The sequence below is a fragment of the Elephas maximus genome, chromosome 5 (genome assembly GCF_024166365.1).
Source record: "Elephas maximus indicus isolate mEleMax1 chromosome 5, mEleMax1 primary haplotype, whole genome shotgun sequence".
NCBI classification, from domain to species: Eukaryota; Metazoa; Chordata; class Mammalia; order Proboscidea; family Elephantidae; genus Elephas; species Elephas maximus.
This window is the reverse complement of record NC_064823.1, coordinates 138,073,794-138,137,810: the sequence shown is the minus strand read 5'-3', so window position 1 is coordinate 138,137,810 and position 64,017 is coordinate 138,073,794. Positions and strand designations below refer to the sequence as shown.

Here is a 64,017-nt window from a genome sequence, read left to right as displayed (position 1 = left end):
GGGAAAACAAAACCTAAAACAGGGGACCAGAGTAGAAGTGAAAGTATAGCTAGGAGACTATTGTAGTAATCTAGCCAAAGGTGATGATGGCTTAGATAGGACAGTAGTGGTGGGAAGAAAGAGAGTGGATGAATTCAAAAGCTATTCCAGAAGTAGAACCAATGGGGTGAGTGGTGGGTCAATGGAAGCGTTACTACAAATCACCGGTTCGAGCTACCTGCTGCAAAGCCAATACTGAGACAGGAGGAGGTAAGCAGCAAGAGGGCTTTATTGAACACTGGTATTCAAGAGACAGAGGGGGTTAAATTTCTCCCAAATTCTGTCTAATTCTAAAAAGCTAGTGGGAGGGTTTTACAGGGGTAAGGTCAGGGTTACCTAATGTTTTTAAGCACAGTAGCTCACAGATGGTCTTATACATCACAAAACAACTACAAGAAACTTTTTATTAAACTAAATATACGCATGTCAGACATCTGGACTCTAATCTGTATGTTTGTAACAGGCTGCAATAAAAAACTTACTTATGAATTTCTCGGCTAGTGGAACTCTTCTGCCAAGTCCACTCTGACTGAGATAAGGAGCAAAAAAGAAAGTCGCAGATCAAAAGTGTCAGGCAGCTTTTCTAGCTGCCATCTTGCAGGCTGAAGGCCATTTCTCAAGAGAACAAAGAAGAGAAGAGAGACCAAGGCCACAGGAGCTGAGAGAGCTCCACACCCCTTTGGAAGAGACTGGTTCAGCTGGTGCAACAAAAAAAATGTTTTTAGAGATTATTTAAAGCATCATTATGGCGTTAGCTGTGTCAATTTCTCAATCACCCACTGTGAGTAGGAAAAAACCTGTTGTAAGGTATTAGGGTGTTTTAAGGTATTACGGTGTTTGTTATGTTAAGAGTGGAACAGGCTGCTCAGCCATATCTTGAACAGAGCCTGCGCCATTTTCCAAAGACTAGAGATTAATCACAGCTTGTACAGCTATACTAAAACAAACGAAAAAATATATTCTCTCTACTTTAATATTAAAACACTGGCGAAATGTATTTTCTCTACTTCAGGAGTGTGGATAGGTTAAATTATTGTGAAAGTTCTGTACTTGTTGATACACCATTGCAAATTTCTTATCAGGTAGGAATGATTGTACTTTTGATATTCTTTCGTATCTGATTCATCAACCAACAATACTAACTTTGAGATGAAAGTTAAAAATAGTATCAGCATGTGAGTTTGCTTTTTTTTTCCCCCCAACCTGTATCAGAGTCCAAAAGTCTAATTCAGGGAAGAGAAACAACTATGCAACCACTCTCCAGTGTTTCCTCAGAGCTGAGTAGCAATTTTCCCCTTTCAAAATGCCACAACTTCCATGAACAAATTATTATTCCTTTCATCTTGAGGCCAGTTTGATGAGAAAGCTGATTAGGTGAGAAGGCTTCAGAAGCGAATTCTCAAAGATCTTTTTAGTGTAGTTGGGGAGTCTTCCTGGGTGGTCTGGACAGGTTTGAATACATTTATAAGCTTGTGAAGAGTCCCTAAAGAGAAAAAAATTGAAGTTGTCAAGGATTTCATTTTACTTTGATCCACAATCAACACCTATGGAAGCAGCCGTCAAGAAATCAAAAGACATGTTGCATTGGGCAAATCTACTGCAAAAGACCTCTTTAGGGTTGAAAAGCAAAGGTGTCACCTTCAAGACTAAGGGGCACCTGACCCAAGCTATGGTGTTTTCAATCTCCTCATATGCACGTGAAAGCTGGATGATGATAAGGAAGACTGAAGAAGAATTGACCCCTTTGAATTATGGTGTTGGCAAAGAATATTGAATATACCATGAACTGCCAGAAGAACAAACAAGTCTGCCTTGGAAGAAGTACAGCCAGAATGCTCCTTAGAAGCGAGGATCTCTCCAGGAGAGATCAGTCCCTGGAGAAGGACATCATGCTTGGTAAAGTAGAAGGTCAGAAAAAGAAGACCCTCAACAAGATGGATTGACACAGTGGCTGCAACGGGCTCAAGCATAACCAGGATTGTGAGGATGGCACAGGACCAGGCAGTGTTTCGTTCTATTGTACACAGGGTCACTATGAGTGGGAACCGACTCGACAGCACCTAACAACAACTTTTCAGAAGTAGTTTACCAGGATTTCTTCTGAGGTGCCTCTGGGTGGCCTCAAATTCCCAACCTTTTGGATAGCAGCCAAGCACATTAGTTGTTCATACCACTCAGGGACTCCTTTTTTGTGCTTACTCCATCTTTATTGTAACCACTTGTTAGGTTTGCTCAGCAGTTCTCTTTACGTAATAGTCGCAGATTCTGGGAAAGCTATGCAAATAGACAAACTAGGCTTTGATGGGAGATCTTCCACCTGATAAAAGGTGCAAGTTACTTCAATAGTATTTTGTACTGGGTTGAATTATGTCCCATAAAATTCATGCCCACTAAGAACCTCAAAATGTGACCTTATTTGGACAGTTTTTGTAGATACAATTAGTTAAGGATCTTGAGATGAAATTACCTGGATTTAGAGTAGGTACTAGTGTCCTTATAAGAAGGGGAGAGGATACACAAATACAGCCAGGGGAGAGGGTGATGGAGGTGGAGGCAGAAATTGGAGTGATGAAGTTATAAGCTAAGGAACACCAAGTATTGCTGGGAGCTACCAGAAGCTAGAAACAGTGGTGTCACTAGAGTTGGTGCCACCTAGTGCAGTAACTCATGGTGTCACCCACCCCCACCCCCCCAGGACTTCCTCCCATACCAGGTCATATACAATCCTTAGTAATGTTTTTTATACTAACGTTTACTTAATTCATAATTCCCGCATCTCACTCAGTGTAATGGCAGTAGCAGTGACATAAGCAACTAGCAAAATTAAAATTAGACCTTTAAATTACAATGCCATATGCACAGCCTAAATGTATTTACATCTACATAGTTTCATGTGGTTAAAGTGAAAGTCAATAACAATAGAATTCAAAGTTAAAACATTTAACTACATCCAAATTATGTTCATTTTAATGTTAAACTTAACCATTACCTGAAATATATTAATGGGTTAGGTTTGCATAATCAATAATGGCCCACATAACATAGAAGTTGTAGGCAAATGTATATGGAATATATTCATAAATGAAATGTTGTTGCTATTAGGTGCCATCGAGTCAGTTCCAACTTACAGTGACCTATGTACAGTAGAACAAAACACTGCCCAGTCTGGTGCCACCCTCATAATCCTTGTTATGCTTGAGCACATTGTTGCAGCCACTATGTCAATCCATCTAGTTGTGGGTATTCCTTCTTTTTTCTGACCCTCAAAGTGATTTAGAAAATAATACTGGAACTATTATTCCCTGTCCTTGAGTATAGAGAGTGTGACCCAGCTGGAGCTGGGCTCACAAGGAGTCACAGGGACTCACAGGACCCATCAACTGGACCCTGAAATATAAAGACAATAGCTAGGATAATCTTGCAAAAAATCTTTTAGGGAACCTTTCACATAAGCCAACCAAACAGAACACAAAAGAGTTTCCACTCTTATCTTTTTCTGTTAGCATTTACCCAGTGCCGTCTAGTGAATAGAAAATTTGTTGGGCCAATAAAGACCCACCTGGCTGTTGTTACTGAAACCTGTAATAGTGATTGTTAAGACAATTCAAAATTTAGGATTATAATTTCTAGCCAATCAGTGAAAAGTGGAAGATTTCAATGGTTTTACCTACTTGTAACGTTAATATGTACTGAGAATTCTGTAATGTTCCTTGGACTTGGGCAGACATGGCTCTGACACCATGCTTGTCCGCTTCCCGCTTTTGCCTTTTTTTTGTGACTATATGCTGAACAAAACTTCCTTTTTGTTTTACTAAACTTTGTGATTTTTTTCCCTACAACATGTCCAAATTATGTAAGACGCAGTCTCACCGTCCTTGCTTATAGGAAGCATTCTGGTTGTACTTCTTCTAAGACAGATATGTTTATTCTTTTGGCAGTCTATGGTATATTTAATATTCTTCGCCAACACAATTCAAAGGCATCAATTCTTCTTCAGTCTTTGTTATTCATTGTCCATCTTTCCCATGCATATGAGGTGATTGAAAATACCATGGCTTGGGTCAGGCATACCTTAGTCTTCAAGGTGACATCTTCGCTTTTCAACACTTTAAAGAGGTCTTTTGGAGCAGATTTGCCCAAGGCAATGCGTCTTTTGGTTTCTTGACTGAAACCATGGCTGTTGATTGTGTATCGAAGTAAAATGAAATCCTTGACTACTTCAATCTGTTCTCTGTTTATCATGATGTTGCTTATTGGTCCAGTTGTGAGGGTTTTTGTTTCCTTCATGTTGAAGTGTAATCCATTCTGAAGGCTGAGTCTTTGATCTTCATCCGTAAGTGCTTCAAGCCCTATTCATTTTTAGCAGACAAGGTTGTGTTTTCTGCATATTGCAGGTTGTTAACGAGTCTTCCTCCTATGCTGGTGCTCTGTTCTTCATATAGTCCAGCTTCTCAGATTATTTACTCAGCATACCTATTGAATAGGTTTGGTCGAAGGATACAACCTTGATGCACACATTTCCTCACTTTAAACCATACAGTGTCCCCTTGTTCTGTTCCAACGACTGCCTCTTCATCCATGTACAGGTTCCTTACGAGCACAATTAAGCATTCCGGAATTCCCATTCTTCCCACTATTGTCCATAATTTGTTATGATCCACACAGTCGAATGCCTTTCATAGTCAATAAAACACAGGTAAACTTCCTTGTGGTATTCTTTGCTTTCAGCCAGGATCTGTCAAACATCAGCAATGATTTCTCTGGTTCCACATTCTTCCTCTTCAGAATTCAGCTTGAACTTCTTCTGGCAGTTCCCTGTCGATATACTGCTGCAGCCACTTTTGAATGATCTTCAGCAAAATTTTACTTGTGTGTGATATTAATGATATTGTTCAATAATTTCCATATTCAGTTGGATCACCTTTCTTGGGAATAAGCATAAATATGGATCTCTTCCAGTCAGTTGGCCAGGTATCTGTCTTCCAAATTTCTTGGCATAGACAAATGAGCACTTCCAGCACTTCATCCCTTTGTTGAAACATCTCAGTTGGTACTCTGTCAATTCCTGAAGCCTTGTTTTTCACCAATGTGATCAGGGCAGCTGGGACTGCTTCCTTCAGTACCATCGTTTCCTGATCACATGCTACCTCCTGAAATGGTTGAATGTCGACCAATTCTTTTTGGTATTGACTCTGTGTGTTCCTTCCATCTTCTTTTGATACTTCCTGTGTCATTTAATATTTTCCCCGTAGAACCCTTCAGTTTTGCAATTCGAGTCTTGAATTATATAAATGAATTACATATCTGAATTATATAATTACATAAATGAAATAATGCTATAAAAATAAACAGGAAAAAATCCACAACCATTTCAGCACTTAGTGAACATCTCAACTAAATCAGAACTTTCCTTTCCTGGCCTTCAAAGCTGACAACTTGCAAGTGACTTCATCGAAATCAGTGCCTTTTGTCAACTCACTTTTTAATGTATCACTATTTTTTTAAGGCCATAACTCAAACTTAAACCCTGAAAATTTCATTAAAGTCAAATATATACTTGCAAGACAGTGATGTTATTAAAGAAAATTACAAAAAGGCTAAACTTTAAAAAAAAAAAACTGAATTTAAGATTTAAGTCATATTTCTAAACATGTATCCAGAACATAACATTTTCTCCACTTCATGTTTTAAACTGTTAATTTGTCTATTTAGGTATCAAAAAGTTAGATAATCAATAATTGTTATACATGTAAGTTTATTATTAATTTCAGTCATAGAATAACATGTGATAAATGTATTTGAAATTGCGTAAATGTAATATTTCTTAGATTATATGAATACTAACAACAAAATTGTTCTGTAACATCTTTCTACATGGAATTACAGCATTCTTAGTTACAACATTATTAGTAGCTGAGCTGAAGCCTTCTTTGATTTTTCTCCTTTTTCTTTAATTACTACTTCATTCTCCAAAAAATAATTGATACAGGTTCACAAATACTAATTACCACAATATTGTAGATAAAACACCAGAAAATTTCACAAAATCAGCGACTATAAAAACACCGGAAGCAGCAAAAACGATAGCGTGTGTTTGTAGCAGGTGCAGATGAAACCACGTGATTCAAAGCGTTGTTGTAACTGGGTAATGATGACAGCTCTGACCGGAGTGCAGTAGAAGGTTCAAAAAGTAAATTAGCATAGAGTTTTAGCCTTGTAGGTATATTGATACATGTAACCTGGGTTTACAGAAACTGCTTTTGTTGTTATAACTAACTACAGGAATATTTTTACAAAAAATCATAAATTTCTGCTGAAACACTGCACAATAATTTTATAGACAATCTTTTTGGTGTCACTGCCTCTGATGGTGTCATCTGACGGAGTCCCCACCCCCCACACCCCTCTAGTGATCCCACTGGCTAGAAAGGGGCAAGGAGAACCCTCCCCTGGAGCTTTCAGAGGAAGCATGGACCTTGATTTCACACTTCTAGCCCTCAGACTGTGACGGAATAAATTTCTATGGTTTATTAACCTGCCTGGTTTGTGGTAATTTGTTACAGCAACTGTGGGAAACTAATAGGAGTCCTTAGGTGGTGTGATAGTTAATGAACTAACAGAAGGGTTGGAGGTTCAAGCCCACCCAGAGGCACCTCAAAAGAAAGGCCTGGCACCTGCTGACCACTACCAAATGTTCTGATCCAGGTCACATAGTTGGATCCTGATAGAAAGGGAGAAAAATGTGGAAAAGAATTTTAAATTCTCAAAGAATATAGACTTACTGGACCCATGGAGACCAGAGGAATACCCAAGACTATTGCCCTGAGATAGTCTTTAAACCTTGAACTAAAACTGTCTCCTGAAGTCACCTTTTAAACAAATAGCAGAGTAGCTCAAAAAGTAGTGTCACCTTGGAGTACTACACTCTTTTAAAAAGCTATCCGTATGAGTCCAAAAGGACAATAGTTACTCTAAAGCATCGATGAGGAGGCTGGGGGCCAATGAGACTAAGTTAATGGGAATGGAACAGTTAGAATGGAAATAATGAGAATGTTGACAAAAATGTGAAGAATGTAACTAATGTCATTGAACATTATATTTAGAACTGGTTAAATGGGAACCTGTTTTGCTGTGTGAATTTTCACCAAAAATACAATAAAACATTTTTTTGAATGTCTGCCTCAAACATAATGCTCTTTTGAAGAACTATCTATGTGGGATCAAACTGACAACAGCAACTTGAAAGGTCAGACAGGAAGCCTAGGGGGCAATGAGTTCATGTTAATGTGGGAAGAACAGTTTGGAAAAGGAGGGAGAGCATGGTTGCACAATTTGAAAATGTAATCAATGGCACAGAAAGAACAAATCTGTCTCAGAAGAAGTACACCCAGAAGGCTTCTTAGAATCAAGGATGGCTGGACATCATCTCATATTTTGGACATATTATCGGAGGGACCAGTCCCTGGAGAAGGCCATCATGCTTGGTAGAGGGTCAGTGAAAAAGAGGAAGACCCTCAACAAGATGGATTGAGACACACTGGCTACAATGATGGGTTCAAGCATAACTATGATTATGAGGATGGTGCAGGGCTGGCCAGTGTTTTATTCTGTCGTACACAGGGTTGCTATGAGTTGGAACTGACTTGACAGCACCTAACAACAATAACAGTCAATAACACTGAATCTTACATGTAGAAATTGTTGAATTGGTGTATGTTTTGCTGTGTATACTTTCAACAACAATAAAAAAGAAAGAAAGGCCTGGCGATCTCCTTTGAAAAATGAGCCATTGAAAACCCATGGAGTATAGTTTCATTCTGACACACTTGGGGTCGCCATGAGTTGGAATCCACTTGACGACTACCAACAACAACAGGAAACAAATACAAATTTCAAGGGCTGAGCCTCAGCACTCTGTAGGCCCAGATCTGTTGTCTACCTTGTTTCTTTCTCTCTGCCCAGGGCTTAGGGGATTTTCCTCTTTTTTCAGCAACTGACATCACTCCCAGCTAAACCAAACCATTCATACTAGCATGGTAGACAGTTTTCTGAACTTCTCACTTTTCTGCTGACAAGCTCATAGTTTTTTCTTTGTTTTAATTGCTTTTTTACTAATTACTACAGGCAAACAGGCAACCACAGCAATAAGAATCCTGGGGAAATTATAAAGTTTATAAAGGTTGTTAATCCACAGATCCTGTGCTCTAGTTCTTGACTAGAATTATCTAGTGTGTGTAATTAAGTTGAAATTTGGGTATTTTTGCTTATTACCTATTGGAAATGATGAATAGAAATGAAAATTGAACTACCATACTTTTACGCAAATAACTCACACGTTCTACTTTTTTTTGCCGACCGCTACTCGCCCCAAGTATTTTCGTAACTGTGCTTTTTTTTTTTTTTTTTTTACAGGAACATGTAAAAAAAAAAATAGCTTAGCACACTCACAAAAAATACCTAGATGGGGGAGCGCATGATTGGCAAAAAAAAAAAAAAAACATAGAACATGCACTTTAGTTGCATAAAATACGGTATATACTTCTATAAACCAAAAAACCAGACTCGTTGGCATTGAGTCAATTCCAACTCATGGTGACCCCTTGTATTACAGAGTAGATTGCTCCATAGGGTTTTCTTGGCTATAATTTTAATGCAAGCAGATTGCTAGGTCTTTCTTCCACAGTAACACTAGGTGGGTTTGAACCGCCAACCTTTGGGTTAGTAGCCAAGCACAACCGTTTCAGCGACTCAGGGAGGCTTATATACTTCTATGTGATTACGAAATTTAGAAATCGATTCTTAAATGTAAAAGCAGTAGGAAAATGCACAAACTGTAAGTCCAAATTATCCACTGAAATGTGCCAATACATTTTAATTAACTGCAAATATTTTTAGCCACCGTTACAGCCTTGCGTCCCAAGAACCCATTCCCATCTCAGACCAAGATTTTGAAAGAGGACATCTGACAACTCTTTTCCTAACTCCCTTCTGAGATGGCCCCTGAGGAGCAAGGCTTCTGTCTTTTAAGTTCATTCTGGAGCTCACTCTTCAACCCTTGGAACCATTTCATTCCTGGTGGTTTAGATTCTACGTCACCTGTGCTTCCCATTGCTCTTAGGGAAAAAATCTAAGATCTTTAATATGGCTTTTGCAGAATTGGCCCCTGTCTACTTCCACAGGACTCCGTGGGTGGTGCAAAAAGTTAACGTGCTTATATTTGTAAGACTGCTGCTTCCAAGGTCATTGAGTCAGAGCCAACAGGACAGCAACAAACAACAGCAAAAATCTTTAGGGGATAATTATGAATACTTTTTATTTTGTTGTTTTTTAAAAATTCTTTACAATGAACATATCTTTCTTTTACACTACGAAAAATTTTTTTAAAGCTCACTATTTTCAGAGGTCCCGTGGCTCTGATATCCCTTCAGGTATTACTCATACAGCTTTATGGAACACTGTGCTGGAGACTTGCATTGATGTGGGCTTCAAAACCGGGCTGAAAATGACCTTATAAACTTCATGTCACTCCTCGGGCCCCATTTGTTGTTGTTGTTACGTGCCATCGTGTTGGTTCCCACTCATAATGACCCTAGGTACAACTGAACAAAACACTGCCTGGGCCTGCACCATCCTCACAGTCGTTGTTATGCTTAAGCCCATTGTTGTAGCCGCTGTGTCAATCCATCTCATTGAGGGTCTTCCTCTTTTTTGCTGACCCTCTACTTTATCAAGCATGATGTCCTTCTCCAGGAACTGATCCCTCCTGACAACATGTCCGAAGTATGTGAGATGAAAGCTTGCCATCCTTGATTCTAAAGAGCTTTCTGGTTGTACTTCTTCCAAGACAGATTTGTTTGTTCTTTTGACATTTCATGATATATTCAATATTCTTTCCAACACCACAATTCAAAGGCATCAATTCTTCTGTCTTCCTTATTCATCATCCAGCTTTTGCATGCATATGAGGCAATTGAAAACATCATGGCTTGGGTTAGGTGCACCTTCATCTTCAGGGTGACATCTTTGTTTTTCAACACTTTGAAGAGGTCTTTTGCAGTCAATTTGCCCAAAGCAACGCGTCTTTGATGTCTTGACTGCTGCTTCCATGGGTTTTGGTTGTGGATCCAAGTAAAATGAAATCCTTGACAACTTCAATCTTTTCCCTGTTTATCCTAATGTTGCTTATTGGTCCAGTTGTTAGGATTTTTGTTTTCTTTATGTTGAGGTGTAATCTATACCGAATGCTGTGGTCTTTGAGCTTTATCATTAAGTGCTTCAAGTCCTCTTTCAGCAAGGAAGGTTGTGTTATCTGCATAACACAAGTTGTTAATGAATCTTCCTACAATCCTGATGCCTTGTTCTTCTTCATATAGTCCAGCTTCTCGGATTATTTGCTCAGCATACAGGTTGAATAGGCATGGTGAAAGGATACAACCTTGACACACACCTTTCCTGACTTTAAACCATGCAGTAGTCCCTTGTTCTGTTCAAATGACTGCCTACAACAGGCCCCACTACTATTCATTTCTTTTAGAAACTTCTGGTATAAATTAACTTCTATTTTCACTAGCAAAATAGGTACTTTCAGATGAAAATAGCCAGTATTTTTTAAAAATGCATGATTACTGGTAACAGAAACTATGTACCCTCCCACATCTACATTAACATGGCTTTACTATTCCATCATCCTTATTAGCATAACTTTTCTATTCTAGGAGATTCTTGCTTTGACAAATAACTTGGTATTTTTATAGGAACTTCCCTGCAAACTTCATAAACACTTCAACAGAAAACACCCACAGTGTGCACCCTGAGATCTTTTGAATGTCTTACCTCAAAAATTCTCGCCTTACTGTTTCTACCGATCCTTAACTGTTATATAATGATCCTAACACAATCCTAATCAATGTCCCGCATTGAAAGACCCCCCTTAAACTAAAATCCCAATCTCAGTAAATTCTGACCTTGCCTTTCTCCCTTGAGACACTGCCAAACTCTGCCAAGATGGCGGTCTTCCTTTACCAAGATAAGCAATAAACTCATCTTTGTCATCAACAGGAGGTATGCAGAAAAGAGATAACAAACCAGGCCTGAGACTCCTATCCTTACAAAAGCTCTGCTTTAAGGGTTGGCGCTAGCCTGAATTTGGGAACTTGTATTTGGGAAGGAGTCCTATTTTTCCTGCTATTAACCTGATATACTAGGTCTAAGACAGAGTCACTTATGCTAAGCCCATGTCAGCAGATTGAAACCTAGTTAGTTTCTATTTCCTGTAAATGCCCGACCTTCTCAGGAGCCAGAATCTGAGTCAACCAACATGCGATTTGCTGCCTCACCTATTGCATATGACTTGGCTACAAAAGTTCCCAATATGCTGTGTAAAGAAAGTAACTTACCAAATCACTTTTTGCCTGGTGTTGCTTTCTTGTTCTTACACCACTTTGCCCATATAACTTTGATCTCTTCAGCTTGTCATTCAGAGTTCTTGTCTGACTTCTAGACCAGATGCCCCCAATTCATGAATTGCAAATAAAGCTTATGAATTCGTACACAATTTAATTTTGTGGAAATTTTATTTTTAACACTGCTAAGAGTGGTTTCTTGTGCCTAAACTGTTGGTACAAGCCATATCATTTAAGCTGAGCATCTGCTTTCCTTCTGGAGAAATGGTACATGGTGAGCAGAGGCTGCCTTCGTGATTAGACCCAATAAAAACCCTGGGTGCTGAGTCTCTAATGAGCTTAACTGGTAGACGACACTTCACAGCATTGTCCCTACTCAACGCCAGGGGGATTAAGAGTATGCTGTGTGACTTCACCGGGAGGGGCTCTTCGGAGATTTCTCCTGGCTTCCTCCAGACTTGTCCCATGCACGTTTTATCTTTTCTGACTTTTCTTTGTGTCCTTTTGCTGTAATAAATCATAGTCAGGAGTGCAACTGAGCCCCACGAATCCTTCTAGTGAATCGGAGACCCTGGGGTGATCTTGGGGACTTCCGACACAAGTTGTCTTGGTTATCTTTGGAGAGTCAGCAATTGCCATTACAAAAGAAAAGTTGGAGATTGATGGTTTTCCCTACAAAATTTATTTACGGAATTGCTTTCAAATTATCAATTTCACTCGTGTTCACTCATTCATTCATTTGTAAAACATTTGTCAAGCACCAACTATGTTCTAGCCACTCTTTTAGAAACTGGGGGGAGTGGAGATAAGAGGGGAGAATATCAGGTCCCCCCTCCCGAGGAGCTCACAATTTTGTGACAGTGGTGAATAGAGAGATAATTAAATTGGGCAAATGCCCCATGAGAGGTCAGAGCAAGGGCTTGAGGAACTGAGAGGGCAGAGACATGATTTTTGCTTAGGGAACTAATGACAGCATCCCAAAGAAACTAGAAATTAAAGGCTAGATAGACATTGGTCAAGTGGGAAGGAGGGGAAGAACATCCTGATAGCAAGAACAAAGACACAGAGGATAATAAAACTTATTCTAGAAATAGAAAGATGCCCAGGAGGGCTACAGCTGGGACTAGGTGAAACAAAGGCTTACGAGGCAGGTTAGAGTCCAGTCTGCAGGAGGAATTACATGCCATGATAAATTTTCAGTTTTTTTTGGTCAGCAGTGAGAAACCATTAGAAATTTGTGGCAATGATGAGAGTTGTGATTTAGAGAGAGCGCTCCACTGGCCTCCTAAGTGTAGGGAGGTTGCATAGCAGAGTGGTTAAGAGGTTAGAGTCAAACCATCTGTGTTCCAGTATTGACCCTGTACATACATCTGTGTACTCTGGGACAAATTACTTAACCTTTCTTATGCCTGAGTTTCTCTTTGTGTGAAAAGGGGTGTCTTAGGTACGTAGTGCTGCTATAACAGAAAAACCATAGTGGATAGTTTTAAAGAACAGAAATTTTATATTCTCACAGTTCTGGAGGCTAGAAGTCCAAATCTGGGTCTCAGCCATGTCCATTCCTTCCTTGCAGTAGTCCCAGGCATTCCTTGGTTCCTTGGCTTATAGATGATGCTCACGTGGCATCTGTCTTCTTCTCTGTATCTCTGTGTCTCATCTGCTCGTCATATAACTCAGAAGTGATTAGACTTAGAGCCTACTTGACTTGCTTATGATCTAATTAACATAACAAGGAAAATCCAGTTCTCCAAACAGGCTTACAACCACAGGTTTAGGGGTTAGGATTCCAACACATGTTTTGGTGGGGACACAATTTAATCCATAACAAGGGGATAATGAGAACCTCTTGGTTGATATGGGAGTCCTGGTGGCATACAGTTGCTAACCAAAAGGTCAGCAGTTCAAATTCACCAGCAGTTCCTTGGAAACTCTATGGAGCGGTTTTATTCTGTCCTGTATGGTCACTATGAGTTAGGAATGACTCGACAGCAATGTTTTTTGTTTGTTTGTTTGTTTATGAGGTTGATATAAGGATATATTAGTTAACAAAGACAATATCTGGGGATGACAAAAAAACTGAGAACTAAGTTTTTCTTAAATGTATCTGCATTCAAATCATGACTTATACTTGTAAACATTGCAGTGGGCAAGATACAAAGACAGGAGGGCTCATCTGGAGGAAGCCTGTGTTTTCTCTGGTGGATATAAAGTGTTAGTAGAAGCAACAGTCAGCTGCAGCTAGCTAACCAAAGCCAGTAAAGATATCAGCCCAGTGGCTGTTATCACATCTACTCAAAGGCTAGCGTTCTCTTTGCTTTTCACGCATTACTGGTTGCTTACCAGTAGAATCACAACCTTAAAAGTCAACCACATCTAATTCAGACTTTCAGCTTATTTTGTTGTTGTTGGGTGTCATCCCGTCAATTCCAACTCATAGCAACCCCGTGTGACAGAGCAGAACTGCCCCATAGGGTTTTCTTGTCTCTACTCTTTATAGAAGCAGATCACCAGGGCTTTTTTCCACAGAGCCACTAAACGGGTTCAAACCACCAACCCTTTTGTTAGCAGCAGAGGGCTTGACCATTGTGCCACTGGGACTTTGTAAATCGGTAGTTCTTGTTGCTTTGTTTCTGTTGCGCTAAAAACTTGGTAGTGCATTAAAATAATTTCTAATATAATTTTTGTGTTAAAAAAAAATTCAGACAGTTTAAAAATGCATACAAAGTACAGGCTCCAGAATTTCCATATAGAAGGAATTTACGGGCAGCCATGTGTATGAAACTTTCTTCCCCCAGGTAACGTCATAGCTTACCCCCTCATTTCCGTCAAGACTCTGTTCAAATGTTTGACAATGTATTAGTTTCCTATGATGCCAGCATTCCTTTGCTTTCTTGGCTTGTGGCCATATCATTCTAATCATTGCCTCAGCATCACATTGCCTTCTCCTCTATTTTTTCCTCTTCTGTCTATATCAAATCTCGTTCTACCTTTCTTTTAGAAGGACATTTGTCATTGGATTCAGGGTCCACCTGGATAATTCAAATGTTCCTGGGTGGAACAAATGGTTTGTGCTTGGCTACTAACTGAAAGGTTGTTGGTTCAAATCCACCCAGAGGTGCCACAGAAGAAAGGCCCGGTGATCTGCTTCTGTAAAGATTACAGACAAGAAGACCCAATACAGCTCAATTCTACTTTGTTAACACATGGGATCTCCATGAGTTAGAATTGACTCAATGGCATTGGGTTCGGTTTTTTTGGTTTTTGGATAATCTGTTGTTGTTAGGTCATGTCGAGTCAGTTTCAACTCACAGTCCCTAGGTACAATAGAAGGAAACACTGTTCAGTCCTGCCCCACCCTCAGCAATCCTTGGTATGCTTGAGCCCATCATGCAGGCACTATGTCAGTCCGTCTTATAGACGGTCTTCCTCTCCTTTGCTGACCTTCTACTTTACCAAAGATGATGTCCTCCTCCACAGACTAGGCCCTCCTGATAACATGTCCAAAGCATGTGCTTTGAAATCTTGCCATCCTCCCTTCTAAGGAGCATTCTAGTTATACTTCATCCAGGACAGATTTGTTCATCCTTTTGGCAGTCCATGGTATATTCAATATTCTTTGCCAGCACCGTGATTCAAAGGCATGGATTCTTCTTTGGTCTTCTTTATTCGTTGTACAGCTTTTCCATGGATATGAAAATACCACGGCTTGGGTCAGGCGCAGCTTAGTCCTCCAAATGACATCTTTGCTTTTTAACACTTTAAAATTAAAGAGGTCTTTTGCAGCAGATTTGCCCGATGCAATATGTCCTTTGATTTCTTGACTGCTGCTTCCATAAGCGTTGATTGTGGATCCAAGTAAAATGGAATCCTTGACAACTGCAATTTTTTCTCTGTTTATCATGATATTGCTTATTGGTCCAGTTGTGAGGATTTTTGTTTTCTTTATGCTGAGGTGTAATCCATAATGAAGGCTGTGGTCTTTGATCTTCATCAGTAAGTGCTTTGAGTCCTCTTCACTTTCAGAAGGCAAGGTTGTGTCATCTGCATATGGCAGATTGTTAATGAGTCTTCCTCCAATCCTGATGCCCCATTTTTCTTCATATAGATCAGCTTCTCCGATTATTTGCTCACCATACAGATTGAGTAAGTATGGTGAAAGGGTACAATCCCGACACACATCTTTCCTGACTTTAAACCACGCAGCATTCCTTGTTCTGTTCAAACAACTGCCTCTTGATCTACGTACAGGTTCCACATGAGCACAATTAAGTGTTCTGAATTCCCATTCTTCACAAGGTTATCCATAATTTGTTAGGATCCACACAGTTGAACATTTTGCATAGTCAATAAAATACAGGTAAACATCTTTCTGGTATTCTTTGCTTTCATCCAAGATCCATCTGAGATCAGCAACGATACTCCTTATTCCACATCTTCTTCTGAATCCTGTTCGAATAACCTAGGATAACCTCGGTAAATCTAAACCCTTTGCTGTCGAGTCAATTTTTACTTATAGCAACCCTATAGGACAGAGTAAAATTGCCCCATAGGGTTTCCAAGGCTGTAACCTTTATGGAAGCAGATTGCCACATCTTTCTCTCACAGAGCAACTGGCAGGTTTGAACCACGGACCTTTAGGTTAGCAGCTGAGCACTTAACCACTATGCCACCAGGGCTCCTTGGATAGTCTGTTGTTGTTGTTATTGTTAGGTGTCAGTTCCAACTCATAGCGACCCTATGTACCACAGAAGGAAACACAGTTTAGTCCTTTGCCATACTCACAATCGTCGTTATGCTTAAGCTCATTGTTGCATTCACTGTGTCGATCCATCTCACTGAGGATTTCCTTTTTTTCATTGACCCTGTACTCTGCCAAGCATGATGTCCTCCATGGACTGATCCCTCCTGATAACATGTCCCAAGTATGTAAGACACATAATAATCTAGAATCTCCAAATCTGGTTCTTTAACTTAATCATATTTGCAAAGATCCATTTTTCAAATAAGGTAACATTCATAGGTTCCAGGCATTTGGTGGGGTCATTTATCTTTTTGGAAGCCACCATTCAAGCTACTACAACCACCTTATATGAAATCACATTTACTTATTTGCACCACCATCACTATGCACTTCTCATATTGCATTCTTCTTCTTCATAGCGTTTGTCATCATTTTGCATACTAATTCTCTACTGGTTATTTGTTCATTGTCCATATCCCCCATTTGACTGGAAGCTCCATGAGAGCAGAGACTTGGTTCGCTCACTCCTTTTCTCCCAGAACAAGAACAGTACCAGGCACATGGTAAGCTTTCAATAAATTTATTCGTCGAATGAACGAATGAAGAGGGGTACTAGGAAACGTCCTTAAATCTGTGTTTTCTTAGTAAGCACACTTTTTTTTTTTTACTTAGATTGTATGTTCATTTGGGGTGTCTTGGAGTGGGGCATGTTGCTGAAAGAGTCCACCAGTACCACCAAGTCTCTCCATGAGTCTACCACTTGTATATAGATATAAACAGGTCTCATCACCACCCCAACCTCCCCATTCACCTCCCCCCAGGCAACCACTGTTATCAGTTTCCTGTCTATATTTCTGAAAACATTCAGGGCATGTATGTGCATCTAAGATTAACCTAAGATTAATCTTCAGCAGTGATCATATAGTCATGCTTTGAGTTCTTTCATTAGAGGAATGAGATGTGTGTTAAAAACGCTCCTGTAAGTAGAGGTTTTTAGCCTTTTGGAAGGGCAATGGACTCATTTCAAGGAGTCTTAGTCCAGGTTCTCCTTTCCCATTTGCCCTTTCACAATTCCCCTTCTCCTATTTTACAATAAGAAAAAAATAAAGGCCAATCTCTCCCTCTTCCACATCCTAAATCTTCTAGTGATTCTTTTTTTTCTGTTTATTCAACAAAACATTTATTTTATTATTAACTTTTACAATCATGATTTTATTGCAGCAAAAAGGATTCAAATGAAGACACACATAGAAAGAGGTTTGGGTGGATTCTCAACATGGAGCTTCCATGTTCCGAAAAGGGCCAACAATTTTTTTCTCCAGATGTAAACAAACCTGAGACTCCCAAGAAATGTTTGGTTTGAAATACAAGTGTTGACAAGGCCTTCTTTAATGAAAGTCCCGTAAAGCAGCAGCAGTTCTTCCTCCCTTTTCCTGTTACAGGAGTTTTCAGGGTGAGGGTGAGGATGACTTTGGATGTGGTGCGTTTGGGCCTTGTTGAGGTGTCCTGAGCACATAGATGTCCTGAGTATACAAGTACTGCAGAGTGAGGTTGCAGGAGTAATGGGAAGTTTCATTTAAAGGTCTTGCATTTTCTAAACCCTAACTACCGTCAAAGAATGCACTTCTGAGAGAGTTCCACGGGAACAAAGTAAAGAAAGTATCAATGAGAAATACTTAAGTTGGCTGTAAAAATGGCGCGGCAGTATCAGCATCAGATGTCCTCTAACTTCACAAGGCAAAGGGGAGAAAATCAAGATCATCAGCCCGAGGCTGATCCCCATGAAGGGGAGGTGAAATAAACTGCTTTCCAACCTTTTTTAAAACAGTTTGGACACCAGCCATCCCTCCTACACCACTCTCTACTTCTCTGCTGAGTTCAATAATTCATTGCAACGGCCACACAGAACTCACAGACCATACTCACAGTTATGGGGTCTACTAGGGAAGTACCAGGTTACAACTTGGCATCAGGATCAACAGGCTACCACTGAGGGTCAGGGTCAGGAAGCAAGCAGGTAAAGTCTTCCTTTTTCAGTGCAGGACAGCTCTGTCAGCTCATCTGGGCCATGCAGAGCTCCTCTCAGCCCCCTAAGGTCAGGCTTCTCTTGGTTCCCCGAGGGCAGGCCCGATCTCTTGGCCCTTGGCCCCTGCTTGGCCCTGGCTTCTGCCCTGCTCAGTCAAGTGTTACAAAGTTCTTTAGCTCTGCCAGTTAGTGCCCAGAGGCACCTCATTCTGCCAGTAACCTCCTACCCGAAGGTGCTCAGCTCTCTCGCTCCATGAGTCGGCACATCCACTGTAGCCACCTCACTCAGTGGGCCAGGAAGCCCACCACACCATCTCGGGCTAGTCTTCTGGTTCTGCTGCTGCCATTTCTCTGCCACCATTTCTCTGCCACACTTCTCATCATCTCATACCATCTCTGGTGTTGCAGCTCTCTCTCTCTCTCTGTCTTCTGGGTCTAGGAGGTTCTCAGTGCAGGGACCCTGGGTCTAAAGAATGTGCTCCACTCCTGGCTCTTCTTTCTTGGTGGTAGTGAGGTCCCCTCTTTCTGCCTCTGAGATGGCTCATTTTAACACTAACAGGATGGCAAAACTGACCAATCCACTCCTTAGGGTTCCATACACCTTATTTGCATGATCCTACCTCCACAAAGGTGTCATGCAACTTATTTGCATTATTAGCAAGCTGTAATGCAATCCCCTTGGTGGGCCACCAGCACCTTATTTGCATAGTACCACCCAATCATTGTGTGGGAGTTACAAGACCATGCATGGCGGTTGTTGTTGTGTGCTGTGGAGCTTATTCTGACTCATAGCGACCCTATAGGACAGAGTAGAACTGTCCCATAGGGTTTCCAAGGAGCAGCTGATGGATTCAAACTGCTGATCTTTTGATTGGCAGCCTGAGCTCTTAACCACTTCACCACTAGGGCTTCATGCATGACTAAAAAATAGAAGGGTCATATTTACTAATCCACTGCACCACAGTGGCAGAGCCTCAGAATTCAAAAGTGACATGTTGACCTGGGATATATTTTAACATGTTTATGTGAATTGAGAAAAAGTCTGCTTTGCTAATTGATTTGATAATGAATTCTGGCCTTGCGAATCAGCTTTTAAGTTAGATGTTTTACATACATCGAATGAGTCAAATCTGTAGTTCCAAAGTTTTAACAAAAATATATTTAAAGCTCACGGTAAGGTAAAGATATTATAACAAAAAATATTAAATTGGCAAAAGGTTGAGGGAAATGTTAACGAAAATAGTTTGACTCCAGCCAAATTAATTACATGCTAGAACGAATCAACATTTATCAGGGGAAGATAAGCCTGAGGCTCTTTCTGAGCTATAAAATAAGGTGTCTCAAAGTAAAAGAGTTACATGTAATTTTAAATAATTTCATTCACCTTTTAAAAGGCTTTTTGGTTCACTTCCCAGAAATTAAAGTGAATAACTCAAAAAAAGGAGGAGCTAAATGAATTGCCTGATGATAGATCATAAAAATAATTTTTGATGATAAAGTACTATCTGATTTTCAGCACACACATTGGAAGCAGATTAAGGATTTAAGTGGCACTGCTGTAACAAAACAGTTCCCATACGCACATATCCATCTATTTATTTAAGTGAACAGGTTTTTTCAGCATTTATATCTATAAAAACTGAAAGTAGGAATAGAACTGACACTGAATTCTATTTCATTTAGCCGTAAGTAATATTCCTTACAATGGCACCTAACAATAACAACAATGTTCCTCTACTACAGGGTCACTCTTCCGTATTCGTTTTTCATTGTCCAGCTTCCACATGCATATGAGGTGATTGGAAATACTATGACTTGGGTCAGGCACACTTTGGTCATCAAAGTGACATCTTTGCTTTGTAACACTTTAAAGAGGTCTTTTGCAGCTAATTTGCTCAATGCAATATGTTGTTTGATTTCTTGATGCCGTTTCCATGGGCATAGACTGTGGATCCAAGTAAAATAAATCCTTGGCAACTTCAATACTTTCTCCATTTGTCATGGTGTTGCTTATTGGTCCAGTTGTGAGGATTTTTGTTTTATGTTGAGGCATAATCCCTACCGAAGCCTGTCATCTTTGATCTTCATTGGAAAGTACTTCAAGTCCTCTTCACTTTCAGCAGACAAGGTTGTGTCATATGAAGTTAGAGAAAATGACACAGTACAAAGTGGGTGGGAGACATGGAAGAATATGAATAAGAAACAATAAAGTCCAGAAGACAATGGAATGATATTTTTGAAGAATTGAACCCAGTTCAGGGGGTACCAACAATCAACCCAGAATTCTATATGCAAAGAAAATACCTTTTTAAAATAATGGCTAAATAAAGATAATTTCAGATAAATAAAAGCTTAGAATGTATCACCAGCAGATCTGCATTACAAGAAATGATAAAGTCTTCAGAGTGAAAGGAAATGATAATTGATGGAAAATCAGATCCACTGGAAGGAATGAAGAGAACTGGAAATGGTAAATACATGTTGTTGTTAGGTGCCATCAAATCGGTTCCAACTCATAGTGACACTATGTACAACTGAACAAAACACTGCCCGGTCCTGTGCCGCCCTCACAATCATGTTATGCTTAAGCCCATTGTTGCAGGCACTGTGTCGATCCATCTCACTGAGGGCTTCCTCTTTTTGGATGACCGTCTACTTTACTAAGCATGATGTCCTTCTCCAGGGACTGATTCCTCCTGACAACATGCCCAAAGTATGTGAGACGTAGTCTCACCATCCCCACTTCTAAAGAGCATCCTGGCTGTACTTCTTCCAAGACAGATTTGTTCGTTCTTTTGGCAGTCCATGGTATATCCAATATTCTTCTCCAACACCACAATTCAAAGGCGTCAATTCTTCCTTATTTATCGTCCACTGTTCACATGCATTTTGCCCATAGAACCCTTCAATATTGCAACTCCAGGCTTGAATTTTTTCTTCAGTTCTTTCAGCTTGAGCAATTCCAAACATGTTCTTTCCTTTTGGTTTTCTAACTCTTAAGTCTTTGCATATGTCATTATAATATCTTATTTGTCTTCTTCAGCCACCCTTTGAAATCTTTTGTTCGATTCTTTTACTTCATCACTTCCTCCATTCACTTTAGCTACTCATTGTTAAAGAGCAAGTTTCAGAGTCTCTTCTGACGTCCGTTTTGGTCTTTCCTTTCTTCCCTGTCTTTTTAATGACCTTTTGGTTTCTTCATGTATGATGTCCTTGATGTCTTCCCACAACTGGTCTTGTCCTCATCATTACTGTTCAATATGTCAAATCTATTCCTGAGACAGTCTCTAAATTCAGGTGGGATATACTCAAGGTCATACTTTGGTTCTCATGGACTTTTTCTAACTTTCTTCAGCTTCAACTTGAACTTGCATATGAGTAATTGATGGTGTGTTCTACAGTCAGCCCCTGACCTTGTTCTGACTGATGATATGGAGCTTTTCCATCGTCTCTTTCCACAGATGTTGTTGATTTGTGTATTCAATCTGGTGAGGTCCACGTGTATAGTCGCCATTTAAGTTGGTGAAAAATGATATTTGCAATGAAATTGTTGGTCTTGCAAAATTCTATTAAGGGATCTCCAGCATCGTTTCTATCACCAAGACCATATTTTCCAACTGCTAATTTTTCTTTGTTTCTAGCTTTCACATTCCAATTACCAGTAATTATCAATGCATCTTGATTTCATATTTCATCAATTTCAGACTCCAGAAGTTGATAAAAAAAAACTTCAATTTCTTCATCTTTGGCCTTAGTAGTTGGTATATAAATTTGAACAACAGTTGTATTAGCTGGTTGTCCTTATAGGCATATGGATATTATCCTATCACTGACAGCTTTATACTTCAGGATAGATCTTGAAATGTTCTTTTTGATGATGAATGCGATGTCATTCCCCTTCAAATTGCCATTCCCAGCACAGTAGAGCATATGATTGTCCAATTCAAAATGGCCAATACCAGTCCATTTCAGCACACTAATGCCTAGGATATCCATGTTTATGCATTCTATTTTATCTTTGACATTCTAATTTTCCTAGATTCACACTTTGCACATTCCATGTTCCTATTATTAATGGATGTTTGCAGCTGTTTCTTCTTATTTCAAGTCATGTCACATCAGCAAATGAAGGTTGTGAAAGCTTGACTCCATCCATGTCATTAAGGTCAACTCTACTTCGAGGAAGCAGCTCTTCCTCAGTCATATTTTGAATGCCTTCCAACATGAGGGCCTCCTCTTCTGGCACTATATCAAACAATGTTCTGCTGCTATTAATAAGGTTTTCACCAGCTAATTTTTTTCAGAAGTCAACCACCATGTCACTTTTCTTAGTCTGTCTTAGTATCTGTACACAGTATAAAAAAGCATTTAAACATATGTAGGTCTAATCTATACAACAACAACATAACAATGCTAAATGTAATTATACTTTTGCAAAGTTTTTAAATTTTACCTCAAGTGGTATAATATTAACTCTAAGTACATTGAGATAATTTAGGAATGCATAGTGTAACTAGATTAACCACTAAATTGTAATGTAAAGAGGTATAAGAGAAAGCCACTAGAGGAACTTAGATAAAACAGTATAAAATATTGGATTAGCCCAAATGAAGGCAGAAAAGGAGGAAAAGAGAACAACAACAACAAAAAAGGATGGAACATATGGAATACAAATTGCAAATTATAGATCTAAATCCAACCACATTAACAATTACATTAAATGTAAATGGGCTAAAAATTCCAATTAAAAGGCAGAGATGATCTGACTGGATTTAAAAAAAAAGAGAAAAAAGACATAGCTCTAAGCTATATACAAGAGATACATAACACTTTAAAAATTCACAAATAGGTTGAATGGAAAAGGATTTATTAGGCAAACAGTAAGCCTAAGAAAGCTGGAGTGGCTATATTAGTATCAGACAAAATACACATCAAACCAGGGTGAAAAACAGTCATTCATCAGGAAAACAAAATCCTAACCAAGGCATAAAATCCTAACTGTATGCACTTAATAACTCAACTTCAAAATACATGATGCAAAAATTCATCAAATAAAAGGAGAAATAGAAAAATACACAATCACAGAGAGTTTATACATATGCTATTTCAATAAGTGATCAACAACTAGACCAAAAAAGCCAATAAGGATATAAACAATTTGAACAACATTATCATTACTGCACCAAATTGATGTTTATAGAACACTACACCAAACTTCAGGTCCCTGGTTAATGCAAATAGTTTGCACTCAGCTGCTAACCTAAATGTTGGTGCTTTGAACCCACCTAGCTCTAAGGGAAAGGCCTGGCAATCTGCTTCTGTAAAGATTACAGCCAAGAAAACGCTAAGGAACAGCTCTATACTATAACACCTGGGGTCACCATGAGTCAGAATCAACTGGAAGGCAATGGGTTTGGTTTTTTTTAGACCCACCTTCAGACTACACAGTCTCTTTAAGTGCACATGTAATGTTCATTAACATCTATCACATGTTAGACCATAAACCAAGTCTCAAAATTTTTCAAAATATTGAAATCTTAGCTTATGTTCTCTAACCGCAACAGAATTAAATTAGAAATTAAAAACAATATCTAGAAAAGCCTCTAAATGTTTGGAAATTAAACAACACATTTCTAAATAAGCTAAGGGTCACAGAAAAAATCATTATGGAGATTAAAAATTATTTTGAACTGAATGAAAATGAAAGCACAACATATCAAAAATGTTGGACTATAGCTAAAGCAGTGCACAGAGGGAAACTCACAGCTCTAAATGCTTCTATTTAAAAAGAAGAAAGGTCCAAAATCAACAATGTGTTCTTCTACTCTAAGTAGCTAGAAAAAGAAGACGACACCACATGTCAAGTAAGTAGGAATAAAGTGAGAAACAGTTTTAATTCTTCCAGAATTCAGATTACTGGCTTTCGTAGAAGTTGGGGTAACCCACACAACCCTTGCCCTTAGGTGTCCTTTTGAACCCTGAGCCTTGAAAAAAGTGGTTCCTAAAGGCTACTTTTGAGGCAAGCAATAGTCTAAATAAACAAGTTAAGATCATTTTTCTTTGGGCATTGTACCCTTTTGAAGAATTCAGTCAGCTTTGGGAAACAGACTCCAAAGGTCAGGCTGGGAGCTATGTTTAGGGTAAATCAGTAATTATTTTAATTGTACGTCAAGCAATGCTGTATGAAAATCCTTCCTGACCACGAATTTATTTATGAGCTCTGTTCTGGCCGTTTTTTCCATGGCAATGTCGACTACAGGGTCACTGGGAGTCGGACTGACTCCACAGCAACGGGTTAGGCATTCGGCCCCTAACCAAAAGGTCTGCAGTTGGAAACCACCAGCCACTCCTTGGAAACCCTGTGGGGCAGTTCCACTCTGTCCGATAGGATTGCTGTCAGTCGGAATCCACTCCACCGCAAGGGGTTTGGTTCTTTTTTTGCCCATAAAATTTAGTATAAGAATTCTGGAAGTTCTTCTCATCTTCGGAACATTTTTGACACTCTACTCAAGTGGTAATCCGATTTGTAACTCCTGTATTCAATAAACTTCAATTTCTAATATTGGCTTAATATGATTTTAGTTTTAACGAAGGAAATAATAAAGGGCAAAAGTCAGTGAACTAGAAAACAGAAAACCAATGGAACCAAAAGCTGGCTTTTTTGAATGACCTATAAAAATTGATAAGTCTCTAGCCCCATTACCAGTTGCGGTTGGGTGAATTCAAACTCAGGATGTGTCGGAGTAGAAATATGCTCTACGGTGTTTTCAGTGGCTGTGACCTTTTGGAAAGTAGATTGCCAGGCATCTCTGCGTGAATTCCAACCACAAATCTTTTGGTAAGTAGCGGAGCGCTTAACCGTTTGAGCCACTCAAGGACTTCTCTAGTTACCTTAAACCATTAAAAAAATAAAAATTTTAAGCCATTAGTCAAGAAAAAAAGAAAACACTACCAGTATCCGCAATATCTGAACAAAGTCCCTGCTGCTCTCACGGACTTCTAGTACGGACAATAAATGTTAGCCAGACAAATAAATATATAGGTATAAGTAGTGGTAAACTTTACTAAAAGGATGCGGGGACGGAGAGATTTAAGCTGCAGAAAAGCGCTCCGGGGAGGTAAATTTACCCCCAAACCCGCCTCTCGCAGGAACGACACCAACCCCGCCCATTCCTTTCAAGACTCTAGGAAGCAGGTGCCGGCCCCGCTGGGAGCGCCGCGCCCCGCCCACCGCCGCCCCGGCCGCTTCGCGCAGGCGCGGGGTCCCTGTTGGACCCCGGCGCGCGGCAGGGCGCTGCCGGCGGCGGGGCGGGGCAACCGCCGAGCGGGCGCGCCGTGAGGTGGCGTTGACCGGACCGCGCCGTCTTGTCCCCGGTCTGTCTTCGCTGGTCTCCCGCGATGCCGAGGCCAGACCCGGGTACTTCCTTTGTCTGAGACGGGAGGCACAGAGCAGAGACCATGGCGGAGCCCTCGGAGCCCGGGCAGCAGGCGGCGGAGGGCGGCGGGAGCCCAGAGGAGGAGGAGGACGAGGAGCGGGAGCCGCTGCTGCCGCGGATCGCCTGGGCCCAGCCGCGGAAAGTCGCCCCGGGGAGCGCCGTGAGGCTGATGCTGTCCCCCGAGGAGGCGGGCGCGGCCTCCGCTCGCAAAGCCCGCGACGGAAAACTGCTGCTCCCGCTCAGGAGCGCGCCCCACAGCCCCTCCCGGGACCGCGGGAGCTCGCCCCCGCTGCGCTCCGGCTTCGCGTGCCCAGGTGAACCCGGCTCTCCCCTCCTTTCCGCGCCCTGCCCCGCGCGCCGCTCGCCCGGCGCGGTCCTCCGACTGCACTTCGCCGCCGCGGGCCACGCCTTGGGCCTCGCCTCTCTCCTGCTCCCCCATTTACCCGCCCCCTTTTCTCTTGCGATCCAGGGGTTCTGGGGCTGCAGACTGCTTCCCCTCAGGCCTGACACTTACGATTAAACTCTCATCCTTTAGGCCTTTCCCAAAAGTGAGTCTGAACTTCAGGAATCCGACGTTGAGGAACACTTAACGCTCAAAAGTTATTGGCTCAGATTGGCGTTAAGTTTTGAAGTAAGAACCCTCAACTTTCAAGAAAATTTTAAATTTGCAAGGGGGGGAGTGACAGGAGAGAGATGTGTAGCCAGAAAATCCGGTTGCCACTGGGACAGGTTTCAAAAACTTTCCTTATTAAATGCTGTTATTATGACGTTAGCCAGAGGGGAAGAGGCAGTTGGACTCGTGTACCTGTAATCTCTCTTGCAAAGGTTTTCTTCCCCCACCCCACCCCCCGTTTTTTTAGAGTCACTTCTATTGTCACGGAGCCCTGGTGGTGTAGTGGTTAAGGAACTTGGCCCTATAATCAACAGATTGGCAGTTCGAATCCACCAGCCGCCCTTTGGAAACCCTCTGGGGCAGTTGTACTCTGACCTATAGGGTCGCTGTGAGTCAGAATTGACTTGAGGACAGCTGGTTTGGTTTTTGTTTTCCACTGTACTTAAATTTTTTTTTTATTATCACTATTAAGCAGACTGATAGTGTCAGGTGAAAGAGAATGTAATTGAAATGATGTTGAAAGTAAAATTTAGGCATGCTGTTGTAGACCTGGGTATTTGTTTAGTGGAATGAGTTTCGTGGGCATGTAGAGTTGGGTCAGCTTAATTTCATGGTAAAACAGAGTAGACTGGAAAGAGTCCCTGCTAGAGATGGACAAGCATGTTTATAAAATGATGATGGTAACACCTACTTTGCTAGTTGTTAGGAAGAATAAATGAGATAATGTGTGCACTGTGCCACTCATTAGGTGACAGTTTGCAAAGAAACCATAGAAAATGTGCTCTGTATTAATACTAAATTTTTCTGGAGTTGTTCGATTTTACATGTCTTTCTACGACTATGCTACTTTTATACATTAAAGAATTTTGGGTAGAATAGGTCGCTCAAGTTCTAGCTGAATCTATATTCATGTATATTGTGTTGTTGCTAAGTGCTGTGGAGTCAATTCCCACTCATAGTGACCCTGTACGACCCAGTAGAACTGTCACATAGGGTTTTCTAAGCTGTAATCTTTACAGGAGCAAGCGGCCAGGTCTTTCTCCAGCGGAACCACTGGGTGAGTTTGAACTGCCAACCTTTCAGTTAGCAGCCAAGTGCTTAACCACTGAACCACCAGGGCTCCTTGAGTTAAATAAGTTAGAGATGCCCAGGGTAAGCAGTTTCCAATCCAAGTGTTTCATGAATAAACTTTAGCAAACTTGTCCAACATTAGGTTGTCCTTACAAAGTTTGCTAATGAATGCAACAGAACAAACAAGCATGAAGTTAGAACCGGATCATGAATGAAACCAGATTCACTTAGCATTTGGGCATGTATTATCTAGAATCCAGCCTGTGAGGTAAAATACATGTGGCTAACTTGCCCTTTTCTGCCAAAGGTACCTTATATAGCCAGATTTTAAAAGGGCCTAAAACCTTGAAAGTGAGTTTGTTCTGTAAAAGTGAGGCCTTATAAACAAATAATATTAAGGCTTCAAAAAGTAAAAATGGGGATAGAGTATATGTGTTGGAATACAAATGGATTATTAAAGAGAATTTCTACCTTTTGTAGTAATATTTATATCACTAAGGTCTTTTTTTTTTTTTAATTTTTTAATTCTCACAACAGCACAGCAAGATAGTTATTTCTCCTCATTCTTATTTTAAGGATTGAAAACTTTAAAAACTGATGTTCATAGCGCATTGGAGATTGTTTGCCCAAAATCAAATATCCAATAAGTGGTAAAGCCAAGACTTGGCCTAGTTTTTCCTTTTTCATGCCCTGCACTTTTTCCATTGCTGCAGATCTCCAAATGTTATGAAATAGTTGTTACTTTTGCCTATTATGGAGGTTCTATTTTAAACAAGATTTTAAAATAGTTTTGAGTTATAAAAACTGTTTAAAATAAAAAAAATTCAACCTGGTCTCCTAAAAAATTGATGATTAACTAGATTTAAGTTTAGCTGTCTTTGAATGAGTCCATTAGCTTCCTTTGTCCCTTACCATCTAGTTTCCATGGATCCACCTCTCTAATTCGAAGAAATTCTTTTCTTTAGAGAAATATTGACATCATTTATGATGCTTAGTTATTTTATGTAAACAGAAGGTTTTCGTACTTTGGCCCATGGAAGAATGTCATATGTTTGTAATCTTTTATTTTTCAAGGCATTTGACAAAGTCTAGACTAAACATAAATCAGTGTTAATTGTTGGATCAATGTACAAGTAGAAGAAATAATGTCATTCCTTGTTCTACTTACCATTTTAATCAGTGAATTGGATAGTAACAAAAATGATAATAGTTCATATCTCCACAACACTTGGTATATACCAGACATAGTTCTGCGCACTTCGATTATATTAATTCATAACCAGCCCTGTGAAGTGAGTGCTGTTTTTAGTCCCATTTTAAAGAAACGCGAAGAAGTGAAGTGACTTCTAGGGTACCAGTGGATACAAACCAGGAACTCTTAATTCTGTTGCTGTCGAGTTGATTCCATCTCATAGCAACTGTATAGTACAGAGTAGGACTGTCCCCATAGAGTTTCCAGGGAGCGCTTGGTGGATTGGAACTGCCAACCTTTTGGTTAGCAGGCATAGCTCTTAACCACTACAGCACCAGGGTTTCCTAATTCTGTTGGAGAGCCTAAAAGTTAGAGTACTGTTAGAATTCGCAGAGAGCTACCAAGTAAAAGAAAATGTTTATAAGTCATTTAATGATTCCTGGTGACTTATAAATGTACAAACTAAGAAAATTATTTCAAAGGAAGAAAGATGAGACAAAAAGAAAAATTGTTGTAAAAAAAAAAAAAGACCCGTGGCTGTCAAGTTGATTCTGACTCATTGCAACACTATAGGACAGAGTAGAACTGCCCCATAGGGTTCCACAGAGCGGTTGGTGGATTTGAACTGCTGACCTTGGGGTTAGCCCTTAACCACCATGCTACTAGGACTCCTTGTTGTTGTTAGGTGCCATCGAGTTGGTTCCAACTCATAGCAACCCTATGTATAACAGAATGAAACATTGCCAGGTCCTGTGCCCTCTTCACCATAATTGCTATGTTTGAGCCCATTGTTGCAGCCACTATGTCAGTCCATCTCTTTGAGGATGGAGTGTGAAAGAAAAATAAGGGTAGTGAAATAAATAAGATGGAGGCTGGAATAAAAATACGTAAAATGCATGCCGGACGCTTGAGGCAGGCAGGCCACAAATTCAGTTTTTAAGATTGTTGAGCAGCCAACTTGAGGGAGACACAATCGTTGTGTCCATAAAGTTAAACTGGTTATTTGAACCCAGACAGAACTGACGAAGAGACTATGTGGTGAACGATATCTTTGTAATAAAAGTGATGATTCGTTGGGGTATTTCTTATAACTTCCTCAGAGCCCATTTCAGTAGAAGTAATTCTAGCAGTGTAGTGCTATTAGTATTGTTTGATCCATATTTAAGACACTGATAACCTGGCTTAATTTAGAGGAAGATATTGGAAGAGCAAATGTTCTGTGTGTCTTTACAATCCTCTATAACTGAACTTTTGAATGGTAGTGAGTAGCCATGTGTTGGAGATTATTCCTCAGCCATTGCCTGGAATACGCTGCTCTTTGTTTTCCACTTATTTGAGACATCCATGGCTCATCAGATATTCAAGTGCTTACTGGGTGCCAGTGGAAATTGAGGCATTGGGTAAACAGTGGTGAGCTAGATATTAAATGGATGCCCAGTCACCAGACTTGTTCCCAAATAGCCTAATAGAGGAAACAGTAAATTAAAACAAACTGTTCTAACAGACTGTGTAAGCGTTTGAATGGGGAAAGCTGAGGGTTCCATGGAGGCACGGAGCTGTGACCTAGAGGTAAGGGCCTTTCTAGATTGTGATGGTAGATCCAGGCCTCTGCAAAAGGAGCAGAGTAGTTGGCATCTAGTTTGAGACCTGAAGCATGAATAACCACTCACCTTTGAAGCAGGGTTTAGTTCAACAGGCTTGTGAGCACCTACTTTTTTTTCTAGAAAATATTCTGATTATCGGGTTAATAGAGACGGGTAAGATGGACTTCCAGTCCTCAAGTGAGGGAGAGATCATTTTATTTATTTAGAATGAAAACTTCCTACATTATCATGTATACTTACATATAACTAAGTACAAAGATTATACAGTGGGTTCTTTTAATCCTTTTTCAGTTTTTTATTTTCTAAAGAACCAGTAATAACCCTTAATGAGCATAGTTAAGGGAATATTTTGTTAATTCTTAAAACAATGATACTGGGAGCCCTGGTGGCGTAGTGGTTAAGAGTTCGGCTGCTAACCAAAAGGTTGGCAGTTCGAATCCATCAGCTGCTCCTTGGAAACCCTGTGGGGTAGTTCTACTCTGTCCTGTAGGGTCCCTGTGAGTGGGAATTCACTGCACAGCCATGGGATTGGTTTTTGTTTTGTTTTGTTTATCGGGTGCCAGGCACCGTTGTAGGCACTTGAGACACATCAGAGAACAAAACAAAAGTCTCTGCCTTCCTGGAAATTAGATCGTTTTGTTATAGCATTGTAAATTAATCAGATGGAAGTAAAGGATGAATAAGAATTAGCCATGAGAAGGAAGATTGACGTACATGTGGGGATACCAAGGGCAAAAGTTTAGAGGGTAGGTTGGACATCTTATGAAAAGTGAGGAGCTTGAATAGGACTGGACCTTGACTAGGAGGCCATTCAACTCAGTGGTGACTCAAAGGGAGTCAGGCAGAATCAAGATTCTCCTCGGGACATAATTTTGAATGTTCTCTTACACAAGACAAGTCATGGCCCCACAGTTTATTCCTTAAAAGGAGCTACAATGATTTTAACTGAAAAAAAAAAAAAAGAAGGAAATCTCAGCTATTAAAAACCAGACCACAACAATAAACCTTCAAACCAGATCATGCATAGCACATCTGGTGTGAGGCAGTGTAACTTCTGCGAGTTCCTCCAAGTTGAATTCATCGCCTTTGTACATTTAAGCAACTAAAAGGACGAAAATTGTAGAATGTAATTGTCACTTGGTAAAGAAAAATGATCTACTAAACAACAATTACTTTGATATTAGAATAGTTGATATATAACTTTTTTTTTTTTTTCCTGTCAGTAATTAGACAGTAGGACCAGTTGCTTTTTTAGTTGTCTTCCTAGATTGTGGTGGTAAATCTAGGCCTTCTTAAGTAAAAGAAGGCCCATTTTTCTGTAGGAGGATAGTATATCTCACTTTCCAAAAGAGATGCTCATTAAGGGACAAGTGAAAGAAAAAGGGGTTGAGAACATCCCTGACTTATTTTCCTGGAATGGTTCTGTTCTGATTTTAGTTGAAACTGAATTGCTAAGTAGTCAGAGTATGATTATGGGCTCCATGAGAGCAGCAAAGGCAGGTTTTGTGGTGAGTACAAAAAGGGTAACTCATAAACCATTTAATAGTAATAATGCCATGGTCTGCAGATAGTTTCCAGAAGAATTACTCAAGTACAGGACAGGAGAGATCAAGAGTAGTCTTAAGCGTTTAGCCATTTCAGTATGAATCAGTATAGTATGACAAACCAAACCAAACCTGTTGCCATTGAATTGATTCCGACTCATAGCGACGCTATAGAACAGAATAGAGCTGCCCCATAGGGTTTCCAAGGAGCAGCTGGTGGGTTTGAACTGCCGACCTTTAGGTTAGTAGCTGAGCTCTTAACCACTGTACCACCAGGGCTCCATAGCGTGACAGGACTTCTAAAAACAAAAAGCGAAAAACTCACGATATCAGAGCGCGTTGTATTTTGGTTTAGTGTCAAGACTTACTGGTGCCCCTGCTCTCTGCAATGGTTACTTGGTTCTGGAAACCATATTTTAAGGAGGCACGTTGAAAGCTGAGGCGTGAAATAGGGCAACTTCTTTTTGTTGTTTGCTGTTGAATGAATTCCTGCTCATGGTGACGGAGAATGGTGAAAATCCTGAAAACACTTCCGTATGGAAGGAGGTGGAGAATAGAGCAAACTTTGGGAACATGAAATGATCTTGAAACTATTTGAAGGGCTATCACGGGAAAAAAAAAAGAGTAAGTAGGCTTTTGTTTTGCTCCAGATGGCAGGTCTAAGACAATGAGCAAAACTACAAAGAGGTTAAGTTCAGGAACAGGGAAAAAGTTTATGCTTGTTTTCCAAAAAAACAAAAACAATGTCTTATGAGTTAGTATGTCTCTTTGAAAGTGCTTAAACATTGGCTGAAAAACCAACTGCTGGTAATGTATTATAGAAGATCTACTGGTACTGGGAGCACTATTGAAATAAGTGTTTTCCAGTCTTTTCTTGCTAAGAGTCTGTGAATCCTTAACCTAAAAGAAATATAATTTGACAAATGGTAATGGTTATTTAAATAACTGTTTATTAAGTATCTACTAACTGCAGATCATTCTTCCAGGTGCTGGAGATACACAGTGAACAAGAAAGAGTTCCTCCTTTCCGTCTTAAGAACTTTCACAGGATAGATAAAGAACGATTTGGAATTTGAGTATCAGTTGTATAAGCATGACTAAAATATTTGGATAATTTGTGCTTTTAAATAGGTTAAATATACCTAATACCCTTTTTGGGTACTTTTTCAGCATAACAGCTTAAAAATTAATAAGAATTTTATTTTCTGTCTGAATTAAGATAAATTTTAAGTTAAGGAAAGTTTATTATGTTCTGAGTTTTCGTAATATTGAAAGCACATCCCATTACCCATTGCCGTCAAGTCATTTCTGACTGACAGCGACCCTATAGGACAGGGTAGAACTACCCCATAGGGTTTCCAAATAGCAGCTGGTGGATTCAAATTGCCAACCTTTTGGTTAGCAGCCACGTTCTTAACCACTGTACCACCAGGTCTCCTTGAAAGCACATATAAGCATTGAAATACCTTCCAAAATATATGAATGGCTTTTTGGCTTGTCTGTTATTTTAAGTGATTGATTATTAATTCATTTAGCAGGTGTTTATGAAGTGCCTACCATGTTCCAGAAGGTGTCCTTGGGTGGTACAAACAGTTCATTGCTTAGCTGCTAACCAAGAAGTTGATGGTTTGAGTCCACCCAGAGGCACCTTGGAAGGAAAGCCTGGTCATCTACTTCTGAAATAAGTCATTGAAAATCCTATGAAGCATGGTTCTACTTTGACACACATGGGGTCACCATGAGTTGGAATCAACTCCACGGCAATTGGTTTATGTTCTGGGAGTTGTATAAGTTCTGGGGATACAGCAATGAAAGAAATCCTAGTATTTTTGGAGCTCATAACATAAGTAAAAATATATTAAGTGATAAGTGCTAAACAGAAAAGTTCCTAGGTAGGGAAAATAGTTGCACACTTGGCTACTAACTGAAGGGTTGGCAGTTTGAACTCACCCAGAGGCACCACAGAAGAAAAACCTGGCGATCTGGTTCTATGAGGTCACAGCCATGAAAACTCTATGGAGTGCAGTTCTAGTCTGCAACACATGGGGTCACCATGAGTCAGAATCAACTGGATGGCAGCTGGTTAGGGGAGATTGAGCATAGGACCTTGGGGGCTCTAATAAGGGCATAGACTTTGTGAAATGGGAGGTCTCCGGAGTGTTTTGTACAAAGGAGTGACATGATCTGACTTACGTTTTAAAAGGAATTCCTAAAGCTCATCTGTTGAGGGTAGAGAGGGAATGGGCAAAAGGGGAAAACCTGTTAGGAGGCTATTGTAATAACCTGGCAGAGTTGATAGTGACTTAAATCAGGTGGAAGGAGTGGAGATGGTAAGATGTGGTTGGATTCTGAATATTTATTTAAGGTAGCGACAACAGGAATTGCTGGTGAATTGGATGGTGTGGTATGAGAGGGAGAGAGAGATCTTGATGGATTGGATATGGGGAATGAGAGCATGAGATCATAGGGGATTCCACAGTTTTTGGTCTGATCAAACGGAAGATTTGAAGAGAGGTAAAGCAATCAGGAAGGGTGGTAAAGATCAGGAGTTCAGTTCTGCATATGTGAAGCTTGAGATATCTATTAAAATTCCAAGTAGAGATGTTGAGTGCAGTAGTCTGGGATTTAGGGCAGAAGTCCATACTTGAAATATAAATTTGAGGAGTCATCAGTGTTCATACAGAAGAGAACTATGAACCTGGGCCATTCCAAAGTTAAGTGGTCAGACAGATGAAAAGGAGCAGCAAGGAGTCTAAAAAAGAGGGGCCAGTGAAGTAGGAGGAAAGCCTGGAGAAGTAGCATTCTGGAAGCCATGTGAAGAAAGTGTTTGAAGGAGGAGGGAATAACCAACAGGGCCCCAGGGTGTTGTTGGTGAAGGAAGATAGTTCAGAGGTTGGATTTAGCAATGTGGAGGTCACTGTTTATCTTAACAAAAGTAATTTTAATGGGGTGGTCAGGACAGAATCCAGATTGGAATGGGTTTAAGAGAGAATGGGGGGAGAAGAATTGGAGAATGGTGAATATAAACAACTCTTAAAGGCTTTCTGTTGTGAAGCAGAGCAGAGAAATGGGGCAATAGCTAGGAGAATTGTAGGGGTCAAGAGAGGTTTGTTTAAGATGAGAAAAATTACAGCATGTTTGCATAGTGATGGAAGTGATCCCATTGAAAGGTAAATATTGATTCAGGGCAGAATTGCTGAAGAAATGCGCTGGAGTAGTCAGAGGATAAGGTCTAGGATACAAGTGGAGGAGTTGGTCTTGAACCTTGGACAGTTCATCTGTAGTAATAGGCAGAAGGCACAGTATACAGGTATAGTTGCTGGCGGGCAGGTAGATGTGGTGCTATGGGCTTTTGAAAGTTCTTTTTCAGTTGCTTCCATTTTCTTAGTGAAATAGGGAGCTACATCATTTGCTGAGAGAGTGAATGGGAGAGGAGGTGCTGGGAATTTGAGAGGAAGGAATGTGAGATAGTTCTCCAAAAGAGTGAGAGTCTGTGGTCAGGTGATTCCCAGAGAATGTGAAGGCCCACCTGAGGTTTGTGGTGATGAATTTAAAGTGAGGCCAGGCATTGTGGTTGTATCTGTTCCTCTAGCCAAGTTCAGCTACCCGGGTGCAGGCAGAATAGACAGTTAGATTTCACCAGGATTGGGATTTGTGCCAGGCAGCCATGATGAAGGGAGATAGGAAGAGAGTGATTATATGATTGACCATAATTTAAGCTAGCCAAGGAGGGAAGTAAGGACAGGAAGGGGATGAAGACCAGTGATAAAATGCTAAACCAGTGGTTTGTAAGCCCCAGTAGGATGGAGGAATTTTCTACTCAGGGTGCTAGAGGGAGTGAATTGGGAAGATAGCAGCGTACAGACATTCAAGGTGTGGAGAGGTTGCAGGGATTGATGATGACAAGATCTTTTCAAATATGACTGTGGAGGTGGAGGCTGAGGTAGAATGGAGGACAAAATCATTAGATGAGGGAAGTTCAAAGAAATGAGAGGCATTCGTGTGATTATATTAACAGATAGTGAACTTTCTCCCCAAGTGTTATTACTTGGAGCTTAAAGAGAAGTGGGGTTAGGGGGAAAAAAGTGGAAAGATCAAAGCAGCTCATATCATACTTGATTACATTTTCTGTACCTTAATGTCCTAGAACCCCCCCCCCAAAAAAAAACCAAACCTGTTGCCATCGAGTCGATTCTGACTCATAATGACCCTATAGGACAGAGTAGAACTGCCCCATAGAGTTTTCAAGGAGCGCCTGGTGGATTTGAACCGCTGACCTTTTGGTTAGCAGCCATAGCACTTAACTGGTATGCCATCAGGGTTTCCTAATGCTCATGTCCTAGTGTTAATAACATAATCAGGTATTACATGCTCTACAAGCATTCTCATAGGTGGTGTTTCATAGGTGGTCTGTCTTCTTTATGTTTCATATTAACACTGATTTTCTTAATGCAGTAAGTGGTATTACTTCAGAGATGAATACGTTCTTGGATGACCCAGAATTTGCTGATATTGTATTAAGAGCAGAGCAAGCAATAGAATGTGGAGTTTTTCCAGAAAGAATCTTTCAAGGTTCAAGTGGAAGTTACTTTGTGAAGGATCCTAAGAGGGTGAGAATTTCACAGACCTACTATATATAACAGAAATTTTGGAAAACATTAATTTAAATGTGAAGTCATTGTGAGTTACTGAAGATATGTTCGTAATAAATTTGATTGCACCCTCTTTTCAAAAATAAAGGTCAGTTTTGTTTTTTTTTTAAAGCACCGTACTGTTTAGAAATAAAACTATTTTAAGTCATAATTTGCTGTCCTATTTTATATTTCGTTTAAAGCATTTATTGTATATTCACATTCAGTCATAGGTTTGTTAGGCTTACACTCTTAAATCCTTTCCTTACAGTAGATTATAACCATATTAGCCAAGCAGAGTGGAAGTTTAAATTTTCAAAACCTTTTTAATGTTATTTCCAAAGTGCTTGATCTTTTTCAAAGGTAAATCTCGTCTAGGAAATTTTTTCCTGGCGTTATACCAGAGGAAGGCAGTCTGAACTTTGAAGGCATTGGAATGTGACCAAGTGAAATGAGCCGGTCTAATTCTAGAGCAGAAGAGAAGTTGATAATAGGACTTTGTTCCACTTAGTCTAGAATTTTTCAGTAATCTGTCTTATCTTCTTCAAAAGGCCTATCTGTAGGTATATGTATATACATGTTTATCTGTGCTGCAGATATATTCAGATATGTATATGTATATGTGTGTGCATGTATGTGTATATATATATATACATATATATATAAAAACCTCATGGGGGCACAATTACAGATATTACCAAAACATAACCTAACACCTCATGGGATTGGTTTACTGGGTTTAAAGGCTTGGGACCATAGGCTCATGGGACAGCTCAGTCAACTGGCATAACATAGTTCATAAAGACAATGTTCTACACCCTAATATGGTGAGTAGCGCACGGGGTCTTAAAAGCTTGAGAGCAACCATCTAAGACATAACTATTGGTCTCTTCCCATCTGGAGCAAAGGAGCATGAAGGAAACCAAAGACTCAAGGAAGAAATTAGTCCACAGGACTAAAGGCCAACGAGAACCACAGCCTCTTCTAGCCTGAGACTAGAAGAACTAGATGGTGCCCAGCTACTACTACCGGCCCATTCTAACCAAGGACACAATAGAATGTAGAACAAAATGCAGATTCTTAAAAAAGACCAGAGTTACTGGACTGGTAGAGACTAGAGGAACCCCCGAGACCATTAGCCCTAAGATACCCTTTGCACTTGGAACTAAAGCCACTCCCTGTAGTCACCTTTCACCTAAATTGGCCTGTAAAGCAAACAAAAAAACCCATTGCTGTGGAGTTGATGTCATCCATGAATACCATGCTCCCTTAAACTAATTAACTGTATGTGACTAAACGGTCAATATTTACGCTAAAATGAAGAGGAGAAGCTAAGGAGGGGCACGGAAGCTAGATTGATGGAAACAACACAAAGAATAGAAATAATGAGAATGTTAACACACTGCAAAAAATGTAACCAGTGTCATGGAACAAGTTGTATAAAAATTGTTAAATGGGGAAAAGCAAAACAAAAAAAAAGCTTTCTGAATGATGCATAACCAGCAGACCTTTGTTCAGAGGTCAGAATGATTAATATCATTTAAATTTGCAAAGATTGAAGTTCTGTTTTTAAGTGATTTTTAAAACATGTCTTTTTTGAGATTTAAATATTTAGGTAATATCAGTCTCTTAATAGTTTTTCCAAGTTTGATTTCTTAACTTGTTCTTAAGTTTTTATTAGTGATTCAGACTTTATTGCATTACAGAGCAATTATAACACTTAAACTTCCAAGATTTTTATTTCTGGTCTAAAGATCAATCATTACCTTTGTATTTTAGAGACTATTTTTGTGTCACTGGATTTATTGTTTATTTAACAAATACTCGAATACCTACTTTGTTACCAGGTACTGAGTACTCAGGGGTACAGCCTTCAGTATATTCTAGTGGGAACAGTAGATAAATGAAATAAGAGATATAATTTGGATTATTAATAGATATGGAATAGTAACACTATTTGACCTAGAGTAGCAGTTTTCAAACATTTTAAAATCAGTGGAACCTTTTCTTACTTAGAAGTCCAGTAATGTAAAACACAGGAAATCAGAGTTTATCTGGTTGAAATGGAGTGGAGTCCTAGAACCCTGCCAACACTTCCCCTAGGGTATCTCAGAGCACAGTTTGAAAACCACTGGACCAAAGGATTATTGATTTTAGATTTTTGAATGAAAATGAGTGTAAAAACTGCTAAGAACTGAACATTTTAATATTTTGGAGTTATGCCCAAGTCTGTGGTGGGAAGAAGTAGGAAAAGATTTACCAGAATGCAAACATTTTATGTATTATTGTATATATGTTGGAAATCTATTAAGATTTCTACTCTTTTCCCCTACAGAAAAGCATTGGTGTGTTTAAACCCAAATCGGAAGAGCCTTATGGTCAACTAAATCCAAAATGGACCAAATATGTTCATAAGGTCTTCTGCCCTTGCTGCTTTGGTCGAGGCTGCCTGCTTCCTAATCAGGGATACCTTTCTGAAGCTGGAGCCTACCTTGTGGATGAGAAGCTTCATCTGGACATTGTACCTAAAACAAGGGTAAAAGGACAATATGTTTTTATTCTTGCACTTTTAATTTTCTTCCTACTGATCTGTGAGCATTTTAACAATTCCTAATGACAGAGTCTAAAGTTGAGTCTTTTTTTTTTCTGTAAGCTAAAAGTCATGATCTGCTGATAAATTGACACAAGAGTACCAAGGGAATGTCTCTTGTTCATGTGGGGTCAGAAGATGCTAAAGAAAAGAGGGGGAAGACCTAGCATTTAGAAAGGAGAAAAAGACTAGATATCTACAGATTCTGTTAAAGGTAGAAATAACTAAAATGTCCAAAAGACTATTATTTTCCTTTTGGCCTTTATAAATTGAAGACTTCCTCAAAAGTTTCATCCCTAATTCTACCTTTCAAGACTCTTATTTTTTCCACTTGCAAATTTTAGGTTTGCAAAAACCTATGCCAAGCAACAGGACTTTGCAAAATCTCCTGGCCTTTCTCCTTTTGATTCTCTGGGGAATTTATTATAGAGTTGAGCTTTGCTAATTTGCAACATTAGAATGAGTCTTATAGTGTATATGAATAGAAATACTGTAATGCAAATTATGACCATTTTCCCAAAATGTATGTTTCTAGGTGGTTTGGCTGGTCAGTGAGACATTTAACTACAGTGCAATTGACCGAGCAAAGTCAAGAGGCAAAAAATACGCCTTAGAGAAAGTGCCAAAAGTAGGTAGAAAATTTCATCGGATAGGACTTCCTCCTAAGGTAAGTTACTCTGTCTGATAGGCTTTGTCTGGGGGACAACTTGTTGATTCAGCATATATTTCCTGAGCTTCCTGTGAGAGGCATTGTGCTGTGGGCTGTGGATATAAGAGTAAAGGAAACAGTGTTTTCATCTTCAAGCTTATAGTAAACAAGCAATTTCAATGCAGTAATAAAGCTGTTAGGATGGTAAATTCAGGGAGCTCAGAGTCTAGAAGCAGGAGGGCTAATAATGTTCCCACAAATTGCAGATTCAGGCTGCCTGCCGGAAAGCCAATACTAGGACAGGAGGGAGGTGAGCAGCAAGAGGGCTTTATTGAATATCGGTACTCAGGAGACACAGAGGATAGCTTCCTCCCAAATTCTGTCTGCCTCAAAAGGGCTGGAGGGTTTTATAGGGAAAGAAAGGCTAAGTCCAAGGAATCTGGAGAATTTTTAATTCCCCTTTGAGATGATCTTGCAAACTGCCTGCCAGATATGATGATCTCTTCAAGGTACTCTTAGGGTCCCTTCTGGCATCATTGAAGTTTGGTCTTCTGATATCACCGTCTCCTGACTCTTGGTTCCCAAATCCTATCACTTGTTTTTCATCTTCAGAGAGAGAACACAGGTTAATCTTAAACTTTTACAACATCATGAGAGAACAATCAGAGAGAAAAGAATCTCAAGGCATCCAGTAGCTCACAGGGGTTTCATCAGTTCCCATAAACATTACCTATTCTACCATCTGGATGTTCAAGCAGTATTTTCCCATTTTAATAACTCAGTGCACGTCTAGAATCAGACCTAGATACCAGTCTCAGCCTCTCCACTAGTTAGCTCTGAGACCTTGGGCAAGTTTCTCACTGTCTAACCTCAGATTCTGTAAATTGATTAAAAACTCCTAGTAAAGTTTCAGTAAATGTTTACTTGGTACATATTAGATTTTGTTTTTCTTGTTGCTTCTTTTGAATAAACCTGAGGAATGATTAGCAGTTAGCTAACCAAGGCGGGGAAGGTAAATGTGAAAGGCATTCTAGGCAAGATGTGCAAATCTAGGGAAAAGCTCTAGGCTTTACATATACTCTCCCTCTCTATATATATATAATTTAACTTGTGATTTTGTTTTTGTATTGTTCTTGCTGTGCCTCATGTCTAGATGCAAGAATTTGAGTAGAAATTCATGATGAACTTTTTTTTTTATTGTGTTTCAAGTAGGCAGGAAGTTTGAAATTTGTTACAAGGTGTGTTATTCCTTGGATATACTGAAATAAGTGTGACTAAACAAGGATATTATTTTCATATTTATGACTGCTGGTGCTTAATTATGGAGCCCTGATGGTACAGTGGGTCAGAACTCAGCTGCTAACCAAAAGGTTGGCAGTTCGAATCTACCAGCCGCTCCTTGGAAACCACATGGGGCAGTTCTACTCTCTCCTATAAGGTTGCTATGAGTCTGCCTTGGTTACCTAGTGCTGCTATAACAGAAATACAAGTGGATGCCTTTAACAAAAAGAAGTTTATTCTCTCACAGTCTAGTAGGCTACAAGTCCAAATTCAGGGTATCAGCTCCAGGGGAAGGCTTTCTCTTTCTTGGCTCTGGAGGAAGGTCCTTGTCATCAGTCTTCCCCTAGTCGAGGAGCTCCTCAGGCAAAGGGACCCCAGGTCCAGAGGACGCGCTGTGCTCCTGGTGCTGCTTTCTTGGTGGTATGAGGTCCCCCATTCACTCTGTTCGCTTCCCTTTTATCTCTTGTAAGATAAAAAGTGCTGCAGGCCTCACCCCAGGGAAACTCCCTTTACTTGGATCAGGGATGTGACTTGAGCAAGGGTGTTACATTCTACTGTAATCCTCTTTAACATAATCTAATCTTGACTCATTAACCACAGGCAGGGATTAGGATTTACCACACGTAGGAAGATTATATCAATCACAAAATGGAGGACAACCACACAATACTTGCAATCATGGCCTAACCAAGTTGACACATATTTTTGGGGGACACAATTCAATCCATGACAGAGTCAGAATCTACTTGTCAGCAGTGGGGGTTTTTTTAGTGCTTAATTATAAGTGCTTTAGAGAAAACCTTTAGGGTATCATTAAAATGTCATGCCAAAAAGAAGAACATAAAGTGTTAGGATAAGAAATCTATTTTCTTGGTGGTAATTTGTATTTATGAAACAGATAGTTTACCCATTACCTGTGTGTTACATTTAACTCTGCACTTCCTGCTTTAGTGAATAATTAAGATTTTTCTAATGTTAAACTCATTGCTGTAGAGTTGATTCCAATTTATAGCCACCCTATAGGACAGAGCGGAAACCCTGGTGGTGTAGTGGTTAAGTGCTACGGCTGCTAACCAAAAGGTCGGCAGTTGAAATCCGCCAGGCGCTCCTCGGAAACTCTATGGGGCAGTTCTACTCTGTCCTATAGGGTCGCTATGAGTCGGAATCAACTCGACGGCAGTGGGTTTGGTTTTTTTTTTGGTTATAGGGCAGAGTACAACTGCCCCATAGGGTTTCCACGGAGCGGCTGGTAGATTTGAACTGCAGACCTTCTGGTTAGCAGCCTGAGCTCTTAACCACTGTGCCACCAGGGCTCCTTTTTAATGTTAACAAGTAGTAATTTTAGTAATAGAAATGCCTTTTAGAACAGATACGTCTTCAAGGAAAGGACTTTTTAAAAACTGCTATGTTGTTGTTATGAGCCATCAAGTTGATTCCAACTAATAGCAACCCTGCGGAAACCCTGGTGGTGTAGTGGTTAAGTGCTATGGCTGCTAACCAGGAGGTTGGCATTTCAAAACCACCAGGCACTCCTTGGAAACTCTGTGGGACAGTTCTACTCTGTCCTATAGGGTTGCTATGAGTCGGAATCGACTCGACAGCAGTGGGAATAGCAACCCTGTAGCACAGAGTAGAACTTCCCCATAGGGTTTCCAAAGCTGTAATCTTTAGAGAAGCAGACAGCCACATCTTTCTCCCATGGAGCGGCTGGTGTGTTCAAACCATTAACCCTTGGGTTAGCAGCCGAGACCTACTAGTGCTCTTAAAGGACTGCTATAGAGGTTATGATTGATTTATTCTTTAAAATTTATGACAGTATCTTTAATCTGCATGGTCAAAGAGTCCATTCTTTTATTTTTTAAGTAATTTTTTTTATATTGTAAAAAAAGAGAACCCTGAAATATTTCTTAAGTAAGGCATAATTGTACTGTTATTAAATAACCAGATTAGGTATAAAATTTGGCCTTTGTAATTTAATGAAAATGTTTAGAAAATAGCCTTCTTGTTAACAGTGTCACCTTGAGGGCACAAGTTTATTTTTTTTAATTATCCTAAAATAGCTGCTATGCTCTTTGAAAGTCTAGGATTGAGCATTTTTTATTTGCTATGCGTTCTTTGTGTGATTTAATTTAAAATTAGTGTAGAAAAAATAGTTTTCTTGGTAAACGTGGCTTATCTAAATTAGTGTTAACTCAAATATTTTTCTTCTTACTGTGTTTATGTATGTATTTATATGATAGTACTGCTAAGAAATTAAAAAGTTAATCCCTTTGTTCTTGTACTTTTCTTTTCTAACTGTAGTTCTTAAAATTATAGATTGGTTCCTTTCAGTTATTTGTTGAAGGTTACAAGGAGGCTGAACATTGGCTTAGGAAATTTGAAGCTGACCCTTTGCCTGAGAATGTTAGAAAACAATTTCAGTCACAGTTCGAAAGATTAGTTGTTCTGGATTACATCATCAGAAATACAGGTATTGACGCTCTGTCATTTGTTTCCTCAAATCTTGTTAGCTTTCAAACTGTATTCAACTCTTGCTGTTCCAGTAGAAAGACATAACATTTTGATGCTGAAGTCTTGAGGCCACCTCCTCTGCCTACCTTAGAAATGGAATTGTAGCACTGACCCTCCTGGGCAGAATTTATCCTGTGCTGGAGATGCCAAGTCATAGCAGGCTTCTGCCAGGTGACAGAGATCTGCACTTATCCCCTGCAGGGAATTTCCTAGCAGCAAGACAAAGCCTCAGCTATTAGAAATATTATCTGCAGAATGTGAATAATTAAAATTAAAACTTGATGGTGTATTTTAGATGCTTATTTCTATATTATGTAACTGTTCGTGTACTCTGCAAATGCATGAAACTGATTTTTTTCTGCTACTGGAAAGGAGCAATGATGTAGGTATCTAAAACAGTGATTCCAAAATGTGGTTCTCTGGCCTGGGAAAGTCAGCATTACAGGAGAGCTTTAAACATGCAACTTCTTAGACCCCACCCCAGACCTACTACAGCAGAATCTTTGTATGTGGGGCCCAGCAATCTGCATTGTAATGAGCTCTCCAGGTAATTCTGATGCACTCTAAAGTTTGAGAACATCAACTGCGTTCTTATTTATGTTTGTTTCTGAAAAACTGTTATATAGTTATTTTTTAGATTTACCTTAATTAATATGGCCATAGGTTAATATTCAAATTAATGTACAGTTTTAGAGTACTCCTATACTGACTTTAAGTGAGCCTACCTAGAAATTTGCCTGATAAATAGAGGTAGATACTTTCTCCTCCTAAGGTGAAGAGAAGTTATCCTTGATTTTAATAATCTTAGTTAATAACTCTTGACAATGATTGTACCTTCCTCACAGGGTGGTTGGTTATGAAGATTAAATGAATTAATACATGTAAGCACTGATAACATCTGACAGAGTAGACACTCGTAAATTCTTGTTTGCATGAGATTGAAACCTTTAATATGATAAACACATGCCCCAGATAGCCAATCTCAATTAATCTGAAGGTCTCAAGAATCAAGAGGTAACTAGATTTTTACCCTTGATATTAATCATGTCCATAAAAATGAAGTAACAGATTTTTTGTTTGTTTTAAAAGACAGGGGAAATGATAATTGGTTAATCAAATATGAAAAACAGAAGGAAGTTGACAGTAAGGTAAGGAAATTAAAAAATATACATGTAGACACGCACACACACATAATCAATTTGTGTGCCATCTGCTTTAAAAGGGGATTTAAAGTTGTTCACCATTTTCTCCTTGTTCCATTTAGGTCCTTGGTTTTACTCATCTGTTTTCTTTCCTTCCGTTGTTTACATTCCTTTTTTTTTTAATCTCTGTCAAGTTTTATTTTTTATTTGTATAAGAATAAAAGAATGATACCAACTTACTACTTTTTTAGGGCTCAGAAAATTTGTTGTAGAACCATCATATTTATTTTGCTTTTATGTAATAATAATGGCTTCTGGTGTTTTTGGTCAACATGTGTGTATTTCTCTGATTCACTTCTCCCTAAGTCTTAGGAATTCAGTGATACCTAACACAGTGTTAAATGGAAAGTATGTGCTTTATCTGTAGTCATATCTATTGAACTTAAAAAAAAAAAAAGTACTTCCACTTCTTAGAAGAGGCTGGTTTTTACTTACATAATTTAACTGCCTGCACCCTTCATACTATCAGATTTAAAGGTTCATTTTGTCAACTCTGAGGACTCAAGTTCAAATTTTAGTTATTTACATAGGAGGTGTTTTCTGAATAGTTTTACAGGCTTAAAATAGGCTACACAATTGAGAAAATTTTAGCTGATTTTTAGAAAAGTATTTCTTCAATATTTATAATCTGTATGTTCTCAAGTTATCACTTAAAGCTGTTGTATCACTTTAAGAAGTTTTTGCTGTTGTTATTTACCAAGGAAATTTAAAAATACACATTTAAAAATAGTACTAAGCAATAAAAAAGAACAGATTTTATACAGGCAGTAACATAGATGAATCTCAGAGTCGTGTTAAATGACAGAAGCTGCACATGAAGGGGACATACCATATGATTCCACTTACATAAAAATGCAGAGAGTGCAAGCCTGTCTGAAGAGGCAGAAACAGATCAGTGGCTGCCTGGGGAGGGGTAGAGGGAGGGATGGACTGCAAAGGGACACGAGAAGTTTGGGGGGTAGTGTCACAGGTGTTTACATCATCTGTCAAGGCTTGGGGCAGTTCTGCTCTGTCCTCTAGGGTCGCTATGAGTCAGAATCGACTCGATGACAGTGGGTTTTTTTGGTCAAGGCTTATCTAATTGTACACTTTAACATATATAAAGTTTATTGTATGTAAATTATACCTCAATAGTGTTATAAATAGAAAAAAGTGACAAAATAAATGGCAATTGTAGCAGAACGAGTTAAAATACACACAAATATACATCTGTATAATGGCTCCTAAATTTATTTTAAATTGGTCTGTCTTGAGCAATTAGATTTAACTGAGAGCTTCATACTTTTTTTTTTTTTTTTTTTGCTATTTGTATTTTGTGCATTTCAGTGAGGTGAGATATTTGATATAAACTAAATCTGGCGTGTATCACCTGGGCCTTCACTGTAGTATGTTTAATTTAAAAGCTGCCCTTTTAGCCTTTTGTTATTTTATGATGTAGGCCACTTAAAAATGGCAACCATTTGTCTGTAAATACTGTAATAGGTAATACTCTAATATGAATGCCCTCTGTTCCTGAGGTCTTTGTGTCTGCTACAGAAGAATGTAGAAGGAATGGCCTATATTCTGTAGCCAAGAATATCTTGAGGTTCCTTCTTCTGGACTTCTATTACATTTAGCTATGGTTTTGGGGAAATTTTACTTATAAATATTTTATATTTAAATTAATTATTTGTCTGGAACCCTAAGAAGGCCTGGAGTCCTAGTGGTGTAGTGGTTAAGAGCTCCTCTGCTAACCAAAGGGTTATCGTTTTGGTTATGAATCTGGCTTTTTTTTTAGGAAGGGCTAGATTTTAATAAGACAATTTTTTTAAAGTTGTCTTAAAAATATCAGTATTTTGCAAATATCATACATCAAAGCAGTGACTCTAGCAATATATCACTCTTTTAGGTCTTAATAATATTTCTAAATTCTATTCCCCAAGGATCCCTGGTGGCACGGTGTGGTTAAGCGTTTGGCTGCTAACCAAAAGGTCAGCAGTTTGAATCCACCAGCCGCTCCTTGGAAACCCTGTGGGGCAGTTCTGCTCTGTTCTGTAGGGTCACTGAGTCGGAATCAACTTGATGGCATCGGGTGTGGTTTTTTGGTTTTTATTTCTCAAAGAGGAAAAATGTAAATGTATAAGAACAAAATTTTTCAAATAGCGATAATGAAAATCTTGCTAGTTTTTAAGACAATCTCTTCCCAGAGTGAATTCATACTCTTTGTGGCAACTTATTTTTATAGGCTCAGAGTGAAGATGTCAATAATTATTTAAAATACTTTATTCTGTGGAAATAATTCACGTATTTTTTTAACCAACAGATCATTTTTCTCCACTTTAGGAAACAAAATGGACTGATGATAAAGACGTTCTGATTAAAATAGCTGCAATTGATAATGGTCTAGCATTTCCTTTTAAACATCCTGATGAGTGGAGAGCATGTGAGTATTTTAGAAGCTTCTAGAGATTTTGTGATTACCTCTGTTCTAGAATGGGACGGGAACAAAATTTATGGATATCAAAATAGCAGAGGAAGAACTGGGTAAATGAAGTGTAATCATTCATTAAGGTACTTACTGTTCTAAAAGGCCCTAGGGGGGATGCAAAAATGTGCGATACATGGGCCTTAGCATGTATTACCTGCTTGTCTTTGGATGACTGTGCCTGGTTTTGATTTTTAGGCTTATGCTTGCTTTGTACAATGAGTTCAGTAGCTTTCCAATTTTTAAAATATATAACATGGAAATTACCTACTTCAGTGTTTTGGTAGAACTGTATTTTAACGTTTTGGGTAGAGTTCACTTGTAAAACAATTTAGGCCTGCCTCCTTCCTTCCATCCCCACAGTCCCATTTCTTATAGTGAGCAGTACTTCAACTGCCTTATCAGTCTCTTCTGAGGTAAGAGAGCTGGTTTTAGAAATTATTTCCCTTAAAAATGGCCATGGCATCATGAGTTTCAGATGTATGAGTATAAAGGTTTATATAGAATTCTCTTATAATTAAAAAGAAAAATCTTCTCTATGCATATTGAGGTATTTAGGGGTGAAATGAAATGATGTCTGGAATTTGCCGTAAAATGTTAAAGGGAGAACAAAACAAAACAGGAGGGGCAGATGAAGAAAATTTTGCAAAATTTGATAAACACTGGATTAGGTTATTGGGAATATGGAAGTTCATTGTACCACTTTTTCAATTTTTTATATCTGTTTAAAATATTCGTAATAAATTTTAAAAATACTTTATCTCTACATGCTCCTTTTTAATTTCTGCTGCTTATTAGTAGGCTTTTTTCATTTTTAGACTTCCCAAAGATTTTTTAATTATTAAGCATTGGCCTTTTTATTTTTTCTGTATTTTCTTGCTTTTTCAGAGAATTGGGTTTTGATTTTATTGATCAAGCTTTCAGTTTTTGTTGCGTGTTTTTTTTCTATTTCATTGATTTAAGTCTTCATCATTATTCTTCTGTTTTCATTTTATATTGCTTTCCAGTGAATGCACAGCACAGTAGCCTATAAATTTTCCTCAGAATATCATTTTGGCTAAACCACACTTTGGATAGCTGCTGCTCTATTGTTGAATTTTGCTTATTCATCCTTTTTTTTTTTTTTTTTAATACTTTCTTACTTCCTCTTCCACAGGAATACTTTAGAAGTGTTTTGTTTGATTTTAAAACATCTAGGTCATTTGATTTGTTTTTTCTTAACTGTTCATTGGTGTTTTCCAGTTGTATTGCATTGTGATCTTTGAATGTGTCTTGTGTCAATCCTGCTTTTTGAAATTTATCAGTTATTTCCTTTGTGAGACGATATGTGGCAGATTTGAGGGCCTGTTTTTGAAAAGAATGTATTTGGGCACAAAGCTTTGTATCTGTTTACTAAATTAAATTTTGTTACTGAAATCGTATCATCTGTTTATTTTTGAGGGGAAGTTAAAGTTTTCTCTTGTGATTGTGTTTTTGTCAGTTTCCTCTTAGATATCTATGTATTTTTTGCTTTCTATTTCATATACATAAAGGTCCATTGTTTTATCTTCTTTAACAGTGCAAAATATATCCCACTTTATCCTCTTCAACTTTTTGTTTTTGGTCTGTTGTAATGTTGCCATGACACCTTTTGTTGTCATTTACCTGGTAGCATTTTATAGTTGTATGCTTAACTTCTGTCTGTCATTATGTTTTAGATATATGACTTATGAAGAGCCCTTAGCTGGATTGTTTTTAAACCTTACTAAGATTTCTTTTAATAGGTCTATGTTGTAGTTTGTCCCAATAAACTACTAGATATGTTTGAACATTTCCAACCATTTTTTTTTTTTCTATTTGTCATGTATTCCTTTGCTGTCTTTTGTTGGACTAATTTGAGATGTCTTGTTCCATTGTTGTTGGTTTTTTTTTCCTCTAATGGTTTGGAACCTGTATACAAATTGTATTTTAAATGTGTCATGTTTGAGGTGTCTTCAGTATACCTAGGAAATTTAATCAAACACATAGTTGGCAATTTAAGGTCTGGAGCTTGAAAAAGAAATTGGTTTGGGGATATAGTTTTAAAACTATTACCTTGAGAGCCGAATCGATGGTGGTATTTGCTATCACCCAGGGAAATCATGGAGAACAAACACTACCACCTAGCACAAAGGACTAAATATAGTATCAGGTGGAAAGTGATACCAAAGAGTGGAAGAGAAGCGAGTAAAAGAGATGGAGAAGAAATGGCTTAAAAGACAGGAGGTCAGCTTTGAGAAAGTGGTATTTCCAAACCCACAATAGAGTTTCACAAAGATGATAGAGAACAGTGCCACTTACTGCAAAGATACTAAGTAGCATGAGGACATCAGTCGCCTTTGGTTTCCAGGTGACTAGTAAATAATCATGAGCTGAGGGGTAGGTATTGGAAGTAAGAGGCATAGAAATAAGGACTTTTATGAGATCGCTAAGGGAAAGGTAGAAGGGAAGTTGGATCATAGCTTCAAGGAGATGCGGACAGAGGAAAGGCTTCCTTTGATATGGACTGTATATATCCCACAATGTGCAAATAGATAAACAGAAGTGAGAAGGAACGACTCTAAAGGCAGATTTCTTCCTTGGGGCTTTCTAAGTGGCAGTGTTCTCCGAAGCCGGAGACTCTCATTGTACGTATCCTTAGTATTTCTGTGGGTGATCCTGCTGTCATAAAGTCTATACTTGCAGGAATGTGAATATGTACCCTCTCTAGAAGTTTCCACTATTTTACAGATCTTTCTAGCATGAGCACTGAATAGATTTAATGGTCTTCTTGGGAGAGAATTAGTTCAGACTCATGGCCGTTTGTCCCTCAGAAACATTCACCTGTTTACCTACTAGTGATTTAATGCTTTAGAATATCTTCTGAATACAGGAAACCTGGTGGCGTAGTGGTTAAGTGCTACGGCTGCTAACCAAGAGGTCGGTAGTTCGAATCCACGAGGAGCTCCTTGGAAACTCTATGGTGCAGTTCTACTCTGTCCTATAGGGTTACTATGAGTTGGAATTAACTCGACAGCAGTGGGTTTGGCTTGGTTTTTGGTTCTGAATACAAGCAGGTGGTCAGTTCCTGACGATTTGTTGCTGTGGAGGGCAGGGAGACCTCAGCCATGGTATTTGGTCTGGGCCTGTGAACTAACTATAGGTATCCCTCGGTTTCCAAACTCAGGAACCAGATGGATTCAGACATATTTTTTTAGATATGGCTGTTGAGATAGAACCAAACTTCCACCACCTAAAACTCAGAAAACAAATTGGTTCAATTAGTTATCCAAACTCTTGCTGTCCAAACTTGCATTTGAATAATTCGGATGGTAAATTTTTCTTGTTAGGTGCTGTCCAGTCAGTTTCAACTCATAGCAACCCTGTGTACAACAGAACAAAACACTGCCTGGTCCTGTGCCGTCCTCGTAATCGTTGCTGTATTTGAGCCCGTTGTTGTAACCACTGTGTCAATGCGTCTATCTCGTTGAAAGTCTTCCTCTTTCTTGCTTACCTTCAACTTTACCAAGCATGATGTCCTTCTCCTGGGACTGGTCTCACCTGATAACATGTCCAAAGTACATGAGATGAAGTCTCAACCATCCTTGCTTCTAAGGAGCATTCTGAATGTACTTCTTCCAAGACAGACTTGTTCATTCTTCTGGCAGTCCATGGTGTGTTCAGTATTCTTCGCCAACACCGTAATTCAGAGTCATCAATTCTTCTTCTGTCTTCTTTACTCATTGTCATATGAGGTGATTGAAAATACCATGGCTTGGGTCAGGCACACCTTAGTCCTCAAAGTGACATCTTTGCTTTTAACACTTTAAAGAGGTCTTTTGCAGCAGATTTGCCCAATGTAATATGTCATGTAATTTCTTGACTGCTGTTTCCATGAGTGTTGATTGTGAATCCAAGTAAAATGAAATCCTTGACAACTTCAATCCTTTCTCCATTTATGATGATGTTGCATATTGGTACAGTTGTGTAGGGATTTTTGTTTTCTTTATGTTGAGGTGTAATCCATACTGAAGGCTGTAGTCTTTGACCTTTATCAGTAAGTGCTTCAAGTCCTTTTCACTTTCATTGAGCAAGGTTGTGTCATCTGCATATTGCAGGTTGTTAATAAGTCTTCCTCCAATCCTGATGCTGGGTTCTTCATTTAGTCCAGCTTCTCAGATTATTTGCTCAGCATACAGATTGAATAAGTATGGTGTAAGGATACAACCCTGACTTGCACCTTTCCTAATTTTAAACCACACAGTATCCCCTTGTTCTGTTCAAAAGACTGCTTTTCGATCTACAGCCAGGTTTCGCATGAGCATGATTAAGCGTTCTGGAATTCCCATTCTTTGCAATGTTATCCATAATTTGTTAAGACCCACACAGTTGAAGGCCTTTTCACAGTCATTAAAACATTGGTAAACATCTTTTTGGTATTCTCTGCTTTCAGCCAAATACATCTGACGTTAGCAGTGATAGCCCTCATTCTATGTCCTCTTCTGAATCCAGCTTGAATTTCTGGCAGTTCTCTGTTGATGTACTGCTGCAACTGTTTTTGAATTATCTTATGCAGAATTTTACTTGGATGTGATAATTAATGATATTGTTTGATAATTTCCACCTTCTGTTGGATCACCTTTCTTTGGAGTGGGCACTAATATGATCTCTTCCAGCCAGTTGGTCAGGTAGCTGTCTTCCAAATTTCTTGGTGTAGATGAGTGAGTGCTTCCAGCATTGCATCCATTTGTTGAAATATCTCCACTGGTATCCCATCAGTTGCTGGAGCCTTTGTTTTTCACGAATGCCTTCGGTGCAGCTTGAACTTCTTCCTTAAATACTGTCAATTCTTAATTATCAGCTACCTCTTGAAATGGTTGAACGTCAACCAGTTCTTTTTGGTACAGTGACCATGTATTCAGTCTATCTTCTTTTGATGCTTCCTGTGTCATCCAATATTTTGCCCATAGAATCCTTCAGTATTGCAACTCAAGGCTTGAATTTGCATAAGAGCAGTTGATGGTCTGTTCCACAGTCAGCCCCTGGCCTTGTTTTGACTGATGATACTGAGCTTTTCCACCGTCTCTTTCCACAGATGTAGTTGACCTGATTCCTGTGTATTCCATCCAGCGAGGTCCACATGTATAGTCGCTGTTTATATTGTTGAAAAAAGATATTTCCAATGAATAAGTTGTCGGTCTTGCAAAATTCTGTCATAGGATCTGCGGCATCATTGCTGTCACCAAGGCCATATTTTCCAAGTACCGATCACTCTTCTTTGTTTACAACTTTCATATTCCAATCACCAGTAATTACCAGTGTAGTCAAGGTGGTGTAAAAGATAGCCGTATTATAGTAACTTATTTTCTTTCTCCTCTCCTTTTTTTTGGGAACACCTGGGAGTTGTAGAAAACAACGATAATAAATGTGGATCTAAATAAACCATTTTTCCCCCACTGATTAGAAGAATGTTCTTTTTCTGTTAGATCCATTTCACTGGGCTTGGCTTCCTCAAGCAAAAGTTCCTTTTTCTGAAGAAATAAGAAACTTGGTTCTACCGTGTATTTCTGACATGAATTTTGTACAAGATTTATGTGAAGATCTTTATGAACTTTTTAAGGTAAATAATTTTTCAGTTGTAATTATTACAGAAAGCGAGATAAAGCTTAAATAAGAGAGATTTTTTAGAAGAGCTAAGTTATAATTGACTATTTCTGGTATTGCTGCTTGTAGTAGAACCTGGGACACAGAAAGGAATTAGAAGTTTACTTTACAGGAGTATAAATTTGTAAAGTTACACTTAATATCAGTATTCTTTGAAGGGAGAATACATTAAAATTGAACAAGTTGTTTTCTTTAATAGTTGACTTTTTACACAATTATAAATTGTGATACATTTGGTGACCTTCTGCTGTCATTCACAAAAAAAAAAAAAACAAAACTAGTTGCTGTCGAGTTGATTCGGACTCATAGCAACCCTGTAGGACAGAGTAGAGCTACCCTTTTGGGTTCCCAAGGAACAGCTGATGAATTCCAACTGTTGGCCTTTTGGTTAGCAGCCGAGCTCTTAACCACTTCCCCACCAGAGCTTTCATTCAGTTCTCTTAAAAAGCCTAAATCCATTGGCTAGATAGTTACCTTAAATCCTTCCTGATGTAAGTTGGAGTGTAAATACAACTATTCTGGGAATTCTGAGGCATACTCAAAATACACCAGGTAAAAATACATTTTTCGTGTAATTTTATCAATTAGGAAAGTCAGCTTGGGGATGTAGTCTAATAAACTATGTGCTAAGTCGAAGCATTCATTTGTTTTCAAATATCTGTTCTAGAAATCTTGATATTTGGAATGATAATTTTTTTTTTTCCTTTCTGTGATAGACTGACAAAGGTTTTGACAAGGCCACCTTTGAAAGTCAGATGTCTGTGATGAGGGGTCAGGTAGGCCACCTTCTTATGATCTTGTTCACTGAGGAAACAGTAGTCGAGTTTTTTCAACTATGACAAAAGGAATCCCAAAACATCAGTTAACCATCAGTAACTACTATTGCTGGTAGAGATTTATTTCCCCGATATGCCGAATCTTCTAGATCTTCCAGAATCTATTTATTAGTATGGCTTTACACTGAAACTTGTGTTTATCACTATCAAATAGTCTTTACGAAACCAGTGAAATGCATAGCATGTATATTTTAGACAGGATCAAATATCTGAGGAGAGATACTCTTATTTCTAAAGTACCTGGCATAGGGATTTTTTTCCTGATGTGCAGGGCAAAAAGAAAATGAATTATTAAAATTGTGTTTTATCTGAACAGAGAGTAGAATAGGCTACAAGCAGTGCATTGAGTTTTACAACCTTATTTATTTTTAAGTAAAAATTCCAAGAGTGTCTTTATATGTGAAATGTTAGGTATTTTACTTTTCCCAGTTTTATTCTTCCTATTTAAAAGTAAGCTCTTAAATAAAACTTTATTTAAAATGGTTACCTTCCCCAAAGTCTCTAACCTGCTAGCCCTGCTTCACGTTTTGTCGTAGCACTTTCACCTTCTAATACATTGTCTAACTTACTTATTTATAGGAAACCCTGGTGGTGTAGTGGTTAAGTGCTGTGGCTGCTAACCAAAAGGTCAGCCGTTCGAATCTGCCAGGCACTCCTTGGAAACTCTCCGGGGCAATTCTACTCTGTCCTATAGGGTTGCCGTGAGTCGGAATCAACTCGACGGCTCTGGGTTTTCTTTATGGAATTCCTCCCCTTGGTAGAATGTAAGCTCCATGAAGGGAGAGATTTTGTTTATTTATTGTTGTATCCACCAAAACTTAGAGGCTAGCACTTAGTAGTAGGCATGCAATCAATTTATTTGTTGAAGGAATGGATAAGGCAAGTGCTTAGTTCAAACCAGACTATTTCGACCAGTATTTATTTAAATTCCATGTCAAATGGAATGTGTAGAACCATTCACTGCATTCAGTTCCTGATTCCATTGCTCCTGGACGTAGGTGCATCCTAAGATATTTTAAAGTTACCATTTGGCAGAAGTTTTTTCTGATTTCGTCGTGTATGTGTGTAAATATACATCCAAAAAAACCCAAACCTATTGCTATCGAGTCGATTCCGACTCATAGTGACCCTATAGGATAGAGTAGAACTGCCCCACAGAGTTTCCAAGGAGCCCCTGGTAGCTTCAAACCGTCACCAGGGTTTCTGTAAATATACACGTGGAACCCAAAACCCATTGCCGTCCAGTTGATTCCAACTCACAGGGACCAAATAGGACAGAGTAGAACTGCCCCAAAGGGTTTCCAAGGCTATAAATCTTTACGTAAGCAGACTGCCTCATATTTCTCCCACGGAATGGCTGTTTGGTTTGAACCACTGCCCTTTCAATTAGCATCCGAGCACTTAACCACTGTACCACCAGAGTTCCTTAAACACACACACACATATATATTTGTTGTAGTTATTCCTCATCACAATCTCTGTTGTGCATAAATAAATAAAATCGTAGTTATGAATAAATGGTTAAAATAATGTCAGTGAATGGAAACTGTCTTTTTCAAATTGGTGAGAATATCTGCTCTTTCCACAGATCTTAAACCTTACTCAGGCATTAAGAGATGGGAAGAGTCCTGTTCAGCTAGTACAGATGCCTTGTGTGATTGTGGAACGAAGTCAAGGTGGAGGTCAGGGTCGGATTGTCCACCTCAGCAATGCATTTACTCAGACTGTTCATTGCAGGAAGCCATTTTTTTCCTCCTGGTAGCAGATGTAAAAGTAAAAGAAAAACAGTTCTCTCTGGGTTGGCATGATTGTGTCAGAACAATGCAATAATGTAAATCTGCTGTTGAGAGCTCCCATTGCCAAAACCTCAAATATTTAAATCTTTAACAGGTTATACTTTGAATGTAATCAAAAGTTTACAGTTTTTTTGTGTTCAAATATTAAATTTCTATTTCAGGGAAGAAGTGATGTATCTCCTATATTGTATTTTTGTAGAAAAAATTGTACTTTATGTTGTTGATGTTATTTTAAAAGGTAATTTCGTAGTTTACACATGCTGGAATGACTGTAATTATTTTAGAATTCGAAGTAGAAAAATAAGACATTTGTTGACTTTGAATACAATAACCTTTTATATACTTTTTAAACATTGAGAGAGAATATTCATGTTAAATCTGCCTACATTATAATAGGCCTTTGAGGCTGCCTAAGTCTGAAACTGCTACTCTGAATTTTAGAGTAGTTAATAGAAAAACAGGTAAGAAGAAAACAATGTTGCCTTAATACAAAAAGCTGCTGTTTTAGAACTGGAATAAGTGGCCCTAAAAGGGTTGTTATCAGAGACCAGAAAATTACATTTTGGTTAAGTAATGTAAGGCCATTTTCTTTTTTGTGCTTTAGAATATTTTTGTTGAACTATTTTGTTACAGTGGGGGGGGGGAAGAAAACCTAAAGACATCCCCCTCCTCCTTTTTTAATGGAAACACTTAGTTGGCAGTTGAGGGGAATGTATGAAATTAAGCTCAATCCCCAGTATTTTGAAATTCCAAAAGAGTCAACATTAAAAATTCACTTTTTGTTTCTTGCATGGGATCAAACACTTGATCAGTTAGTACTTCAGAGTACTAATCCTGATCAGTTTAGTATTTCAATTAGTATAGTACTGAGGAGTAAACCATACCCCAGAGTATATATCATATTGCATTTTGAAGTCTTAGTTCGTAAGCTCTTAAAAATAACAGTAGTGCTTTAGGCTACCTGAAATTATAGCTTTTATTGTAATTAAAGTTAACTTTGGATTATCAAACTTAATTAAAGGAAACATGACAGATAACTTTAAAATCATATATGTTTTTAAATTTTATTTTTGTACTGTATTTTGAATATGAGTTTGTCTTACCTTCTGGGAATTCGTAGTACTTTTCACTCACTAAATGATTTAAATTGAAATAAGCCCAAGTAAGAACATGTGATTCAAGACGAGCAGAAGCTTTGTTCTCTTCTTCAGACTCCAAGCAGATAACATCACCGTTCAGACTAGATTGGGCCTTTATGGTCTTGGCCTTTGTTTTTTTAGCTTATTGTCTGGTGTTCTTTTTGTCTTTTGTGTTTCCTAAATTAAGTATTACTGTGTAGTAAGTATTTCCTGAAGGCTAAATTAGGGTAGAAGACAGATCTTGAATTCTCCCTTCTCATCTTTCTCTTGGCCTTCATGCACGTGATGAGGAAGTGACAGTACTGTTGCCCTCATGGAAGTTCATTGGAAGCCTGTGTTCTCCTACCTTCCTGCACGCGTACTGTCTTCATTTCCAAATAATGGAAAATTGACTGGAAATGCACAACTTCAACTACTGTGTTGAGATAAATGCTGGTAATTCAAATATGCCTTTTGACGATGTGTCTTGAAAGAAAGCAAGTTACTGGGGTGTGGGGTATTGCTTTCATAAACAATTTTTTTTCCCAATATTTTGAGTGTTACTACTCTATATTAATTTTTATACTAGAAAACTTGGTAAATTGCTATTATTTTAGATCCTAAAATTAAAATAGCATGGAAATATTTTTAGATGTTCTGACCATGCCAGAAATGTAGAGTTTAGATATTTAAGGTATGACGACAAGTCTGAGTACTTTGGTTATATTTTGTAAACCTTCCCAAACTTAATTCTTATTTAAATATTGTGTCAATTTTTTCAATGAGTCTGTTTGTAGTATCAAACATAGTAGGCTGAAGGTAGTAAAAATCATTGTCTTAAGGCTAGATTTCTCATGAGGTATGTTTACTGAATATTTAAAATGTTTGTGAACATATTTACATTTATAAATGATGCCAAACTACCATTTTCTTCCTTCATATGTTACTGGTATAGTTTAATCCTTTATAATTCCAAAAGATATATTTAACTGGAATGTTTACAGTTGGAGATGTTTTAATTTTCTTAAGTACATACTGCCTCATCCCCCCAAAATTTGTCAGCAGTTGAAGGCTGTGGAGACGTGGTTTGCAAACTTGAAAATAATTTTGATTTATAAAATTTTTTAAATTTAAAGTACTGTACTAATGGAATTAAAACTTTATTTAAAAAAAAACTATAATGACATGTTCTTTGTTTAGATCATACCTTAAATCCTTTTATACATATTTGAAGAGTCAGGCAGAGTATTATGTTTTATACTTGACTTTCTTTCACAGAGTTGCCTGGGTAACTGTACAGAGTTATAGCAAAGATTCTCAGTGCTCCTGTACGTTTCCAAGTTCATTTGGGGCCATGTAACTGAGTTTTGGTCAATGAGATGTGAGGTCAAGTGATATGCTTGACTTCCAGGCCTGGCAGTAACGCCACTGCCATGACTGGTCTCTCTCTTGCCTTCCTATTTGCCCGTAAACAAAGAATTTGCAAAATGGAAGCAGCCAGAGCACATGAGTCACTGCTTGGAAGAGAACTACTAGGAGAGTCTTCCGACTCCATTGGACTATGACGGGAGCAAGAAATAAATGCCTGTGTGTAGCCACTAAAATTTTGAATTACTGTAGCATAGTCTGTCCTATCCTGGATATTATAAGTAGAAAAATAAAATTTTAAAATAAAAGATCAAAAACCAGTTGTCAGAAGTAGGATGGCAGCAGCAGCAGTGTAGTTTTTTTTAATCTCTCCAAATCCTCAAAGAACAACTAGGATAGGAAAAGAAAAAAACACAGTGACACCATCTTCACTAAACCTAGGACAGCAACAAATATCTCACATGGTAGCTTTGGAGGAACAAGTAGAGGGAAGATAAGGGGGACGTCTGATGTTCCTAAGAACCAGAGATCCAGAATTTGCCAATACTTGCTCAGCCCCAAAAGGAGGAGTCCCCAATAGAGGTGGGAATCTCAATTGGTAGATCCAAAAACCACAATCAAAACTGGGAGAGAACTGCCCAGCGTCAATTGCCAGCTAGTAAAAGAGGCCTGCAGAAAAGTACGAGTGCTAGGGCAGTAAAATATTTGAGTTTTCCTTCTCTAACAGGTTTCCGCCTTACACAGTGTCTTAGTTATCTAGGGCTGCTATAACAGAAATATCACAAGTGGATGGCTTTAACAAAGAGAAATTTATTTTCTCATAGTCTAGTAGGCTAGAAGTCCAAATTTAGGGTGTCAGCTCCAGGGGAAGGCTTTCTCTCTCTGCTGGCTCTGAGGGAAGGTTCTTGTCATCAGTCTTCCCCTGCTCTAGGAGCTTCTCCATGCAGGAACCCTGGGTCCAAAGGATGCGCTCTGCTCATGGTGCTGCTTTCTTGGTGGTATGAGGTCCCCCATGTCTCTCTGCTCAAGTCTCTCTTTCATATCTCAAAAGGGATTGGCTTAAGATGCCACTTAATCTGGTAGATTGAATCCTGTCTCATGAACATAACTGCCACTAATCCTGCCTCATTAACATCATAGAGGTAAGATCCACAACATATGGGAAAATCAGATCAGATGACAAAATGGTATACAGTCACACAATATTGGGAATCATGGCTTAACCAAGTTGACGCATTTTGGGGGGACACAATTCAATCCATGACACACAGGTTCCAGTTTTTGTGGATTTTACTGTAGTAACTATAGAAGAGAAAGCCCTAGAACCACAAAAGAAACTTCAGACTCACCCTTACCCCCTCCACAAGAATCTTGGAAAATCCATCTCACATAAATAGGACTACATCTTACAGTGGGTTCTAGGAAACAGGATAAAAATCTATATAACATCTACAGAAAATGAAGATAACCTAGAAACATCCACAAAGCAGAATAACCCAGTATTTTAAAACAAGCTGAAAGAATTTAAGAAGTGGTAAGAGGTAAGAAAGAACAGCATAAAACTCACATATGAAATGAGTCAGTGGAGGAAATAGAGCTAGTAGAGGAAATAGTAGGGTTAAAAACATGTTTCAGAAGTAAACTAGAAGGAATACAAGAGCAAATAGATGCATGTCCACCAAAACCCTACAGCAAACATGCTTCATGTTGGAAGTGTAACACTTTTAGTATCAGATTTCTATTGCTATTATAATAAATTGCCACAAATGTAGTGGCTTAAAACAGCACAAATTTATTATCTTACAGTTCTCTAGGTTGGGAGTCTGTCACAGGTCTAACGGGGCTAAAATCAAGGCGTTGGCAGGGCTGTGTTCATTTCTGGAGGCTCTAGGGGGAAAATCCTTTCTTTGCCCTTTCCGGGTTCCAGAGGCCTCACGTGTTTCTTGGCTCGTGGTCGTCTTCCTCCATCTTCAAAGCCAGCAGCAGTGGGTTGAGTCTTTTTCACCTTGAGTCACTCTGACGCTGACTCTTCTGCTGCGCTCTTCCACTTTTAAGGACTTCATGATTACCTTGGGTCCATCCGGATAATCCAGGATAATCTCCCCATTTTAATGCCTGCTGATCACCAACCTTAATTTCATCCATAGCCGTAATTCCTCTTTGCCATGCGACACATTCACACGTTCTGGGGATTAGGATGCGAACACCTTCAGGGACCATTATTCTGCCTACCTCACTCTGAGATCAGTAACATGGCAAGGACGCCTGCTCTCACTATTCTTACTCAGTGCCGTGCCAAAGAGCCTAACCAGTACAGGTAGACAAGAGTGAGGAATAAAAGATTTAAGAATAGGAAACATAAAAAAGAGGACATAATTACGGATGTAGAAAATCAAAGAATCTATAGGTACACTATTAGTAAGTGAATGTTGCGAGGTTTATATACCAACAATATTGATTAGAAAAAAAATTTAAGCAATAGCATTTACAGTAACATCAAAAGACATCAAATTTCTAGAAATAAGTCCAACCAAAGATGTGCAAGATTGCTACACAAAATTAAAACAGTATTAAGAAAATTAAGACTTACATAGAGGGCTATACCATGCTCACCTACTGAAAATATTGTTAAGATGTCATATTCCCCCACATTTATCTTAGAATCAACACAGTACACATCAAAATCCCATCAGAATTTTTTGTAGAATTTGACAAGCTGATTTTAAATGATAACGTGGAAATCGTTTGGCCAAAACAACGTTGGACAAAAAAAAAAAAAGGATTTACACTGCCTGACTTCAAAAATTTTTACACAGCTATAGAAATGAAGATAGTGTGATATTGGTGTAAAGATAGACATAAAGATCAATGGAACAGAACAGAATCTGGAAAGAAACCCAACACATACAGTAAACTGATTTTTGGTACAGGTGCAAAGGCAATTCAATGGAGACGGGATAATCTTTTCAACAACTGGTGCTGTGATAACCGTATAGCCATATGCCAAGAAAAGTGAACCTCACCTTCACTTCATACCAAAACCAACACCCACTGCTGTTGAGTCGATTCTGACTCATAGCGACCCTATAGGACAGAATAGAACTGCCCCATAGAGTTTCCAAGGAGCGCCTGGCGGATTCATACATAGACCTAAACATAAAAACTAAAGTTTCTAGTAGGAAATCTCGGTTCTATAAACATTTCTTAGACCACAAAAGGCACAAATCATAAAGAAATGGAAAAATTGGACTGTGTCAAAAGTAAAAACTTGCTCTTTGAAAACACTTTCAAGAAAAAAATTTCTAGCCACACACTGGGAGAAAATATTTGCTAAATACATCTGATAAAGGACCTGTATCCAGAATATATAAAGCAATCTTACAGTTCAAGAAGAAGTGAAATTACCCGATTAAGAAATGAGCAACACTTTACCAAAGAAGTTATATGAATGACCAAATAAGCACATGAAGATGTTTAACATTGTTAGTTATTAGGGAAATGCAAATAAAAGCTATAATGAGTAGTTAAACATACACGTATCATACAGCCCAGCCATTCCACTTTTAGGACTTACCCAAGAGAAATGAAAGCAAATGTCCACACAGACTTGTTCATAGCAGCCTTTTCATTTTTTTTCATAAAGCCCCAGACTGGAAACTACCCAAATGTCCTTCCACAGGTGAAGGGTTAAGCAAAACGCCATATATCCATACAATAAAAAGGACCAAACTATTGATACAGCATCTTAGTTAACTAATGCTGCTGAAACAGAAATACCACAAGAGGATGGATTTAACAAAGGGAAATTTATTCTTTCACAGTTCTGGAAGCTAGAAGTCTGAACTCAGGGCACCAGCTCCAGGGGAAGGCTTTCTCTGTCGGCTCTGGGGGAAGGTCCTTGTCATCAATCTTCCCCTTGTCTAGGAGGGTATCATCGCAGGGACCCTGAGTCCAAAGGACATGGTCCAGTTCTGGCTCTGCTTTCTTGGTGGTAGGAGGTCCCTCTTTTCTCTGCTCGCTTCTCTTACATCTCAAAAGATATATTGACTCAAGATACAACTTAATCCTCATTAACATAACTGCCTCAAACTGTGCCTCATCAACATCATAGAGGTTAGGAATTACAAGACATAAGATAATCACATCAGATCGCAAAATGGTGGACAACCACACAATACTGGAAATCATGGCCTAGGCGAGTTGGCGACATTTTTTGGGGAAACGATGCAACACATAAAACACAGCAATATTATCAATCTCAAAATCATTATGCTAAGTGAAAGAAGCCAAACACAAAAGAGAACATGCTGCAGGATTCCATTTATATAAAATTGTCTAAAGCTAAAACTAGTCCGCTGTGAAAGAAAACAGTCCAGTGGTTGCCTGGGGATGGAGGCGGGTGGAGGGATGAAAGGCAAGGGGCATGAGGAAACTTGTGAGGATGATGGAAATATCCCATATCTTGGTAGCTTCACAGCTGCCAAGGCTCATCAAATTGCACATCTTATTGTATGTAAATCGTCCTTCACAAAACTATTGATGAATTACCATTTCTTGCCTATCGAATTAGGGAAATATTAAAATCCTGGCAATTGGTGCAATCATTTTGAAGAGGCATATCTAGTAAAAGTGAAGATGGAAATACCCTGTGGTTGTAACATGCACCCAAGGAGAGAGACATATACAAAGTAGTTCAAGGCTGTAGTGTTTATGATACTGAAAAATTAAGAACAACCTAAATATCTGTCAGGAAAATGGATAAATTGTGGTATAGTCATATCATGAAAGACTACCCATTGCCAGGGAGTCGATTCTGACTCATGGTGACTGTACAGGATACAGTAGAACTGCCCATACGGTTTCCAGGAAGTGGATGGTGGATTTGAACTGCCGACCTTTTGGTTAGCAGCCAAATGCTTAGCCACTGAGCCACCACGGTTCCAATGAAAGACTAGAGCAGTGAAAATTCGTGAACTCTATAGCTGCATGTTCCAAAATGTACACATAGACCTCAAAGCAATGTTGAAGAAAAAAAGTTGCACAAGTATTTATACATATTATTTACGGAAATACAAAGCAGTTGCTTATGGATATGTTCGTACATATAAACAAAAACTTGGACAGGAATGCTCTCCAACTTCAGAAGAGTAATTACCCCTGGAAAAGGAGACTATGCAAGCAGATCCAAAGGGCACAAAGCTCACTTTACTTACAAAAATTTTATTTCTTCAAACGAACAAAAAGATCTGAAGCAAGTACGACCAGCCTGGGTCACACAAGAGGTTTACAATCAACTGCTAAGCTATAGGTTGACTGTTCGAATCCATCCAGGGGCTCTGCAGAAGGAAGGCCTGGCAAACTGCTTCCGTAAAGATTACAGCCAAGAAAACCCTGTGGAGCGGTTCTACTCTGTAACACGTGGGGCTGCCATGAGTCAGGGGGCTGACTCCAGGGTGGCTAACAACAGTCCCAGCCATCTAGTTCGTCACATTAGTGATGGAAGATTGAAGGAGAAGTATCAGGATCTTGAAACAGAGTCCTCACCCACCTGTTAATATTTTCTGAAGTGGGTATGAGAGTCTTTCTTCTTAATAAAGTGTAGGAACTCTTAAGCCTGGATTTGTAATAACTATTTTGAATTTCTCGCTCACTGCCGGGTTCACGGTTCTTAGTTCTGAACCAGAATAGCTTATTTCTCAATCATGAATTACATGAAGATACATGAATCCGCTTTAACCCTTTTACATTTCCTAAAATCAAAACTCTTGAATAGATAGGAATTTGTATGATAGACAAAAATCACTCATTGAATTCAACAAATATTTGTTGAAAGCCCACAGTCACCAGAAGAAAGGAAATAATAAAGATTAAAGCAGAAATAAATGAAACAGAGAACAGAAAAATAATAGAAAGAATCAACAAAACCAGAAGTTGGTTCTTTGAAAGGATCAATAAAATTAACAAACCACTGGCCAAATTGACTAAAGAAAAGCAGAAGAAGCAAATAAGCCAAATAAGAAATGAGATTGGTGACATTACAACAGATCCAACTGAAATAAAAAGGATCATAACAATATTATGAAAAATTGTACTCCAGCATTGTGTTCTTCCCTTTCAGTTTTCTAACTCTGGGTCTTTGCGTATGTCATTATAATACTTTGTCTTCTCAAGCTGCCCTTTGAATCTTCTGTTCAGCTCTTTTACTTCATCATTTCTTCCTTTCATTTTAGCTACTCTTTTTTT

At 38.8% G+C, this 64,017-nt stretch overlaps 1 protein-coding gene across 1 annotated transcript; it reads left to right on the top strand.

Moving 5' to 3' along the window:
• The first annotated feature begins 25,492 nt into the window (after nucleotides 1-25,492).
• On the top strand, nucleotides 25,493-57,570 carry PI4K2B (phosphatidylinositol 4-kinase type 2 beta). The gene is made up of 10 exons (XM_049886421.1): nucleotides 25,493-25,957; nucleotides 36,123-36,277; nucleotides 38,634-38,834; nucleotides 39,424-39,555; nucleotides 43,135-43,288; nucleotides 44,419-44,477; nucleotides 46,854-46,953; nucleotides 52,479-52,612; nucleotides 53,373-53,432; nucleotides 55,081-57,570. Exons 1-10 carry the CDS (start codon nucleotides 25,666-25,668, stop codon nucleotides 55,252-55,254), a joined length of 1,461 nt encoding a protein of 486 aa, XP_049742378.1. The 5' UTR covers nucleotides 25,493-25,665; the 3' UTR covers nucleotides 55,255-57,570.
• The last annotated feature ends 6,447 nt before the right edge of the window (nucleotides 57,571-64,017 follow it).

Bases quoted from the DNA above. Each gene is read 5' to 3' on its own strand.
- PI4K2B (XM_049886421.1), top strand. From the start codon at position 25,666: ATGGCGGAGCCCTCGGAGCCCGGGCAGCAGGCGGCGGAGGGCGGCGGG. The intron at 44,478-46,853 runs GTAAGGAAATTA...TCTCCACTTTAG, and splicing joins AGAAGGAAGTTGACAGTAAG to GAAACAAAATGGACTGATGA. The intron at 52,613-53,372 runs GTAAATAATTTT...TTTCTGTGATAG, and splicing joins ATCTTTATGAACTTTTTAAG to ACTGACAAAGGTTTTGACAA.